This window comes from Cupressus sempervirens, chromosome 5 (genome assembly GCF_028749045.1).
Source record: "Cupressus sempervirens isolate cs-2001-9-10 chromosome 5, ASM2874904v1, whole genome shotgun sequence".
Taxonomy (NCBI): domain Eukaryota; kingdom Viridiplantae; phylum Streptophyta; class Pinopsida; order Cupressales; family Cupressaceae; genus Cupressus; species Cupressus sempervirens.
In genome coordinates this window covers 575,489,010-575,561,098 of record NC_143122.1, presented here as the reverse complement: position 1 = coordinate 575,561,098, position 72,089 = coordinate 575,489,010, and the positions used below count along the sequence as shown (strand labels likewise).

General features: G+C 35.6%; 1 pseudogene across 1 annotated transcript; it reads right to left on the bottom strand.

Annotated features, from left to right (window-relative positions):
- Nucleotides 1–18,985: 18,985 nt before the first annotated feature.
- On the bottom strand, nt 18,986–61,421 carry LOC149557230 (large ribosomal subunit protein uL10z-like; annotated as a pseudogene). Its single transcript, XR_016364856.1, has 7 exons — nt 60,749–61,421; nt 60,592–60,654; nt 60,401–60,472; nt 58,212–58,280; nt 43,126–43,242; nt 23,501–23,539; nt 18,986–20,052 (listed from the first exon to the last, which is right to left on the bottom strand). The product of XR_016364856.1 is annotated as a large ribosomal subunit protein uL10z-like (transcript).
- Between the last annotated feature and the right edge of the window lie 10,668 nt (nt 61,422–72,089).

Sequence of the window (72,089 nt, the reverse complement as noted above, 5' to 3'; positions counted from 1 at the left end):
TGCTTGATTGAGACTATGGGATTTTGTTTCTCAGTTTAATTTCAGGGGGTGTGTTGCTCAATTACCTTTGGGACAGAGCTTGATGAAGGTGAAACAAACTTCACTTTATTGCTTGGTTGAACTAGGTTCAACTCAATGGGTTGTTTCTTGGGTGTTGCCTTAGGTGGAGTGGTAGGAAGTAATGTCATTACCTCTGCAACAATCTTCTCTGGATCATAATCTTCAACTATTTGAACCTCTGGTAGGTCTCCATGTTCCTTAATATCAAAATTTTCTTCCACATATTGTTGTGGACTGCACAACATCTTCTATATTGTTAGACAATACTTGAAAAGTTTTAAATCTAGGAATTTTTTTGTTTTCATATTTGGACATTGCCTCCTTGATTTCTTTTCCATAGAGATTAGGCATGAGACTCCTTAGAGTCTTCTCTCTAATATCCTTCTCTATTTTTTTCGCATTAGCCCAATGATGTGAAACATCCTTCAGTAGGTCTTCAAGAGATTTCCCTTTAAGTTCATATGGTTCATATTTCCATCTTGTCATCTTTTCAACTAATGCTTCCTCAATCTATTTATGCTCCTCTTTGCTTCTAGGGTCATACTTGAAGTATTTAAATCCTTCCATACCCCTTCCTTCCCTTATATTTTTCATTTTTTTCTCAAAGTTAGGGGGTGCCTTCTTTAAAGAAATAATTGGGGTGTTATCTTCATCTGCATCATCCTCATCCTCATCCTTGTCCTCTACCCTTAGTTTCTTCCTTGGTTTCCTTGGCTTTGAGGCAGTAATCACAATAGTAGACCTTGTTTTTCTCCTTGGTGGAGGATTTTATGGGGCCTTAACCTTATTCTTGGGATGTTCCTTTGCCTCTTCTTCTTCATTCCTTTCCTCTTTATCTTCCTCTTCATCTTCCTCTTCAATATCATCACCCTTTCCTTTAGTGAGCATAAGAGATGAATCTAATTTTGCAAGTTTCTTCAACCTCTTCTTTCCTCTCTTCAGAATTTGAGGGATATGAATCTCAAGTGAGACTTTTTCTTGGCTTCCTCATATGTTCCAAAATAAGTAGCCTTGGGGTCCATAGGCTCATTGATGAGAGCCTCAAAAATGTCTCTTGTTTCATCAATGTTTACCTCATATGATAGAGGCTTTATCCATGCAATCCTAGGTTTGACTACCTATATATAAACTCTGTCATAGTCAACCAAGAAGCATATATCCTGCTCATAATCATCTACAAGTTTCTTAGGGATCCTAAGCCTTCCTTGCATCCTCTCCTTGGAGTTGTCAAAGTAAGCATCCATGATGCTTTCAAAGGTCTCACCCATCACATTTATGAATTCATTAATTTGATACAATACTGGGGTATTTTTCTTCCAAACAATATTTCCTTTTGAAGGAAAGAATTTATGTACATAAAAGAAAATAAAAAAGACTAAGAGTGAATCAAACTTATATGATTTATTCTTTGAGTCCCAAATTCTCTCCATGTTTCTTAGCTGGATGTGTTAAAGCTCAGCTAGGTCAAAGGATAGATTCTTCTTTATGACCTTGCATGCCAGGTCCACTGCCTCACATGGCACGTTGTTCTAATGGCTTGAACTATAGATTTTGTGTGCAATGACATGGATGGAAAGCTTGATTTCCATGTCATTCACATTATTTAATTTCATACCTCTTCCATCCCATTCAACTAGGGTTAGCTTTTCCAATTCTACCTGACCTAGGGTTTTAGTATCCTCAGACTTCTCCATCATTGGATACCATGTTATCCTATGAATTATCGTCTTCATGATGGGATAGGTCTACTCTAGCTAGAATGCATGTTGTGGACTTGGCTTAGTATAAGCCTAATTCATTTGATTCAAAATTTTCTTGGCATGTGGATGATGTGGGTTAAACTCTTGACCTTCAAATGTTTTTGTTCTTGCTTCAGCACATCATTATCGCACAATGCACCGTATGCCTGATCTAGCTCAAAATTCCCTAGTTCTTGAATAGAACAATGATAGAATGATCTGATATCATGAATGAGAAGTACCTTGGGAGGAATTGATGAGTAAGCCCCTTGTGGATCCTTCTCCTTGGCAATCATTATATACAATTTGAATTTTGAAGGAATGTAGTCAGAACTCTTCACCAACATTTTTTAACCCTTTTTTATCTTTGCACTAAAGGATGCTTCCATACTACTCAGTTGATGAAGGTTTTTAAGATGCTAACTTTTCCTAAGATTTTCCTTGAACAAGTTTTCTTTTAATCTCTTTGGGGACTTGAGGAATGTTGCACTCCTAAACAACTTTAAATTTACAGTGAAAAATGAAACTATGATTTATTCCTTTTATCAAATTTTCAATTTTAGGGACCCATTAATGCTACATACTTAGGTAGGTAAAAGATTCTTAGTTTGGTCTTAAATGCTCAGCTAATACTAACCAACCATGCTTGGTTGAGTCAGTGACTCGATCGACTCTACCCTTACTTGGTTAGGTCTAAGGAGTAACTCGATTAGGACTAATTGCTCAATTAGGCCTAAGGAGTGACTCAGTTAGAACTAACAACTCAGTCAAGTCCAAGACTTTCTTCTGTCCAAGTGCATCTAATATGTTGATCTAGACTATCTTGCTTGGATGATTAGAATTGATGTAGAATATGAATTTGATCACAGCGCCAATGGTCTCCTTACATTCTTATGTAGAGATGATTGAATCACCCAATTCATTTACTTGGGTGTCAATAACCTCACTATTTTTACTTGGTTTCTCTGGAGATTTCCTTACCCATTTCTGCTTCATTTGAGTCTTGATATTATCATCCTTTGATTTCTTTTCAATCTAAACTTTACCTCTATTCATGCAATTCTTTTCTAGATGACCAAGTTCTTTGCATACATAACATCTTTTGGTAGGATTTCTCTTTCTGAAGTGAGCCCTCATGCAATTGGCTCCAATGTGTGCATACTCTCCACATAGATAACATTTGCACCAAGTGTTGTAATCCCAACCAAAGATTGCTTTAGCAATTTTTTTAGAAGGATTCCAATCCTTGGTCCTGCACTTTGGAGATTTATGACCTTGTTTGTTGCATGTGAAACATTTTCCTTCAAACTTAGTTTTCTCTGTGCATTCACTTTCTCTATGTCCATTCTTGTTACAAGTGTAACCCTATCTTTCCACAATGATTGCATGTAGGTCTTTTATTCTTTTGAGCTCCTTGTTGTGATGACTCTCCTTGTTCAATGTAGCCCAATCATGTCTTTCCCTTTTGTCTATTCTAAGATATTTCAACTAATTGATCCATGTTTTCTTGTGATCTCATCATTCTTTCATTGGTTTCTCTTTCTACTCTAAGATCATTCATGAGTCTTTCATTTTCTATCCTTAGATTGATGACTTCTTTATTTGTATTATTCAACTGATTTTTCATATGTGCTTGATGTAGTAAAAGCTGGTGGATTTCATTGTCTTTTTCTTTTAACCTGGTGTTTAGTAGTCTTATGTCTTCTTCTACCATATTTTTGTCATGTGTAGCTTGATCCATGACTTCACATATCTTGCATGAATGTATCTCTTGTTCTCTTTTCAATTTTCTAACTTCTTCTAAAAGAATAAGGTTCCTTCCATGTAGATCTTCTATAGATATATCTTCTTCGTCTAAACTTCTCTCTACAAACATCTTCAATTCTCTCTCTATGTATAGATTGTCATTCATCTTTTCTACCAATTCTTTTCTTCTTTTCAGGGTTTGAGAGAGTTACTCCTTTAGTTTCTTGATTTGTTCCATGGCCACATGTAGATCCAACTTTTCATTATCAATGGCTTTCTATAGCTTGTATAATTCCATTGTCTCTAATCTTTGCTCTCAAGCTGCTAAACTTCTACAACTTTCTATAGCTTGTATAAGAGAACCTTTCTTTGATACTAATTTTTGGAAATGTAATGCAAACTAGGTGACAAGGGGGTGAATTAGGAACCACTTAAACTTCTTTCACTTAAACCACTTTGTTAAGTTTTCTAATCTACTTGCATGAAAGAAACATAAAGTACTAAAATAACAACACCATAACAGAATATTTGGTAAACCAGAAACCCTCCAAGTAGAAGGTAAAATTGGGGTGGGGATGACACCCACAATGCTTTACTACTATAGTAATAAAGTTGCATTATTAAGGCTTACAATTGATCACTTCTAGTGATCTTACTCAGTTAAGAGTAATAGGGATTGTTAGGTACACCTTTTGAAAGGATTTATAAAATACAATTAAGTATGTGCTATGTTAGGAGTTTATGCAAAGCACTGTTAGGTCCACTCTATTAGGGGATTTGGGACTGGTTTTGCTTTTTTGGTAAATAATTCACTCAAAATTTTCATTTTCTCTTCAGTAAAAGTTGACTTGTCCCAATATGTTATAGTGGTACCCTCTTCAAGCATAACAGGATTAGCTTGAAATGAAATAGGGGACTAGACTTTCTTCCTCTTAGTCCTTTTACTTGAAGTGTTAGAGCTCACCATGGATACTTGTAACTTTTTTGTTTGGAGCTGCAAACTTGGTCTCTGAATAATTGCATGTGTTCCCTAGACACCTTTTGGCTCATCAACTTATCTTTGTTCCTCAGTTAATGTGAGTTCAACAATGGAACTTAACTGAACTATCTCCTTTGCTCCCTCAATCTGAGTTTTGAAGACATTTTGCCTCTCACTACCAGTAGTAGATTGCTCTACTTATGCATTTTGGTTGTCTTTCTCCTTATTCTCTGCTTGATTTCCATTGCTGGAAATATCTATCTGATCTCTTTATTCATTTGTTGTCCCACTCTGCTGCTCAGCAACAAAAACATCTTCTTTTGCCTCTCCTAGCATTTGCACATTAGTATCAACCATAATTGTAGATTTATCTATTAGACCAAGTGTTACCTGTTGAGGTTTTTGTCATCACCAATCTTTGGATATTCCTTGATCTGCACAATCATTAGATTGGTTTCCATCAATGCATCTTCGATTAATTTAGGATCTTTCTCCCTCTTTTATTTCTTGGCAGACACAATCCTAACTGACTCTTTCTCAGTAATAGTCACATTAGGCACTGTATTTTCTGGAGTTTCATCTTCAATGGTGACTACTTCTATTTTCTTCTCACTCTCATGTGCCATCTTATGAATTGTCTCAACTAATTTCTTGACATTTTCATAGATGTCTTCCTTATTATCTAACTCAACTTCTTATGCATCTTTCTCTTCCTTTTCTTCCTTCTTATCATCTGTAGGCATAAGACCAAAGACTTTCTTCCTTCTTATATATGTAGGCATAAGACCAAAGACTTTCTTCCATACTATTTTACTTTCATGTACAACTTCTTCAATTTTATTTTTTAAAATTTGATATACCCTTCTCTTTGGCACTAATTTCTTAGCATATTCCTTCATGGCTATTGACATATGATGTTTTCCTAAATTAGGCATAACCTTGGCTAATGTAGCCTCTCTCATCTATTTTTCAATAGTTAGAGCCCATTTCCATTTTGCATCTATCTTATTATACAAATATTTTGGTAATCCTTGGCCTAGCTCAATTGGTGTATACTTAAAATTTATCATCATGTCAATAACAACTTGTTCTCCTTTCTCTTTATCTACCTTTTCTAAGGTTTTACATTTAATATAATTAAATCATGCTAAACTTGTTGAACTTTTCAAAGTTTTCACATACCTTTTTAATATCTTGAGGCTCTTTCCTTGGAATAATTTTGACTTGACTCAATTAATCAGACTTAGTCCATTCTACCTCATCTTCCTCATCCTTAGGTTTAATTCTTCACAATTCCTTTTCTCACTGGCTTAGCAGTTGCAGGACTTTTTTCCTTAGATCTCTTCGTAGTGATCCTTTGTGGTGTTTTTGTTGGGTTGACTGCCACTTTCTTCAAACTTTTCTTCACTTTTGGATCAACCACAAAAAATTATTTTCCCTTGGTTTCCTTGGGCTCATCAACAACAAGCTCTTTTCCTTTTCCTTCATGTTCTTCTTCATCATCACCTTCATCACTGCTTAGGTTTTCGTCCTTTCCTTAATGTATCTACAGTGGAAATTATCCAAGTTTACCTTCTAAATCTTGGATCATCTTCATCCTTTTTTTGTCCATCATGGGGACCGTTGTTTGCATCATCATTTTGATTTTAGTTATCTCATATGTGCCAAAGGGTTCAACATTCTTATCAATCTCTTCAGCTAATAATGTTGTGAAGGTAGTTGTCACTTCATCAATATTTACCTCGTGGTGTAGAGGTCTTATCCATGCCATTCTAGGAGATACAGGCTAAACATATGTGTAATCCATATCAACAAGAAATCATATGTGATCATAGTATTGGTCAATGACCGACTTAGGTATTACGAATATGTTCTTCATTTTCTTCTTGAAATCCTCAAAATAACCATCCATCATGGTTTCAAAATTTTAACCTATCTGATTGATTAACTTGTTTATTTTCTCGTTGAATGGGCTCTTTTTGTCCCAAACTACATCTCCAATATTGGGAAACAAATTTTGTACATAGAAAAATATGCATACAATAAGAGAACCAAACTTACATGATGTATTATTGGCCTTCCTTAACACTCATATTTTCTCTTCCAGTTGGATTAGTTGCAACTTGGCCAGATCATAACTATGATCCTTCTTAACAAGTTTATACCCCATGTAAATAGCTACACATGGTACACTATTTAGTTGACTCAACTGATAAAACTTTTGTGCAATAACTCAAACTACAAACTTGGTGACAAGGTCTTCTATAGTATTGATCAACATGTCTCTACCATTCCATTTTCCCTTTGTGAGGTTTTCAATTACATCTTTGCATTGACATCGCATTGTCTTCACTTTGTCTAGAACAAGGTATCCAGTTGCATGATAAATAATAGACTTTGTGATTCTAAATGGTCCATTCTCCAACCATAATTTCATGTCATTTATTTGGCTTAGCACAATCTTTATCCATTATACCTTAAATACTTTTAGAAATGCTAGGTCAAGAGTTAACCCTTTCTTGGCCACGACCTTGTTTTTGTCTTTTAATTTACCATTATCACACAACTTGTCATAAGAATTTCTCAACTCAAGTTCACCTCTCTCTGATCTTGCATGTATAACATGATCTAGCATCATCTACCATAATCACTCAAGGTGGAACTGTGGACAATGCCCCTAAAGAATCTCTTGTTAACATAATATCTAGATATGCCTTGAACTTTGGTGGAGGGCATTTCATCATTTCGAACAATCTATGCATTGTTATCCCTCAATGCCTCCTTCTCACTACTAGATGTAGATGATGCCATTTTCACAATCTAGGGTTCCAAAATCAAACAACATCACAACTCAACTCAAACACAACCTTGCACAACTTACTCATTAAGCCAACGACATGCACTTCAATATCTTTGCAACTTCACACAAATCACTTTACAAATCGCATGAATTTTTGCTCTATAAACTAAAAAACCTAGTGATTCAAAATGAGCTTCAAAATCCACTATATAGGTTCAAACGGTCGAATTGAGTCTACATTAAATGCCTTGTGCGATTGTTAGGTGTACACTGATTATATAAAATTGTCTCGACTTATTGAATGAAACTTAGCACGCACACATCCTTCAACTTCACTCAGTCGGTATCATGACTCAATTCATATTGACATACAAAATTGGCTCTTGGTCTCTACCAAATTTTTAACTCAGTACCAAAACTCATCTTAGCTCAAACATTAACTTATGTCCTTATGCATCTATCATTTGTTAGGATTAAACCATGGACAAAAAAATAACAATTACATGCAAATCTGACCAATAACATAAAATAATAGATCACACAGAAAAGAACACAAGGCACCAAGATTTAATGTGGTTCACCGAATCCCTAGGCTACGTCCACCAAACAGCAAGTCTGATCTTATTAAAATCCAATGATTATAATTTGATTACAATTTGTAATCCCTTATAGCTCAATACCGCTGCAAGAACCAATTTCGCATCACGACTTAATGAAAATACCTAACCCTAAGCCCTTTTATACAAGTATTTTATGTCGCCTTAGGGTTACAACATGTCGGCCATATGTTAGCCACAATGTTGGCCACAGCCCAAAAAAAAATTTAAACCCCAAAGAATTTATGAATTATGTACAATACTTTCCTTATCAATCACCACAAACTAACAATCTCCCACTTGGGGACTGATCAGACTCCACACTAAACAACAATCTCCCACTTGGAGACTGATCCTATAGCAATATGACTACCACATGGGGCTCCCACTGAATCAAACCACCCTGGACTCTGATGTTCTTTTATTCATGTTCAGTCTAGAAGACCAACTGAAGCTAAAGAGGAGTTCAACTTCTCCCTTGTTACTACCTTTGTGAACATATTTGTTGGATTGTCATTTGTATGTATCTTCTCCAACTTTAACTGTCCATCCTCTAAAACGGACCGAATGAAATGGTACCGCAACTGCATGTGTTTGGTCTTAGAATGCAGAGCTGAATTCTTGGCAAGATGAATGGCACTCTATCTATGAACAAATAATTATCCTTCTGAGGATGTCCCAATTCTTCCAAGAAGAATTGAAGCCATATCATCTCCTTGGCTACCTCTGTAGTAGCAACATACTCTACCTCTGTAGTGGATAGAGGATTAATCTTCTGTAACCTAGAAACCCAGCTCACGGCTGCCCCACCGACAATAAAGACATAACCTGTAGTACTCTGCCTGGTATCAATATCCCCTGCCAAATCTGAGTCAACATAGCCCTATAAATTAGTAGTAGAGCCCCCAAAGTGTAAACATTTATTGGATGTACCTCTCAAATATCTGAGAATCCATTTGACTACATTTCAATGCTCGATTCTTGGATGACTCATATACCTGCTAACAACTCGCACTGCATGTGCAATATCTATCCTAGTACATACCATAGCATACATCAAACTTCCTACAGCTAAAGCATAGGGTACCTTGGACATCTTATCCTCCTCTTCCTATGTCTTAGGACACATCTCCTTAGTCAACTTCAAATGACCAGGTAAAGGTGTGCTAACAACTTTAGCATTCTCCATAGAGAAACGTTGCAACGCCTTCTCCACATAATCTACCTAAGATAGCGTCAATGTTCTATTCTTCCTATCTTTGCAAATCTTCATACAAAGGATTTGTTTTTCTGCCCCCAAATCCTTCATAGCAAATGCATGTGCTAATTGTCTTTTTAGCCCCTTAATGTGATCCATGTTAGACCTAGCTACAAGCATATCATCAACATATAAACATAAAATAATGTAGCTATCATCATCCAACCTCTTAAAGTAAACATAGTAATCTGAATGACACCTATTATATCCATGCTCATGCATAAAACTATCAAATTTCAGATACCACAAAGAATTTATGAAGTATGTACAATACTTTCCTGATCAGTCACCACAAACTAACATCATTATGTTGATTTGGACTTGCATATAGTATTAGGAACTAGTGTATTATATATCAATTTGAAACATAGTTCCATACATATCTTATTATTTAGTTTGAGGTGGGGGAATCACCTAATCCATTGGATTTGGTAATCACAACTTCTCCATTTTCCTTACCTAGAAATTAATGATCTTCCTTTGAATGTGTAATCACCTCCTTGATTACCTCCCCGATCTTCAAAACATGCTTCCAACTTGATAAAAATGATTAACATAATATTTTGTGTCATTCCAAACAAAAATGTGAAACTATGTTACTCGACACTAACATCATACTAACACTCGACATAAACTATTTCATCATGTTGTCCCTCGACCTTACCTATTCTCGGCATGAACAACTTGGCCTCTATATCACTCATCGTCACCTACTACCCCTGACAAACTCGACAATCACTAGAGTATTCAATGACCATTAGCTCGCTTGGTACTAACTATTGCTCAACACATGACTTATAATAGCTACAAGTCTTCAATAGTTAGCTCGACTTATATAGGATGACTCAATCACGGTGATGATCGAATAATCATGTCTTGTGAATGACTAAGTGTTTAAAACTAATAGACAAGACATCTTAGGGATTAACAAAATCCAACATTTTTTTATCACTATCCCATTAAGAGTTATAGTTGAAATGACGTCTTCATATAATTCAAAGTCAATGTTGTGTGTTCTTTATTCACTGTCTTTAGTAGAGTTACTTATTTATTTTCATCTAAACAAACAATTATGAAATTTCATGTCTTCCTATTACTCAACATTCTCCTTCAATACCAACTTCCTTTCTTGGCCACCTTCATTGCAACTCAAAATGAGAATGCAGTCAATTTTCTTAAAAATATATTCCCTTTACAAAAATTTCTCCATGTGTTCTCTACCTATCAACACTTACTACTAAAAGAAAGCCTTGTTTCCAACTACTCAAATTCAAACTTGTGTGCACTTCATCTTGTCTCCCTCAACAAAGTTCCACATTTTTTTTGGCCAAACAGTGAATTATGAAATTTTATACCCTCCCATTATCTAATGTTCTTGGTAAATAATCAAATCATAAATGCTCTCAATCATCCTTTTTCCTTACCCATATTCTTTGCAATTCAAATTGATAACAGTTAAGAAATTTCAAGAATACAAATGGGATAAGACAAATATTATGACTCACATATTCTTTTGATTGCCCTTACAACACAATCTAGCCACTAATTGTTAGGAGGAAACTGGGTTAGCCTCCATTAGCTACTGAAGAATGCTATTTATGTTGTATATACCAATCTCTTGATTTTCTTTGTATTAAGCCCCTATTTGATTTAAGAAATATGAAATAAGAAAGTGATATCCTTAGATGTCCTCTCCATCATTTGAATGTCTATCCCTATATGAACCTTTCTTGTTCTCCTAAATTTTATTATCCAAATCCAAATATCCAAAGAAGACTAATTTTGCTTGTCAGTAATCTATTCCTCGTGAGAATTGACTTGTTTGAGGCTCTTTCCGTTTGCCCCTAAGTTAGCTAATTCATCTATTGTGTCATTACTTTCCCTATAAATATGATTAATTGTAACTAATGAAATTGATCAATCAATTTCAAAGCTTTATCAAGAAAATATTTCAATCTCTAGTTTGTAGCATTCCTAACTCTGAGATAGATAAGATAAGATAAGATAAGATAATTAATGTCCAACAAAAGACCGCAACGAGGGTCTATGGGACTGGAAGCTTACCCCAAGAAAATAGCAGACAAACAGAGCACCAAACGGTGTCCACAAAAGAACAAGTACAACAAAAGAAGAAGAAAGCAGGAGACATCATGGAAAAGATTAGGTATTCATCCTTGTAGGGAAAAATTTCAACAACGACTGATTAGTGTAGCTATCAGAGGCCCTATGATGAAGCTGAGTGATACAAGAGAAGTGTCGTTGGTCAAGAGGACCCCTGCAGGGTCTCACAGATCTGGAATGGCCCGTACTAGGGAAATTGTATGGATGCTTCAAAACCCCGAACCAGAGTTAAGGGCAAGAAGAAGGTTGTAATAAGTTGTGTATGGGCCTGACTCCTAGGAAATGAAAGCTTTAAAGTATGATCATGAAGCTACAAGGACTCACGGAGATAGAGTGCAATGCAACATTGATTGGTGTACCTGAAAAAATCTGAGAGGGATCTGTAATCTCTAAATAGATAGTAAAATCTTTGTCTAATCTTGTAGTATATGGGGCATCTGAAAAGAAAATTAATCTTAGATTCTGCCTCAGCTAAGGTACAAAGTGTACACACCTTATCCTCTCTAGCAATATGGTGATCAATTTGGATCTCGAGTCTGTGTGAGCCCACCCTGAAGGAGCCAAGGGAAATATGCAGGGCATATGTCCAATATCTGTGTAAGTACTCAGGGCGAACAATAATCCCATCCTGAATATATAAGAAGTGCTCGGAGTAGAAAGCCATCCTTGGACGTAGTCCCCCTCGAGGATCCACCCAAGTCCGTATGATATACTGCCTGTAAAGGTCAAGTCTCACATACCCATTCAACTCTTACCGAGAGGGGAGTAGATGAGTAGGAGCATCTAATGAGAACTAGTATGGAGGGAGATGGTTGATGTCGATCCCAATTGAACTCAGTTGGATAGTAGTCTGAGCATACCAACATCGAGCTCTAGTTGCTAAATCAGAGTCTGCAATAGCAACTGAGGAGCAATAGGCTAAGCAAGGGTATCTATGTTGGCCTTCAGTCGAGTTTGCAAAACCACAAAGATTGTGGAGAAACCACAATAGGTCAAAAATGGCTGCAAGCTTGAATGGGTGAGCTCCAAACTTAGCCAAAATAATACTGTGGGGGGTAGATTTGTGACATCTGATAATCCGATGGAGTAGAGTCTAGGTATGCCGGATCATGGCCCAATTCGAGTCCAAAAGGGAAGGACCCAAAACCATCGAACCATAGAGCACTGTGGGTCTTACTAAGGAATCCAAGAGAGATGGCTTAGAAGATGTGTCCTGAAAGTGGTGTCTGAAGCATTGTCTCCCTAGCATGGAAAGGGAACCCAACCCTTTACCGATCCGAAGTTGAATGGTTGATCTCAAGCTGAAACGAGGTCCGAAAAAACTTAACCCCAAGGTATGTGTAAGATGATGTAACCTCAACTTCCCGACCCTAGAAGTGAAAGTGGAGATGTGAGATTTTCAAACTGTTGAAGACCATAACACGATTCTCCTCAAGGTTCATGACCAGTTGTCTCATGTCACAAAAAGATGCAACTCTATCCAAAATCCTTTGAAGACCCTTAGGAGAAGAAGCAAAAAGAACCACATCATCAACAAAGAGAAGGATGGAGATCAATAATTGGTGTGGATGACAACCATCACTTGGAAGTGAGGAGTCACTAAGAAAAGCCTCGAGCTCATCAATGTAGATCTTGAACAAGGTGGGAAAAAGAGGGAAGCCCTGCTTCATCCCAATGGTGCTCTAGATAGGGTCGGAGAGGGCCTATATGGTCCTGAGTCTACCAATCACTATCTCATATAACCTCATGATAGTCATCAATAAGATCTCAAAAATACCAATATCTCTCAATCTCTGAAAAAGGGTCGCTCTAGAGATAAAATCAAAAGCCTTACAAAAATCCACAAAACAATAGTAGACTTTCTTTGAGTGGTGTCGAGCCTCAATAATAGCCCGTAGTGTAAAGATATGATCCATGGTTTGGTATTCTATCTTGAATCCTACTTGACCCTTAGCCCTATAATTCCTCCTGTCGAGCTCACTGGATAAAAAAGTATTCAATGTTGTAGCATAAAGTTTGGCAAATGTATGCCCAATCATGATGGTCCTATAGTTTCTAGGATCAAAGGTCAGCCCAGACTTATGGATCAAGTAAATAACATGTCTCGACCAAGAGTCTGGAAAACCAAAATAGACCTCTCTATTAAAGAGTGTAGAAAAATAAGGGCCCAGGATCGTGGTGCCCAGCTTGAAGAGCTCAGCCTAAAAACCCTCCTCATCAACCGCCTTGCTACATATCAGAAGTCTAATGGCCTCATAAATGCTAGAGGTGGAGAATAAGTGACAATGGGGGGGGTGGGCTACGAAGGGGTGCAAGCTAACTCAGGATATCATACAACGTGGAGACATGAGAGGCAAGGAGGCAAAGGTTGGGGGTGGACTGAGGTTGGCTATGCCAAGGGAACATGATGCACCAAAACAACTTGGGATACTAAATAGTGTGTCACTGAGGGATCTGCCCTGTGAAGCAATAAATAATCGCTTCTTATGGCGAAGAAAGCGTTTGTAGGAGAGTCATAAATTGGTAAAAGTAGGGGAATGAGTATCAAAAGCCAAGCGTAAGGAGCGGTGGAAATTTTTACAAGCATCATCAAACCACTAGTTCATGGGACAAGTAATATGTCGAACAAAACTGGGAATGCTAGGAATGGAGCGATGAGGGATAAAGAGGAGAGCCAACTCCCAAATCGCGGTAGCCAGTGAGTGAAACATGGTGGACACCTTACTGTGATTCGTGAAGCTAGTGGAGTAGAGGAATCTTCTCAAATGGAAAATGAAGAGGTCTTGATCATTATCCTCAAAACAAAAACGGGTAAGGGGGTGGATCTGGGTAGGATGACTAGAGATGAGTGGTAGAGGGTGGGAAGAAACACGAACTAAAAGGCTAAGGAGGGCATGATCCCCCAGGGGAAGACGGAAGATAGTAAAGTTTTGGATGAAGGGGAGGAAAGAAGCAACAATGAGGATATAATCAACCACGCTTGCACCCCCACTATGAGGCCAACATGTAAAAAGCTCAAAACCCAGGAAGCAAGAGAGTCCATTCAAAATCACCAGATCAGAGGACTCACAAAGCTAGAGAAGGTGGCGACCATAGCAAGTTAGAGGTCCATTGTGATCCTCCGACAAATGCTGATGCCCCATACTAGTAGGATCCCTCTCAGTAGTACAAATCAAGTCGGACCCATGGTCATACTAGGGGCTCTGGAGATCTTTAGTCTGTGCATTAAAATCTCCTAAGATGATGATGTCACCCATAGCCCCAAACTTGGAGATGCTCTCGAATAGGTCTATAAAAGGGTTCTCGTCCTCAGTACTGTGAGAACATTTGCGGTAATGGTTGAATCACCCTCGATGTCAACATTTTTTAAGTCCAACTCTATAGAAAGGCTAGTCCGTTGAGTAAAATTTTCAATGGTTTTGCCAATTTTGCAATAAGATTACCATTCCATGAATGAATTATACATTTTGCCTCCAAGATTCCTAGATTTCCTCTTAAATGTCCACCTTAGAGGAGTCTAATTATATTGGCTTTTGTCCTGTATATTGCCCGCTCCTCCTTTTCCTACAAATGGAGGAATTTGAAGACCATACCAGTTCATTTTTATATTATCATCCCATCTAGTGTAAGTCCCTTGATTCATACCATAACAAAGTAATTTTGAGTTGACCACTTCAACTATGGCAACCTCCATCTTCTTTATCAGCACTTTTTAATCAAATTTCTTCCTTTGAATATTTATTGATTTCTCTCCTAAATTTTCTATACCACTAATGAAAGAGAAATTACCCAAAAATCCTCAAACGAGTTATTATTAGATATCCTTGGCCAACTTGAAACAGTGTCATAATATCATTTGGTATCCCTATAAACCATCCTAATTTGGCACATAAACATTGCCAACATTTTTGCACCAAGAGGTTATTAAGAAGCATATGATTGATAGTTTTGTCATTATTTTCACATAAGGAACATAAAAGACCATAAAACACAATTTTTTAAAACCATTCTTTACTTAAAATAATTGAAGGATATTATAATTTGATTAAAGAGTTAATGATATATTACTTTTTATATAAACTATGTTTTAGGTTATTTCATCTATATTTATCACCAATTATCAAATCAAATATTTCATATATGAAAATGATATTTTGTTACAAAAACAAAGTAGATAACCTCATCATTTACTTTCTAATCAAAATACTTTTTTAGCCAATAGGTTATTTGTACATTGGAAGATAATCACATAATATGTAAAAGGAATATTTAAAGACAAACTTAACTCGGGAATTAAAGGTAGTTTAAATGATTTAAAATTTTTGATTCTTAAACATTGTGTAATGCAAAGATGGTTTATTGAACAATACATTTCATTATTTCATACTTTGTTAAAAAAGTTTGATGAACTTTTAATTTTTATAGTTCTCTGTTAGTGGAGGCAAAGCCAATAGTGACTTAATAGTTGGAGGTAGTGATGTTTTTATTGCTTAATAATGATATGTGTGATTGTCGAAAAATTGACATGTTTCTGAACAAACATTCAACTTACAATAAAATCTAACTACCTAAGAATCGTTATATATTACTTTTATAACTCCTAAGTTCTACATATCAAACTTCTATCAGCTAATCAATGTATGAACAAAAACATGCAACAACTAGTATAATTTAAATTTAAAATATTATATTCAATACTTAAAACTCAATACTAATCCTAAAATACAAAAGATCAAAAAAATTGATTTTTGTCAACCACATTTTTAATAAAATATTTTAAAATGAATGGGCATTTAGCAAACCATGCGCTTTATATTAAATCATTGGGAAAAATCAACATAACACATTATTACATAGTATTATATTGCAATTGTAATTATATATTATTGTATTTTCCTTTTTTATTACTATTATTAATGTATTTTATCGATCATTGTTTATTGATAATTTGTTTATATTCTATTAATATGTAAAAGTACATTGACTTTAAAAAGCTTTTTGAAACCATGGTAAATCAAAAACCCGAATCCACCCACCAAAATACCACTAGTTCATCAACTCCAATCCATCCCTTCATAGTTTTATCATCAGACTTTGCACTACAAAATTTTGTCTTTATAGAATCGAGAGTTCCCCTACTAAAACGAAATTGGCTTTGCATGATCAACATACCCCCTTATATAATTCAAAACCACATTTACATACTAAACCATCGTTACATCATCAATTTTCCCTTAACCAAGAACTTTCAAATTGTGTGTCTTGACCCAAAACATCAAAAAAAGACAAACACCATCATTAAACTTGAATACCCTACATCTAGGCAACCTTGTTCCTCCTCCCACATCCTCACCTTGCCCTCGACACTTATCCTCTACTTAACTCTTGCCTTCATGCTTCTAGATTGAGTTACCCAAGAATTCACTCGTCCTCTGCACGTAACACCCATTTCAAATTTGCCCACACGAGCCTCATTTTCTCTTTGTATCATTTCGTTCAAACAACTTGGCCAACAGATGAATGGCACAACGTCGAATTGTTCCACCTCATTCAAATCCTTTATACCTTTCGAGACATCAAACCCCACACCTAGCATCTCACATTCGTATATTGAGTCCAACCCCCAAAACATGTCATCCTCCAATTTTCGTAGCACACATTTAAAGATAACCTCACCCTTTGCCAATTCTAGCTCCCATGCAAGAACCATACTCACCATATCCATATTGATGTGATATCGATGTCTAGTTTTGATGCATTCATCACCGACACTTCCAACACAACCTTTATCACCATCTTGCACTTGCATATCAACATTCGTTGAAGTCGTCAACTCTTTATCTCATCAAAAAAAAGGCTTGTTGTCATGTCATGACCAAATAAAAATTGGCATCCATGTGTTCTGCCCATCCTCCACCCAAAACACTAGTCGACAACGCAAAACTCTTCGCTACAAACATTCTAACTTTAAAGCTTCTCACACCTTTGTCCCATCACACATTTTACCTAGTCGATCATTAACGACGACAATCTTCCTTTTTCCATGACGCTTCATGGTTCTCTTACCTCATCATCATTGTTGCCAATCTTTCCCCCTCTGTTACCTTAAAATATTATATTCAATACTAATCCTAAAATACAAAAGATCATAAAAATTGTTTTTTGTCAACCACATTTTTTAATATAATATTTTTAAATGAATGGGCTTTAGCAAACCATACCCTTTATATTATTGTTTGTCACCAAAGGCAACCAATTTGTGCAAGCTTCATTAGAGTTTGGCTGGGATGCTTCACAGTTCAATTAAAGGTCTTTGCAGCAGCCATGAGCCTCCAGTGGCAGTGCCCTTTAAGTTACTAATTTGTAATTTCGCTTTTTATTATGAATATAATCTTCTCTCATGTATTGAAAAAAATAATTTATTGAAATATTTATACTATTTTAATTCCAATGATGTTAAATAGTATTATTGATGCAATGGCCTTTTAACATCAGCATGGTTGTCATGGATCAAAGGATGTTTTTATTGATCGCATTTAAAAAATATTTTCCAGGGCATCCTTAACATAGAAGCATATGCTCCTTCAAAAATATATTTAATGTCAAAGGGTTGTGGCTCAATTGGTTGGGCACAATTGGTGAGGATGATGGTACAGTTGAAATTGCCATCCACCAAGGTTCAAACCCCCGGAGACGCGTTTGGGCCAGGTTCGACCCCTGGGTGACTTTGACGGACTGGATCCCACGTGGCGGCTTAGCCGAAGGACGGCTTCTGGTTTAGATATATGCTACCTCATAATGTTGTAATCAGCTTGTAAAGGCAGAAATGCCGATATCTATGTAATCCGGTTGTTTCCATCAATATATATATATATATATATATATATATATATATATATATATATATATATATATAATTACTTGATACTTAAATTATACAACTTTGTGAGAAACACACATCATGATATGAAACTTTTGACTGCCTTGTCTCCGAGGATCAAACCGTGTCTTCTGATTCCAAAATTAGCCTTAATCGACTGAAACAATTGGGCATATATTTCAATCTTTACAACATATGTAAAATTTCTAAATTGAATGGGATAGAAATTTAGTGGCACACATTTTTGAAAAGCAATTAAGGGTTGAAATGCAAAACTCAGCACACAAATTGCAATAGTCAACGTGAAGAAAGAACACATGGTTCGCTAACTATCGCATCATGCTGCCTTCTACACCATATTCCTCATCTTCGGGACTTAATAAAAAAACAAATTGCACTCCAAAATGCATGCAAGAGCCTTAATATGTTAAACAAAATCTAAACATTCTTGATATCTTGAGTTGGTTAGAATTGAATAGCAATGGTGAATTATAAGATTATACACTCCGGAAGCTTAGTTAAGGGAAGAGAGGGTGAAGAGGCAATGGCTATGCAGGCACAAAAACCATCTATCATAGGAAGGAGAAAGACTTCGAATTTTTTTGAAAAGTTAGAAAATGTTAAACGTTACATGTAAAAAACCGTTTTCGTGGCTGTATAGCCACTACCGGGTGAAGAGGCCATAATATCTCTATGTTGAGATGATGACTTCACCCCTTAATGGGTTCAATCCCACAAATTAAAATGCCTACTCATCTTATTTTGAAAATAAAATAAAAATATTGAGCACGCCCCAAGTCATCCCATTCCAGTTGAAAAGATTTATTCACTTTAATAGTTGTGGTCAAAGTTTGTTTGGGGAACATACAAAACTAAATTGAAACCAATGTATTTGGGGCAAAGCTAGCGATGGCACCCTGTTAAACCAATTCATAATCTCGCAAGGAAGAATATAAGAATTCCTTAAAACTGAAAGTTATTTTTTTACTGACAGCCATGATGTATAGGCCCCAATGCACTCGTAATAAACTAGACCATAACCCATGTCTTCATCAGGCTCCTCTTTTAGGTGAGGTTTCCTTTCCACTTCACTTTGATCGGCTGTGGAAACAGCAGTCGCTGCAAACTTTTTGGATCCTTCAAATACTCCTCCCTCCACGTTGGAAAGAATAGTCCATTGCAAGGGCAAAAGCTAGAACATTTCTTTAAGCATTGATGAATTAACAAGGGCCAACCGCTAATGTAGGATTGTTGAGAGGGATAGAAATGGTTGCCACAAAGAAAAAACAGCAGAGAATTTTTCCTTTAATTCTTCCTCTACAATGTCAAGAATAGCAGGATCAAATACTGACCCATTTCCATACATAGCCTTCACGACTAGTCCATGCGACAACGCAAGAATACCAAGCTTGGCCAGCAAATCTGCTTCAGAAGAACTGGCTTTCTCTCCCTTCTTCATAAGCTCTAGAACAGTGTTTCCAGGGGGTACAACAGCATCAATTAAGCCACCTTTTGTGAAAATAAGAGCAACATTTCCCACAAGCAGAGGTTTTATGTTCTGATAAACAGTAATCCCAGACTTTTCTGCAAAGGCCTGTATGGCTGTCTTCATCATTGCATTTTTGCCCAAGAAAACAACTGAGTTAGGCCTCAGCTGCTGACGGATGGACTGTAACTGATGGGGTCCCACATTGTCGGCCGAGCACACTAACAACTGATCATATTGCTCAATCAACTTGTACACATTCTTGTTGTGAACCATCTTTTTCTTGGACCTGGACAGCAATGTGGTATCATTGCCAGAAACAGCTCCATTATGTTTGGTGGATAGTGGGTCGGATGTTTTTTTGCCAACTGAACGAAATTCCTTATCCTGTTAACAAGGATTGTAAATGGTACAAGTGAGATGCATGATCAATAGAAAATAACGCTTTGACTAAAAGGATTACAATGCAAAAACACACGCCAAGGATTATAAATGGTACAAGTAAAAGATGCATGATCAATAGTAAACAACGCTTTGACTACAAGGATTACAATGCAAAAACACACGCCATTACCATTTCCAACAAATGACGACTCCACAAATTCTAAGTTCAATTCTTTAATGTGACAATTATTAATAGACTGCAATCTAGGAATTTGCAGCTTTCCACCTTGTTATCTCTCTTGATTCTCTGAATAGTAGTACAGTTTTTATGCTCTATTCTAATGCTATTACCATGAATGTACCACTAGTTCAATTAATTGTTTTAGTATAAATTAAAAAAATTCAACTCAATTCATTTAATGAATATTTTTTTCTATTAAAGCAACACTATAGCACAATGGTAAGTTGTGGGCCTCTCATCTAGGAGGTTCTGGGTCCTCTCCTCTTCTTCCTCTTTACTCTGACTGTTGTCCTTACCGGCAGGGCCTTTATCCTCAATTTCCTTACCAGTATCCTCCTCCATTTTCTCCTCACTAGCATTACTCTTCATGTTAATTAGTTTGCATATTATGCGAAACTCTGATTTTCATGCAATCTTTTTGCATGTTATTGTTTAGGGTTTTTTTATTATCTTCCTTCATCAATAGTCAAGGTCAAGTTTTTCAGTTTTTCTTTATAATGTACTCTTTAATTTCAGAAACATACATTCAATAAAAACAGAATTTTATTCTGATTTCGGTTGTTCGTTGTTTATGCTCTGTTTTTTTTTTTTTCTTTGATTATCAATATAGCATAAGCGCTTTTTTTTTTAGATCTTCAAAAACACACGCCAAGGATTATAAATGGTACAGTAAGATGCATGATGAATAAAAAATAACACTTTGACTAAAAGGATTACACTGCAAAAACACATGCCACTACCATTTCTGACAAATGATGACTCCACAAATTGTAAGTTCAATTCTTTAATGTGACAATTATTAATAGACTGCAATCTAGGAATTTGCAGCTTTCCACCTTGTTATCTCTCTTGATTCTCTGGATAGTAGTACAGTTTGTATGCTCTGTTCTAATGCTATTACACATGAATGTAGCACTAGTTCAATTAATTTTTTTAGTATAAATTAAATAAAATTCAACCCAATTCATTTAATGAATATTTCTCCCACTAAATCAACGAACTATAGTACAACCATAAGTTGTGGGCTTCTCATCTGGGAAGTTTTGGGTTCAAGTCTACTCGAGCTTAACAAATTATTATTATCTATTCCAACAAATAATAACAAGAGCTCTTTTAGAGCTAGAGTCCCTGGCCTTAGTAAAAATTGGAGGATAGATTTGTTCTGTAGTTAAAACATGTCATTCACTTCATTGCGTAGAGTGGTTAAATATTTCTAAATATAATTATTAATATGTTAAGTTTGAAACAGAAAAATGTAAAGATATAAAAATAAAATTAAAAAACATCACTATGAATTTTCATACTCTAAACAGGTCTTTTTATCTTTTCAGATAGATCCAGAGTTGAGTTTGATTTACAAGTATCTAAATTTCTGACAACCGTGCAAAGTGGTAATGTGGAATGTTCGCGGTGGGCCATTTCCTGACAAGAATTAATCACATTCTCATCCATAGCCTTTTTGGTTTTTTTATTCCCAAAAAACAATTTTTCCCCAGGGCCAATAGGAAATAAAAAATTTGAGCATAGAAAATGAATTTAAAGTTTTAAACATACTGAATCTACAAACCTTAGCTTAGAAACAATTTTTTTTGGGCATGAAAATTGATACAAGGAAATTGGGAACATTAGTTTGCTGCCTTATAAGGTAGGGACTAATATTTAGCCTCAGCTCATTACCCATCGAAAAAAATCCTACTAATTAAATTGATAAATATTGATAAACATCTAAGTCACAAGGTTCGAGTTCGAGTTCGAGTTCAACGACCTTGAAATTCGGATGAAGTTCGACAAGTCAAAAATATCGAAAAAAATTCGACATTAAATTCGCCTTAATGTAATTTTCAAAAAAATATAAGTATATGCTATTTTTATTATTATATATTTTAATAATTGATAAAATTAAATAATATGTACATGTTTAATTATAAATATATACTATTTATGATTATATAATATAAAATAATATTAACATGTTTTACATTTTAATATTTAACAAATAATATAAATTTGTTCACAATTTTTAACAAATAATATAAAATTAATCACAATAACAAAACATACAATAATATAAAATTATAACTATTAACTAAATCTAAAATTAAATAATCTCAAAATAATAAAATATTAAACATACTATAATTAAAATCTAAAACTATTAACCAAAACCTAAAATTAAATAATCTCTTAACATTATTAAAAAGTTAAATACAATTTAATCATTCCCGAACCGCCGACGGAGAGGAAACAGTTTTCTTCAGACGCCTTCACCAATGGAGAGGAATGAAAGCCAAGTTCGTTTTAGATGTCGTTCGTTGCAAACTTGCAAGGCATTCAAGAGACGCTGAAGGCGAACAAGAAGCAGAGAAGTTAATGCCTTAAAAGTAGACAGGAAAGTAGAGAGTTTGGATGACTTGTAACCCACGACCTACACTCATGGTTATAATCTACAGACGCGACAAATAACCTTGTCAAAAACATAAACATCGCAACAATAAACACAAATAAAAAAAACTCTCAACTCAACATCGCAACAATAGACACAAATAAACATATTGTCAAAAACTCTCAACAATAAAAAAAAAAAAAATCGCTTTCCAAATATCGATTAGCTTTCACATAGGTCCCTCCCACCTACCTATAGACGTCAAAGAAATGTATCCTAAATTTCTTAGACATGTATAACAGTCAAAGCTGTCTGATTTGTTTGGTAGCCCTTAGCCCATTTGTGCATTTGAATGGCTCACAAAGAATTCACATAGGATCAAGTCTTGTTCCAACACAAATAAGAAGGGATGAACCTAGGATGTTTTTCCAAACAAATCTGAAAAGTGCAGGCTCCTCAGACCTGGCAGTTAGCTGTACACCTGATGCCACAGTTTGCTTAACTGGCAGCAGAATGTTATACATCCTAAAAAATATATTTCCAATCATACATGTCTGGTTAATAAATAACTAGAAATATGATTTAGGAAAATTCAAAATAGTAAATCATTGATTTCATAACGCACTGTAATCTCATACCTTAGAACAATCAATTATTGTCATTTTCCAATTTACTGCTTAATAATTTCCAACTTTACATGTTTCAAAACAAAATATTAGGTGCTAATTACCGACATTTTTTCATTTATCCCCTCCAAGAATAGAAATATCAACATGAACAAGATCTCATCTCAAATCTTTCAAAAATTATGTCAATAATAACTATACCTTGCATGCAAGTTTCCCCAGGCTCACTTGATTCATTTTCTGCAAGGATAAAGATATATTTTGTCAGCTAATAGTTTACTATTACAACCATAAATCATCAATATGCAACTCTTGACATGGTTACTCTACATAAACATGCCATAGAACAGAGGGGCAAACCACCAATGGGACCTTCAGAATCACACCTAGAAGTATTACATACCAAGAACAAACAAAAGTCAGACCAAGCAACATTTTGAATTATAAATCTTAGTAGTTCTGAAGCTCCAATCCCAGATTGAAGAATGCACAAACCATCACTCTGGGAACATAATGGTTCTAAAGAAATCATTTCGCATAAACTGCATTGCTTCTTTCCATGCACACTTTCCAAAACATAAAAGACCAGAAATATCCTTGGATATAAAAAAAAATGCCTATCAATCCGCCATTTAATAGATATTGGTCATTGATACAGAAGAAGGATACAAATTGTTAATTCACAAGCCAAAACGGAAAAACCATGGAGAAAACCAACATAAGCACAGAGACTCTTCAAGATCCCACTCAGACAATATGAGACACACCAGAATAGCATTTAATGTGGGATCACATAAATAATAAGTCGGGACTCCAAATATCCTAAAAACTAGCTGCAATAGAGAGAAGAAACAATATTGAAACCTTTATTAATTTTAGACTTCTTACAGTACACTGCCAAAGCATAATGCATTCTACCCAGATCAAAACAAACTAGCGGTACATATTTCAGCATTTCAGCCAATCAAACATTAAAAAAAAAAAAAAAAACACATCTGCCTGATAATCATACAGACAATTTGCAACAAAATCTCCAATTCTCTAATGATCTGTAAACATTGTTACAACTAAATTGCAGTCTGTATGGTGCATTACAACAAATACCAAATCTAATTTATACAATTTGCTAAGAATATAAGCCACTAAATCAACTAAACAATCCAGCAGGGGTATATTCTCCTACTAATATTGTTAAACATTTGAATTCTATGTCATGCAAAAATTCTATTGAAGTGAGTTACTTTAAAGTGGAAAAAGTTAAACCAGATTATCTTAAGACAATAAAATGTATCCAATGCACACAAAAATGTTTTCTACTGAATTTGATTGATTTGAACGCAAAAGTGTGCTGATTTTAATCAGATTTAAGGGTTATAGGAATTTGAATTTTAATAACTGTTCTTCAGATGTATATGCCGATTCTCTGTGATATGTTGCTTCTCTATCTTGCTTTGCACTAAATGATTTTTTGAACATTGCAAGATACTTGGGTCAATCAATATATGTATAATAGTGTGGAGACCAAGGTTGCACGGGGAAGGGGGTACTTGAGGTACTTAGGGTACCAGTATAGGTATGGGTACGCCTATTTTCCAAAATAGGGGACGGGGGTACTTGGGTATGTCAAACTTTGTTTAAACTATACTTTTATATTTATAGAAAATCTGAAATTATGAGTCATGACAATGGTTTTTCAAAACAAGAACAGTGGTAAAGTTTGCAAATGTAATGCATTGTTTTCAGTTTCAGATTTGCTATATGTTTGTAATAATAGTATACAATAAATGTTTAGATGCATAACAAAGAAGGAAAACTTTAAACATGAACAAGGTGGTCATAAATCATATGACAGTGACATATTGCAAATGGTAAACTTCTGACTTGAACAGTGATAAAATTTATTGTTAATCAATATTGTATCAAAGTTTCAAACTGATTAGGTATTGAATTAAGCTTGACAAACAAGAAGCTGATATACGCAAACAAAAAACTGAAAAAAAAAATCAAGAATCTTAATCAAGATCCTTAGCTATGATGCTATCCACTGAGTACTCAGTACTTGGGATACATGTACCCAGTACTTGGGTATGTGTACCAAGGGTGTGGGTACGAGTACCCATGCAACCTTGATGGAGACATGTCACCCTTAGGGTCATGTCTCTACACTATCATAGTTCACGTAGTGACATGTCTCATGACCAATCACTAACTAATCAATATACTAATTGATATGTATGTTGTTTAATCAATACTCATTATCGATTCAAGTTACAATTAATATCAACATTATGATTTATATTAACAGCATTATTAATATCCATAGTATGAACAACATGATTTAATATCAATAGCATGATTAATAATTGTTATATGAAACTCAATCATGCATACATGCATATTTAATAATTTATATATATATATATATATATATATGCTCCGGAGTTTTTGGAATGGGGACGTTTTTCCAATACGATTACAAGTCGAAGCCAAAATTTAAGGGACGGAACCTCAGGGTACGGCGATTAAAAACATAAGAGGATTTTTTATATAGAGAGACAGAATTCAAATATGCATATCATAACATTGATAAACCATTCACCATAGACATTTTAGAAGAACAATACATGGAAAATTATCAAATGACAAATACTAAGTACTTCCATTATAACAATATCACATACATATATAGCAAAAATCAAAATGTCTAAAGGGTCCAAGTATAATGCATGAAATCATAATGAAATAAAGAGAAGTCCAACTAAAATAGTAAGTAGTAAATACTAAATGCAATCTTTCCTCGCAACTGCTGCTGCTCTATATTTTTTTTCCTTCCTCTTAGCAAGTATGTCAAATTTTAAAAACAGTAGAAGAGTTTGTGTTTTAGTGGTTTAAATTTTTAAAGGACCAAATATGGTTTGCATATTTTTGTTATGTCTTTAAGACAACTAGGGGCCCCACATGGACAACAGTTTTATTTTATTTTTTTGGGCGGTGTTTTGCCTTTACCCGACTGGCTGGAAAAAAGGAAACAGCCAGCAGTTTCGGAAACAGATTAGGGACAACAAAGCAGTCCCTGATACTGCTGGTCATCCCCAAGTTTCCTGCAAAAAAAAAAACTGGCCCATTTTGGGGACATTTCCGAATTCGTTTCCACGACGGATAGGACTACAAAATCATAGGGGACATGTCCCCGTGGAACATTGATACACACACACATACATATACATAGATAGATAGATACACATGATTGTTAATTTGTTAATTATTAATCATGTATTGTGATAACCATAAGCATAATAGTATATAAAAGGGTAGTAATCAAATGCTCAAAGGTTGATAGGCCACTTATGCATCTGATTTCATCGATAGGAATATCCAACCGAAGCGACAATTCATTAACACTCTCTCTTAACTAGGGAGGATAATTACTATCCTCAAGTAAACACAATGGATCCATATATTGTGTAAGAGAGATAGGAGTTATGGCATATCCACGTATATCAAGTCTTGTGATATCCACAATAAATGATGCCACCTCACAATAATATCAGGAGTAATGGCATGTCCACGAATATCAAGTCACATGATATTCACCATACTCACAATAGCCATTATGATATGTGCATAGGCATCAAGTCACATGATGCCTGCCATAAGGATATATGTTCATGGCATATCCACAAATATTACATCACATAATATCCACCATGAAATATCTTAGTAATATAACTCATTGTGGCTATCCATAAATATCAATTCTCATGATATCCACCACACAGTTAATATCACTCAAGAGATATCAACTATCATGACATGTCAACAGTTATCAAGTCTCATGATATCCATCATAATAGATTTTCATAGATATTACCTCATGGAATATCCACCACTTATGGCTTTCCATAAATATCACTTCACGTGATATCCACCATTATGGATTTTCATTGATACCACCTTACGTGATATCCACCACTATTGTGAGATCGTCACCACACAATGATGGTAAGATGTATAACTGTTCATCATTGAGAGATTGTCATCTCTTAATTATGTTCACAGGTGCCCATTAATCATTGAACCAATTAAGTCATAGTCTCAAACACTTGACATCCACCATAAAACATATGAAAGGGTGGATCCATCATGGCTCATCCTAGAGGGTGGAAACACAGACTTTCAACTCAAAATTTTCTCTCAAAGGGAAGAATATATAAAGATACAATTAATAGATCACTGGTGCTGAAATTCCTTTTCCGCTAAGGCTTCATTTTCCAACGTATTAAGTTTACCCTAAAAGTACACAAACTTCTCTCTAGCACAAGGCTTGGTGAGAATGTCGGTTGTTTGTTCTTTAGTGATAACGTACATCAATTGAATGTTAGAGAAATCATCTCGGCATGGTCTACTCCCTCTGAATCAATATCGTTAGATGTTAAGTTGTTAACTGATGTAGATCCTTAAGTTGCTCCTTCTGTGATGGAGGCATGCCCTATTCATATACTCCAATCATGGAAAATATCTTGTTCCAATAGACTCAACATCAGGCACATGATTTCGAAGTTTAATAATCACAACATTGTTCACAAGAGCAATGTCCCATACACAAATGTACTTGTCTGATGCCATAGTAACATGAGTGAATGTAATAAATTGTGGATTTATCCCTAGGTTTGCTACACCAGACATACATGCTAATGTGGCTCCCTTCTAAAGCTCCAAGAGCATGCATCAACCTCTTGACTTCCAAGTTAACCTCCGACTAATGTGCCAGACTCCCTCTGAATGTTATTTCCTCTTCTTTTAGAAATGTTTCAGCCATCAACTCAGTCTCATAACTGTAAGCATCAAGTTCTTTCTCCCTTGAATAAAATCTCTTATGCTTCTTGATCCATCCTGAAAGCACTTCATAAAGAGATTACAAATAGTTCACAGAAATAAACTATCCCAAAGGGAAATACCAATGCTAGAGCATACAAGATTCACTATCTCAAAGTTATAGCATGAATTAATAACTCAAGAAGTTCCTAGACATTATACAAGGATACTAGCATACAATACTTCTCTCTTTATTGTCTGTACCCATTGAGTTAGTCCAATAGCTGAGTCTTATGGAGACCCTAAAAGAGAAGAATACCCCATTTTTTGCCATAGTTGTAAGGCCTAAGAAGGGTCCAGTAAAAAAGCCTAAAGATAAAGGGCAAGAGAGAAAAGTAGGACCTAAAGAGGTCAAGGGAATTGTTGGAGAAGTATAAAGGGATAGTTGCAGGCAGTTAACCAGAGACTTCAACTATAAACCGAACAATTCTATTTTAATGATTTCAAAGACCAGTGCCTTGTTTATGTAATAATCTGACTCCAGAAATGCAACAAATATGACTCTGGAAATTCTATACAATGTGAAAACTTGGAAGGAAGCAGTACTGAAATCATATTATTCTCCAATTAGAATAGACCTAGTACAACGATTTGTCTACCATTGAATATGCAGGGAATAATTACTGAAGGAGGTCATACATTCTTATTCATGGTTGAATCACTAAAACATTGATTTACAATCACAAAAACAAAATAACAATGGAACCTGGGGTAACCGTGGTTGACTAGCAGTCTGTACTATTCACGCTGGCATGCTCTTCAAGATACCAACACTGATGTCACTCCTGTATTCACACCTGCTGCTGGAGCTTACCCTTGCGTAGTGATCTGGGTATACGGCCTCCCAGCACCCCTTATGACCTTCTCACTTGCACCCGATACGTACCACTCTTGCGGTCAATGGTTAAGACACACAATGTCTCACTAGCAGCCATTTTGCATAGCATTCAGACCTCCCGGCATTGGTATATCAGACTGCGAAGATGGTGCTTGCTTCCCAATCAGTATTTGAAGACACCTGTGCTCCACACTTCGATTTTCACTCCCTGTGAGTTACTGTCGCAGCAGTACTATTGTTGGCCTCCTGTAATAGTAGTCCAGCACTATTGTGGTCCTCCTGCAACTGAGCTTCAACCCTCTCTTATACTGCAGTATGTATGCATATACAAGGATTATATGGGCCACGTCTGGTATTACAAACTCCTCCTTTCTGCATCTATCGTGGATCCTGGTCTTGTGGCTTCTCCTTGCTAATGAAAACTAACTTCCCCAATATTCCTCACTGCTAACATGATGGGATGTTGATTGAAACAAATGCACTATACTGCCAACCGACTACTATAGAAATAATGCACCAATACTGTCAATCAATTACCACTGAATGTGGGAATTGATGGAACACTATTATTCTGCACTTTCCATACCTGAACCTGATGTAATCTCACAAGGAATACTGGGGCTATGTCCAGCCTTCCAAACTTCTTAAGGGATTTTGTCCTCGAGAAAGCACAGTCACATTTAAGCAACCTGTTTATATTCTATTGATATTATATCTCATGGTGTCAATTCCAATGTAGCTCCACACTTTTATAACCACAATATGAGGGGAAATACAAACAAGGCAATGTGGGATTAAAGCCAATTTTGTCTTTTAGTCACTTAAGTTACTTTTGTCATAAAGTAACTTTATAAATCAACTTTATAAAATAAAGTGACTTAACTATAGGAAGCTCCACACTTAAATATCTCCCCAACGAAACCAAATAGAATCCTGTGACTGGCTGGCATCCTCAAAATAAATGCCATTAGCCTATCCGGATGGAAAGATAGACGAGCAAGGTGCCAAAAGGCCTAGCGCAGAGAAGGGGACATTACAGCTTATTCGGGCAATAGAGTTAACACAATGAAGACTCTTATGTACAATTTTATGAGACAATATACTATAACATATCATCAATTATTCCTGTGCTATAGAAGACAAATCACCTTATGCAATTCAATGCTAGTCTAAAAGGATTCTAACTTCTTTGGTGGGAAGCCCAATTAGACAAAGATGAGGAAACACATATATTTCACACGTATCCTTGATTATCAAAGAATGCTATGACAAGTCTAACACATAAGCACTATTGGAAATAATCCAATAATCACCTTATTGATCACAAAGGACAAATCCAAATTGTAATTTAGATCTCTGCCTTGAACAAAAACAAAGAACTTTTATTTACCATTACAATATAATATCAAATTACATTAAAAGCCATGCCCTTCTACTCCTTATTCCTCCTTACAAGATCTGAATATTTCTCATTTACTTCTCCAAATACGCTTTGTTTTTCAATATATCCCCCTTCTTCTACATCTGAATATTTCTCATTTACTTCTCTGAATGTGTTCTGTTTTCAATATATCCCCCTTCTTCAATATCCTTCCACTACTTATATCTCTTTTAATTTCCTGAGTGTCATAACTTTTGAATAAAGATTTTGAAGTGACATGTCTTCTGCCTTTATTTATTTAGTTAATTTTGCACATCACAATTTTATGTTTTAATAAACAAAATCTGAAGAATAAATTTGGAACCGCCAAACGACACTGAGCATTCCGTTGACCACTCTCACAGCATCATCTGGCATTTCATGAAAACCGTAAGCCCCTATCAGAGTATTGTAAGTCCATACGTCCAGTTTGCAAACCTCCTTCCTTTAACCTTCAATTTGGATGGTGTATTTGTTATATCCTCAGCATGTAGCAAAGGTGGCTTTCATGACACCTTTTGTTTTTTGAAAAAGACTCGCATGGAAATCATATCCCTGTGTTTCTCAGTCTTTGCCAAATTCCTTGGTCATATGCATATTCTGACAGATTTCTCTCAAACGAACTTTACCATTCACGGTGAAGAATTTATAATTGCCTTTGTTTTTGACTTTGTAATATATTTGTCACTTCTTCAACTATGAAACACTATGTTTTGGACGTCTTGTTTGCCAGGGCGTAGACAATGCTTCTGAAAACTGAATCATTTCATTGACTCACCAGTTCGTGATATTCCGGTGCCTCTTATATGCCGCAAACTCTGCCCTTCAATGGTCATGCAAAGACTTGAATCTCATGCCTTCGTTGCCATTCATCAAGGATTTGCCTCTATTCGCATTTCTCACCAATGAGATCATGTTGATCATTGGATTTCTAATATCATTGCAGAGTTATATGTAAAACATCATTTCTGATCCTGTGTGTGAGAAACACTAATATATGGCAAAGACAACTGCTAGCATCCTTCAACTCTGTTGCTTGCTTTCTCAAGACATCTGGCAACATTTTTTCAACGCTTCAAACTGGACAACACACCTTCAAACACACATAACATGTTGTTGGTGCAGAAATGGCTCTCACCGTCAAATATTGTTGGAGGCATGTCTTGTTTTATCACCAGTCCTTCACAGTTTATCAATTTTTGTATTCTTACTACCGGAAAAAAAATTGTAAAACAAATTGTGCTCATTTTTCTGGCAACAATGAATCATGTCTATCAACTTAGCGTTTGTATGCTTGTGTTTTAGCAAAATACTCTGGAGAAGAGCTTATAATATTTTTACCAAACACACTTGGTACTATCTGACCCTATTCCTCTTTAAATGCTAGTGATTAATATATCTGTAGGCTGCCAGACGGCCCTGCAAATTAATACATCTACAAACTTGGACAATTACATGGTCCCAATCTGCAGACATCTATTATGATGCAATTAATTGCGTATAACATTTGAACTTCTATACACGTGTTCAAACTGTTGTGAGGCCCCTTCCTTAATTGTCGGTGCTTGCAGTATGAAAAATCAATTTCCTTATCTGAGGTCAGCGAACCTGTATTTTCAGAAAGATTCTTTAAGGTTTCTATAATAGAAAATGTACCACCCAAAATCACAAAGTTGAACAATAGCTTAGATCCATCATCTTCGAACATTGGAGCTTCCAAAAGGGTCTTGGCAAACTCCTCGGTTTCTTGCATTCATTCAAAATCATCTTCCATAAAGCATCAAGTTCAAAGAGAATGGATGGTAATGTGTCCACATCATTGCCTCCAATGTCCAACTCTATGACTTTACACTTATGTCGTTCTTTACATCATTTTCTATTGATCTTTGATATCAATAAATATATATATATAAACTCTCAAATCATTAGTTCCCAAATAAAGGCCCTAGTAATTATTTAAAAATTAGGACTCCATCAGAACCTTTATCATTATTATTGTTCCCAGTTGATTTTGAGTGATTGCCTATCTTTTTCGTCGGCCTTATATTTCTCAAATGTTCTTTCCAAATATTTCAACCCATGGAGTTTATTTATTTTTGAGCTGATGGAAACGTAATGTTTTATGGAACTGATGCCTGCCTATGTGTCCACCACCTCAGCCTTTCTTGTAACCAAGCATGCATTTGTGGACTATTTTATTATCTTCTCGCCATAACGATGCGAGCATTCTTCCAGATTTAGCTCTGTGATTCTATATATTCTTCTTGCAATAATTTTAAGCCATACTACAAGCTCCTATATCTTTCAAGAGCTAAGCATTTGTGGTTTTCAGAGATGTCAAATCTTTTTAGCATCCAACTTCAGATTTCATTTCATCTACCAAACGAGGATATCAATTTATACTCGTACAAGGCAATGCACCTCTTTCTAGCAGTACAGTAAGGTTATGCATTTCATTATTCTTTTATGCTACAGCAAAAAGATCGAATGATGATTTCATAGATGTGAACTTCATATGTTTTCAATGTATTGCTGGAAGTAATCCGCCATGCATATGTTCCTTACAAATTATGTGTAAAATATGATGTTTTGAAGCATCGAAGCACTTTACTGCACATATTGTTTAAATACGCTCACTTATATAGATGTGTTGGCAATATGCCTCTAAGATATGTACAGTATTTGTTGCCATGATAAAAAAGATTGTATATGAATATGATATCAGAAATGCAAATTTATACCAGAACTGAAACTTTACTCGAGGGATCTACTAGGAAGTACTCATAAGGACCAAAATGATCAAGATAAAGGGTGGGAGGAGAGAACATGCCTACAATAGCAAAAACAAGATAATCAGTAATATATATATATATATAAAACAGCACTAAATAAATGAGTCATCTCATGGTTGTCCAATATATAACTCTCGTTGTCAAATCGAGCGGTGGGTCATCGGGCATAATTAATAGCCCATTGAAATCCATCGACAAGGTAGGTTAGTGGCATGCTTTTCATACTAGCTGGCCATGAATAGGTTGATGGAGGATATCCACTCAAGTGGCAGGGTCGTGGTGCCCCAAGCCTAACCCTGGTAGGGAGGGCCTTTCTCAAATGAGATTGTGTGGGAATAAATAAGGGTCCATGGTTGGGACGTTAAGCCTATGGCAATGCCTCTCCTCTCCACCAAATGTCGAGGCTTGCTCAACACAGTCACTATTATTTGTTTCATATCTGGTACTTGATTCTTTTTATTATCATTTATCATTTGGCATAATATTATGTAATCATGATACTTGGTTATGTTATTTTCCTTATGCTACCATTTGAAAGATTGTATTAGGAATGGAAAAGAAATAGATATGGTAGTTATAACTGTATTTCTTGTGACTTTAGATTAGTTCGTTATTGGTCTCTTTAAAGTGAATGGCAATATCTGAATAAGTTCGTATAATTTCTTTTCCATATGAAGTAGTTGTTATACCTATCACTTTGTCATTCTATTATGAATATAGATGTATCTAGAATTATAGTTTTAAATTGGCTACGGGAAAATAGCATGTTACACAATAGGTCTCTGAGCAACCTATTATATGCCTAACAAAAGAACATGGAGCCACTTGGGATGTTATCTTGCTACAGGCAAAGTTCTCATATAATGACTCAATGAGCAGGAGCATTGGTCTAAGTCCATTCCAAATTGTTTATGGCACACACCTAAGAGGCGTCTTGGAGCTAAGGGATGCAAGTGACATTGATAAAAGAAGTGAACAAGCAAAAGATTTTGCAAAAGTGATGAAAGATATCCATCAACAAGTCAAGGATAAGTTGGAGCATAGTACAGACAAATATAAACAAGTTGCTGACAAGAAAAGAAGACTCATTGTACTAGGTGGGAGATATGGTGATGATTCATCTCAAAAAGGAGAGATTGCCTAAGGAGAAGTACACCAAGTTTATGATGAAGAAGATAGGTCCTTGTAAGGTCCTTAAGAAGTGAGGGAACAATGCGTACAAAATAGATTTATCCCTTGATATTGGCTTATCTCCAATATTCAATGTTTTTGATATTTATGCATATAAAGGTCCTATTAGTGATGTTCGTGATGTAGGTGATCAAACGATGTTGGTGAAAGATCTCCCATAGCAACTCAAGCCTAAGATTGAGTACATTTTGGACAAGAGTACAGGCAAGAAGAGAAGGAGGGTTGCCTATTATGAATTCCTAGTCAAATGGAGGAACAAACCCTTGGAAGATGCCACATGAATGGCAGAGGAAGTTGAAAAGACTAGAGCAAAACTGGCAAAGATCCCAACTCAAGAGACTTGAGTTCTTTGTGGCCACAGGAGTATGGTGCAGGGCACCTCATGTAAACTGAGCATCTAGGAGGCTAATAGGATGTAATACGAGGTTTGGATCCTCTGGATCAACCTATGAAGTCATTGGGTCCACTTTGTAAAGCTGAGTCCCATAGGTGCTTTCTAAACCTTGGGTCTCGTTAGACCCATAGGACCATGGTAGGAGTCTAAAAAAGGGTGTCAGGAGTTTTTATGACGTTTTGCCTAATAAAGACCTTGGAAAAGGTCCTAGAACATGTTTCAATCAATAAAGGGTTTATAGGAACAAAATTGCAAAAAGATGCAACATTTTCAAAAAGTTGCAAAATTGTTGTCACGCAACTTTTCAAAAAGTTTCTCAGAGTTGCAACTTGATCCCAAACAATCATAACTTTTCAAAAATCAGTTGTGATTGTTAGGGCAAGTCTATTTAGGCATATTGGACCCATCCATGGGGTCAGGGGTTGGAGATTGTACGTAATTGATGGTTATTGAATGAAACAACATTGATTTCCTATCCATTTGCTATGTTTTCTGTGATTGTATGGCCCTATATGGATTGGTGTGCCAGATCTAATCACAAGGGACTATAGTAGATTGAGTTCTCTTTCATATGCACTTAATTTGAGTTCATTTGGTTGAATTTGAAGGAAGATCCATTTTTTTTTTGTAAAGATGGAACCCTAACTTGACATTTCGCCAGAAATTCCATAGCCACTTGGGAAATGCAAGTTAGGTATATGTACTTTATGATTCCCAAGGCTCGGGATAGGAAGTGCTTGTTTGCTAATTTTCCCATCAAGTCCTGGGCTAAATAAGACCATGTATTTAGGAGAAAAGACTTGGTAAAGAGTGGATTTGGAACATATCGAGGTAGGAGAACATCTATGAAGTGTTGAATTGGTTCTATGATCCATTTCTTAGCACTTTCTTTGTTAACCAAGCCTAATTAGGCCCATTAGGTCTCAGAACATAGTAGGGTTTAAGGGGTGCTAGAGTAGAGTCAAATCTTGCCACTCTGGAATCTTGAAGAAGGCCCAAAAGGGTACTCAAAACTGCAATTTGTTTGCCAAGTCATTTGGGAGATTCATGAGTTAAGGTCAAATTTCATTTAAGGGTGACCTAATTGCTTCCAGGTTAGCCTACTAGCCCAATAAGGGATAGTTGTATGGTGGGTGTCTTGGAACCCAACAAATGGTTGAATTCCCATGCATATGACCAAAGAATGATGTTCAAACCATTAGATTGAACGAGAGAAAGGTGAAGGGTAGATTTCCATAATTTGACCCAAGTTGAGGGAAATTGTCCCTAAAGCACAAAATTGCTCTATCTTGATAAAAGCCCTATGTAGTCCGAAAAGTTGTGTAGGTTGTGTAGAGCATTTGGAGGGGTAATATATTTCAGGAAGTGATTGGAGAAGGTAGGAGTGAAGAGTTGATTGTTGGTGATTAAATTAAAAAAAAAGCCCAAAAAGCACACTTTTGGTTGTGCACTCGACATCGGCATGCATGATGCAAGTATGCAAGCAAGCATGTAAGCAAGCAAGTGCATTCATATATTTAATGAAAGTAAGAACTACTTAGACAAGTTGATCAAGGAGGTGCAAATAGTTCTTAACTAGAATTTGCAAAGGCTTGACACAATACGTTGTTTTGGTTTCAGTTTTCATTTTGTTAGCAAGCCTTTGTATTGGCAAAGAGCCTTTCTATATTTGGGGCGTAGCTATTCAAGTAGTTACCCTACTGGCAATAACCTTTGTTCAGGCAGTTAGCCTTGTTGTACTAAATCACCTATTTTGAATCACCTTAACTCATGTTATACATTTCATGAGAATTAGCTTCTCTGCAGTTTCCCCAAATTGGGTTTTCCACATATAAATGTGGTGTTCATTGTGTCAAGGTACCTGCACTTTTAATGCTTATCTTTTGATGGTGTATTGTTGTGCTTTTATATGAAAGATCTTAAGTAGCAACGGATGTATGTTAAGTGTTTACTGATAGTTTAAAAATTTTAATTAGTTGTGCAGACATAACTGATTCATCCCCTCTCAGTTTTTCACCTTGTTCAACAACTGGTGTCAAAGCTCGATTCCTCAGTTTGGAGCTTGACGACTTGAGGCAGATCCAATGGGGCACAAATTGAATATGCCTATGTTTGATGGACCTGATTGAATTTCATGGAAAGATTAGATGAAAGGATGCCTGGTATCGGCAGGAAGTTACAAAACTTAGAAGCAAGTTGAGACAAAGTATGTGTTCCCTACAAATGGCTTGCAGACAACAAATGAGATTGAAGCATATTAGGAAAATGAGAAGGAAATGTATGCTATTACTAGTGCTTTATCTGAACAGAACTTGCTAAAGTTATTTTTTTGAAGACTGTTTATGAAGTATGAGAAAAGTTAAAAGAGATCTATGAAGGAAATGCAAAAGTAAAATTATCTAAGAAGTTGACAGCTAAAAGACATTATAAAAATCTTAGAACAGAAGATGGTAAAGATATCAAGAGTTACTTTCAAAGAGTTGAGAGTGCAGTTAATGATATCTAGGATCAATGCGGCAATATAACTAATGAAGGCTTTATGGAGAAGATCTTGATGACATTACTTGACAGTTACAGTTATAAGGTTTCAACTAATAAAGAAGTGTATGGTGCACAAACTCTTACAAAAGAACAGTTGTTTGGTACTTTCTTGGATTTTGAGCTGGGAAAGTTTGGCACCAGCAAGAGCAAACTTGAGACAGCTTTCCAAGCAACAAAGGTTGAGGAAGAACCTGATCATTATGAAGATGAAGAATAAGATGAAGAACTTAAAGCTAGTTTTGCAAGAAGATTGAGGAAAGGTACCAAAAAATATAAATATGTTTCCCCTAAAATGAAAAGGTATGTTACCCCTAAAATGTTACAGATGGAGGCCATTAGCTGAGCTAAGGGCTCGTTTGGTTGTTGGAATATGATTTGAGAATTGGCATTCAAAATCCTAGATTTGGGATACTCGAACTTGAAATCCGGATTATGGTTTTTAGAATTTAAATTTGGACTGTTTGGTTCGAACCCAAAAATATTTAATATTCTGAATTTTTTATTTCAGACATGTTTGGTTCAAATCCAAAAATTTGGCATTTGCCAAGGAGTCATTCCCTGTGAAGTCTGGTATGCAAAAACCAACTCTACGCTCTTGAAATACCCACAACTCTCGAATATTTATTATCACTCTGCTTGATTTCCTATCCACCATTGTAAGTTGAGGTAGTCTTGGGAGATCCTTCCATGAAATCGTTGTCATTGACCATCACTCAATCAAAGATTCAATTTAAAATTAAAACGAAAATCGTCATTACATTACACGACTTATGCTGCGGGGTTTTGAACCATGAACGAAATATTTACAAATGGGAAAAATAAATCAATGTATTTACAGGCTCAAAACGCGCAATTGAAGGATTTTTGTGCTATAGAGAGTTGATTAATAGTCGATGCATTTGAGGATTTAAAAGGATGGGATTGCTTTTTTCCAAGCTGTTTTCCTCGCTCTTTGGAGACAAGGAAGCTCACATTTTAGTGCTTGGCCTGTACAATGCTAGGAAAACCACTATTCTCTATATCCTTTAAAATAAAATTGTTTGTAAATCGATCTACAATTTCATGATTGTAAGCATTCCTGGGAATTTTTTACCAAGAACATTTAGATTGAAGAAAAGGCAGATCTCAAAAAAATTTCATTTCAATTCATATGTAATCCAAGTTTTTGACAAATTGGAATTAAATTGGGAATTGGAGCAATTCCTCCTAATTAGATGGAATACCAAATCCTGGATTTGAGGGTAAATGGGATACCAAATTCTATTTTTTTCCAATTCCAATTTTGCGCACCGAAACAACGAGTTAGAAATTTCTAAGAATTACAAATGCCAATTCCTATTCAAAACCATGAACCAAACGGAAAAGAAGAGGTTTACATTGAACAACCTGAAGGTTTCAAATTAGAGACAAATCTAAATGCAATTTGCAGATTAAAGAAGGCACTTTATGGATTAAGGCAGGCACCCAGGGCCTGGTGTATGGAAAGTGAGACAAATATTTGATCAAGCAAGGATTTAAGAAAGGTTGGGCTGACAACAACATGTACTTCAAAGTCGATATTAACAGAATTTTGATTGTGGTTGTGTATGTTGATGATATTAGCTTTAGAGGCAATGATACAAGTGCAAGAAATTTGTTGATGATATGCAGAAACAATTTGACATTTCTATGTTTGGTGAGTTGAACTTCTTTCTTAGATTGCAAGTGAACCGAATAGAAAAGGTATATTTATCTCTCAATCCAAGTATGTGAAGGAGCTTTTGATAAAATTTGGATTGAGGAACTCAAAGCCGGTAAGTACAACTTTTTTGGTTTTCTCATTGATGAATGTTATCGTCAATAACAAAGGGGAAGATTGTTGGACTAAGAGATTGATGGTTATCATTTGGTTGTTATTGATGTCGACATAGTTCTCATTAGTGTCAACATCCTTATCACAATCTTTGGTGGTTCATTGGTGCATCAGTGCATGTAAATTGATTAATTTCCAACAGATGAAGTCTATCAGTTGGCTATGCCTTAATTATCTTTCTTTCTAATAACCTGTGCTTCTTATATTTTTCATGACAATTGGTTGAGCATTAATTGTTCTACCATTTCATGCCTCGATTGTTGTTGGATTGTCTTGGTGTTTACGGTCGATCCTTTGTGAAGCATGTGAATGATTTCAATCCCACCACTTGTAAAAAGTGTGCTCATCACATCCATTGGGACCAAAGATTGTGGTAGTGTGTTGATGTGCTCAAGGATTGTTGTATTGCTCGAGGTGGTGTCTCATCTTAAATCTGTTTTGGCCAACAAGTTTATTGCAAGAATTTGGTGTATGTATTGATTCATTTCAAGATATATGGTGTGCATGCATGAATGCAAAGTATGCATGCAAGAATGTAAGCAAGCAAGTGCATTCATATTTGTAATGAAAGTGTGAACTACTCAAACAAGTTGATCAAGGAGGTGGAGGCAGTTCTTAACTTGAATTTACAGAGGCCAGACACTATACTCTGTTTCAGTTTCGCTTTTCATTCCCACCACTTGTACCAAGTGTGCTCATCACATCCATTGGGACCAAAGACCATGGTAGCATGTTGAAGTGCTCAAGGATTGTTGTATTGCTTGAGGTGGTGTCTCATCTTAAATTTGTTTTGGCAAACATGTTTATGGAAGGAATTTGGTGTATGTATTGATTCATATCAAGATGTATGGTGTACATGCATGAGCAAAGTATGCACACAAGCATGTAAGCAAGTAAGTGCATTCATATTTGTAATGAAAGTGTGAACTACTAATACCAGAACATGACGATAACATTAAGATAGCTATCAACCATATAGCTTGTCACAACCCTTTCAAAACCCATATGCTCAGACATAGAAATGATAGTAACTGCACCCAATTGAATACCATGACATCAATGATAAAGCTGACCTGCACCTTTGACATTAATGAAAACCTTTGCCCAACAATACCTTCTGCCAACAGAAAATTGAACATTGAACTATTGAAGATTGAAGCCCGATTTACTCTTCCAGATGATCTTAACTTTTGACAAAAAAACCAATCTTTGATAAATAACCATATTCCCACCAACTTCATAAATGACAACACTCAGCGCCCTTTGACATCAATATGTTAACAGTCATCAATGACAACATTTCCAACAGAGCTCTTAGAGCTGGAAGAAAATCATTTTATGAAGATGTTTTGGATTGCATTAGACATAGTAAATTGTTAGAATAAAATATTCGTACTTTAAAAGATATCAAACTGACATTATCTTTTCAAGTAAATTACCTTATCAATCAAAGCTAGAGATGCACTAATATTGGAGCAAAACAAATTGACTGGGTTCTTCACAGGATTACTATTGTGGTCAAATTTCAAGCAAAGATAGCCTACAGAATAAACACTTTTTCAGGCACTCCTTTAAAGGTAACTATTTATTTCTTTACAAAGTTAATAGCTTGCAAACTCAGAAATATCAAATAAAATAAATATCATCACAAATTATACTCATGCCTAGATTTTTTAAACTTAAAAACTATTTAAATGAATGAAAGCTTATAATTCCCATGTATAGTTAGCAAACGAAACTCAAAATAGAGAGCACACACCATCTAAATTTCTTTTTCATTGGCTTATGTTGGCTTATATCCATGAGACCAAACAGCCTATGGTTCCAAGGTATAGTTAGCAAACAAAACCCAAAATAGAGAGCACATGCCATCTAAATTTCTTTTTCCTTTTGCAACTTTGATCTTCTGCTCTGTATCTTGGTTAGGAAAGCTACAACTTTTTTAATCTATTCTTCTTCAAACAACTTACTCAAGTTGTTCACGTTTTGCATATAAATGCAGTTGATCTGAATATCCTTGTAGGCTGAGCACTCTATCACGTAATGTCATTCTTTCTCCACCACTTCTTGAGTGCAAAAACATCTTCTATCTGCCCACTCTTCTTTAGGATACATCCACCTTTCTGGTTTCGCATCTAAGAAGATGTCCTTCTGTATGGGAATCATATACAGAGCCTTTGATTCAGCTCTGTTTGAGGCTATGGCTGTGCCTCTATTTTGCTGTCCCCGTATTTGTACAGTGCATTTCAACCAGTCTCATGCCTTTGCTGGCTGGCATTGCCTCCACAGCACTTCAGCTTCCTTGTCTTGCTTTTTTCTGGTATTACAGCACCTTGCTGTACAACCTTGAGACAGATTTAATAAATGGTATGTTAAAAACTGGAAGACAATTGTCACAGCCTGTGCCTCCTGCATAAAAGCTACTGCCTCTCTGCAATTGACAATGTTCTCATCCCACCAATTATTATCAATTCCAAATGAAATGCAGCATCAAAGGCACACATTTGAGCAAGCTTATGGAAGAATCCGCCATACTTGTAAGTGCCAAATATTCTGACAGATCCCCACAAAGGTGTGCCACACTCAATGGCATGCAATGCTTCCTCTTCACAGTGGTATCTGTCACAAACACCCAAGCAAGTTTTTTTCCTTACCTACCCTGATACTATATATAATATTAACATTATATTCTTGAGCCGATGAATATTATACTTTAGGATAATTTATGATATAAGCCAACATAAGCCAATGAATTAAACCAACCAGCCGATGAATAGAGAGCTCGATGAACTGGACAAAATCAGATCATGTAGGCAATCATCAGCCAGCTTGGGCTGCCAGTGAGGATGGACACACCCGAAGTGCAAATGGTCAAAACCAAAGACCTTGACAGTCAATAAATGGAGCAACCCTCATGCAGTTCTAGCCTGCCCGTTAATAAAGTGGAAGCTATAATGAAAAGGGACATCCAGCCTACAAAGGACAATTTGATTCAGAATAGCTCAACAATTGACTGTCATGATTCAAAATTTCGATGTATAGTTCGACAATAATGTTAGTGAGGAACAAATTATTTTCCACATTTAAATCTTTCTAATCATGTCCCTCATGGACAACTATGCACATTCTTTAGCTTTATAGAAGTCAAAATGTACAGTTAAGTGGCATGATTTTGAGAAAGAGTTCAAGTCCCAAATCTATTGTATTTACTGTAACGAAGATAATCCACTCAAATGGCAGTTTTATATGCAAGGACGAGAGTATATCAGTGAACTGCATTGGACATCTTTTCTGCAACACACAAACACAATTCTTTGTGGGAAGGGGAACACAATTGTAGAAGCATGTACCCTCAAAAGAGGGATGATTAATGGGAAGGTCAAACAAATTGTGATTAGAAGGTATTGAAATTTTTTTACAATGAGGTGCATACTTTTGGGTTGCGTCCACAATCCATCTCCTCTGTTTCACTTGTTTCTTTTCCCAAAACTGAGTGCATTGTTACAACTTACAGATTATTCAAAAAAGTTTGTAGTTTTTTTTGTTTCAATCCAGCTTCTATGTTTTTAGGCTAGGAAAAATAACAAACTTTTACAAAATCACCCAAAAGATGGTAATCCAATATACAAGTCTAAAGCATTTGCCTGTGGTCTAGAGGTTGATAAAGGGCATTGACATATAAAAAACCAAAGTTCAAATTCTGAATCTACTTGCCTGGAACTATTGAATGTGTACTGTTGGATTCAAAAATTTGTGCCGAAAATGTTTAAAGCAAAAATGAAAATTTTAAAAAGTTCTTTAGTTCTTCCTTGGTGTAACCAGTATAAAAATGGACATGTCAACATTCAGAAAGAAAAAGAATTTTGCATCTAAACGGAATGACCATAAACATCAGTAACTATTCAGAAATGGGAAGGACAAACCTCATTGAGTGACCTCATAAAGGCATCCTGGCCTCCTTTCTCCTCCTTGCTAATAACTTTTCCAGATGACAGACTGAAAGCCCTGTGACTCAAATAATGATAATTTATCCCCACCCTCTGCAACAAAGTCATTAATAGAATTATAATTAGAACACACGTTATAAACACAAGCATTTGTGATTACATATTAATTAAAGAATACATATCTAGGATATTTATTTATACTCGCTTTTAAATTTTAAGATAAAATACCCTAAATTAAAAAATAAACACTTAATAATAGGTTTACAAAATAAATGTAATAACTCTGATAATTTCCCCCCCTATGAATCTTGAAGTAAAAAATGAATTATTTTTGAGCTGAGATATTGATCATCATTGTCATGCCCAAAATACGAGGGCAAAAACACACAAAAAAAAATTTAAAATTAATAATAATAATAAGGTTCACTAAAGTTTAAGAGTTGAATTCGCAAGTGCCTGAATAGTTTTACTACATACATCTTAAGTTTATAATGATGAGAAGAAATCCATTTCTATAGTTACTTATTCGTTATTAAATTGGTATCAACTTTTGATTTCGTTATTTCCCTTAAGGTTACAACGATATTTTGAAATTGTTTTGAATAACAATATAAATTAAATATGACTAGGAAATAAATCAAATATCATAATCTATTAATCTAACTTCAAATTTACTAAGATTTTAAAATTCTAATACTTACTCAATAAACTCTTAACTATCAATCAATATTCAACTATAAAACAATTTAATCATTTAAGCATTTATCTTCATTAAATTTAAAAACTTTAAATAAAAAACACTAAACTATCAAAATTTAACTATCATAAGTTCTAAACTAATCATAATTAAGACTAATGCTAAACTATTCTAAGTAACTTATATACACTAAAACTAACTATTAATCACATAATAAGAACGAACTAAAGCAAAACATAAAAATTAGATTAATTATACAACTACTTAATTAAAACAAAACTAAAGTAAAATTATTGACATAATAAAAGAAAATTTAATTTAACTAAATTTAACTAAAACTAAATTTAACATAATCTAACTATACTAAAATAAACTAACTAAACTTAATAAAAATAAACTAACATTAACAAAATCCTAAACTATCCTAACAAACAGCCACTAATCAATCCTTTTTTTTTAAAAACTAACATAATTAGCAACTAACATTCTAACTTAAATCTAAAACTAACTTAAATATATTCTAACTACATTTAATATAAACTAACTAAATTTAATATATCTAACTACACTTACTAAAAACTAATTATTTTTAAAATTAGGATTTTCTAAAAAAAATCATAACCTAACCTAATTACTACCCTACCCCTACACCCTACATCACTCTAAAATGTGACACACGTCACCCTCCCTTACCAATCCCTCGATGCGCTTCCCAAGCGCTAGGCGCTCTGCCCCAAAACACTATGAGCTGACGCAGACCTGCAGGGGTGTGGTGACCAAGGTAAATAAGGGTGGGAGAAAGCTTTACTCAAATTAACCTCCTTTCACCATGCCTTCACAAAATATGTCAAATCCTAGGACTGCGAAAACCTATGGAGTACCAGGGTGATGTCACCCTAAGTATGATTATATTGACTTTGTTTTTAAACTCTCTCAAGCCCATACCAAGAGCTGGCGCCAAGGTAAGGAGGAGTAATTAATGGAAAAAGTTTAGTTGTTAGGACACTTAGGATAGAATTTTAGGATATTTAAGGATAGATATTTAGAATAATGATTATATATATATTCTTTCTAATTAAATTTTTTTTTAAATTTAAATTTAAAAGAGCATCAACAAAGAATATTCTATGTTTCCACAAAAGTTTTAATTTTGCTTGCCCATACAAAAACCAGAGAGTATTTGCTCTCTTTGGGCAAATTTTTTTTTAAGTCTTTATTTTTTTAAGTAAAGATTTTCAAGTTGATTTATTAGCCAAGGGGATTATATATATATATATATATATATATATATATATATATATATATATATATATATATATATATATATATATTTTAAAATTTATTTATTTATTTATTTATTTATTTTAAAATAATCTATTAGGGCTTGATACAATCTAAATAAACCAAGGTTTTGAATGATCCATTTTGAGCACAATGCAAGATTGCTTTTTTTTGTTTTCAATAATCACGAAAGTGAACCTACATTCATAACATAATTTTCGTTTCAACATATATGAAACTTGAATTTTGCCTAATTGAACATCATCATTTCATCTTATTTTTTATATGCATCCATATAACCGAAAAGAAAAAATACGAAGATCTCATGAGAAGCAATATTATTGAATCACTATTTTATTGACAACCTCATTCAAAGGCTCAGCCGAGAAAGAACCAAGAAGAAAACCCAGCGTCGTTGCCATTACAACAAGGATTTTAAATACAATTTACATAGGATTCCAATCCCGAAATTTCAACAATCCAATTAAATTTCCTTCATGACCCTTATCAAGGGATCCATATCATTTTCTTCAATACCTTGCTAAGATCTTGGAGGGAACGAAATCTGACCAAGTGACAAACAAGCATAACAAGGAGACAAAATCAAACATTCATATCCATACTAGGTTTTCACAACAGGATTCAACATTGAATCAAAACTAGGGAAAGGTGGATTTTTCCAATAGGAGATGTCAGACACAATACCAAAATAGATGCCCAATCGGGGCTATAACTCAAGAACTTCCGTTCTTCCATTCTTACATGCCAAAACTCATACGAGGTTTGTGCTGACAAGTAGGGGCCCATAACACCCTACCCTCTCTCCCTCTTCTCGTCCTGAGAAGAGACTCTACACTGTTGGAGTCCAACTAAATACCTTTCCCGAAATTGGCCACTTCTGCCCTATCCAAGGGTGAGTAATGCCAAAACACTCATACAAGAAAACTTCAAAATTCAAGCAAAACATGAAAGAAAAGCACTCAAGAAAACATAGTTTCAATCCTTCCCAACATACCCAACATACATATAAGCGTACCAATAAACAATCCCACTAGCATAAGCATGAAACAAGCATGAACAATCTGAACAAAGAAGATGAAGAATTCCTACCTTCACAAGAGGTTATGGTAAAATGAACAATTTTGAGAAGAGCTTTTCCTTCCTTGCCTTCAATCTTCCAAGACTCCTCTCTAAAAGTAGAGATTGGGTAACCACCAAAACTACTCCAAAAAGGGCCTCTAAAAAGATCTCAACTCAACCGCCAAAAAGGGCAATAACTTCCCCTCACTCACCTAAAAATCTAGTAGTTTCTAACTCAACCAAACCTAAGGTTAACCTCTAAGTGGAGTTGAGGTTATGCAACTCATGGTAACTACTTTCAATTTTCGCACAAAGGCAAAAATAGACTTTTTGAGTGACCTCAAAAGTCAACAAAAAGGGCTTAAGGGGTGGAAAATGCCCCCAACCCATACCCATACCCCTTGCGTATTAAAATTTCATGGTTTAAGGCCTTAGGTATTGATTTGGGACCCAACAAATGCTAGGAATATTTAGGACCATCTAACAACTCCAAAATGCAGATTAAGCACTAATCCAAATTAGGGGTAACTAAACTCGATTAAAAACAAATTAGCAAAAAGGTCACTAACTTAGTCTGACTTAGGTCCAAAGGCTACACAGTTAATCCTAGCTAGCATGTTGGAATGCATATGCAAATTCACGAGTGTCAAGTGACACTAAAGAACACAATTACGAACATTAACATATACTGATCACAGAAAGATACATTCATACATCTCACAATATAATTAAGTTACAAACAACAAGGTTTCCACAAATAGCACATAGGGATCAGTTCCGCTCTTCCGTCGGGTTTCTCGGCTAAAATATCCTGCACACTCATTGCACACATCAGTAGTCCCATAAAATCACATGCACATATGTATATACGTATCAGGGAATCACATAAATTAAAACATAGATCTATCAATCAATCAGGGTTTCTCTCATCCTACTCATATTCTTAATCATTACCATTTCGTAATCAAAGCGTTAAATCCTGCATTTACTTACTTCACCCACATACATGTTCATAAAGCATTAAATGACGAACTCAAATATCTGAAAGTAAACATCACACAATATGAATTAATGTAATATGTTCAAAGCATCAGGTAGTGTCTCGACATCTCAAGTCGTGAGTATCAAAATAATAATGTATCACTATACTACGATGGGTAGGGGCGAGGCCTCACAATCATCATGTTCATGTCAACTTGGAAGAATGGTGTGTTGGATCAAAGTTTCAATGATGTCAAAATACAATGCAACAAATGAAAACACTTGACATTGTTGATAAATAAAGCCTACAAAATGTTCATGTTTCATTCTGCAAATGTTGAACTTACAGTTTTTCAATATTGATTACCATTATATATTGACAGTCACATATACAGAAATACAGTAGATTTATCTGGCATAATAACATTCCTTTAACATTTTATCCATGGTAATGGCATTTTGGGAGATAATAAAAACAAACAGCAAGGCCATTTTATCTCTGTATTGACTCATGGATTTCAGAGCCTCGGGATGAATATTTGTCTCTGTTTGGATCACATATCAAATGGTTTCTGTTTCTCAATGGAAGAATACTGTGAAGTGATTGTTTCTGCACCATGGAGGTCTACACAAGTCTAAAAGTCAATAGACTAAACTGTTCGCAATCAATGTATTAACACAGATAAGACAGAGTCCTTGGGCGCCAATATTATTAGAAAATTGATCTCATTAGTGATCGTCTGAAATCAAATAATCCTTCCTATTTGAACACATTACCTATAAAGAATAGATATTGAAATTTTGGATCTGTTGGGCTTAAACAACTGAAACAGGTGTCAATGAATTCCTTATTTTAATCACCCAATGAAACGTTAAGTTGCTGTGGTCTACAAGGTTTTTACATAAGTTGTATTCCAAACAGATATTTTTCAGCCCAAAAAAAGACAAATTTTTATTGTCTTATAAGAAGTATGGATTAAATTTAAGTTTGGTTCTAATATTTATTCACCAGTATCAGAGCCAAGTGCATGTCAAAAAGTCCTAATCAATCTAAGCAGATTATGTGATTAGAACACATGGCCAATCTAGAAGGAGCATTTTCAAATAAGGCACCCTTGTTTGATGGAACGAATTATGCATTATGGAGTATTAGAATGGAAAATTTATATTGCTTCAATAAGTTATGATGCTTGGATGTCTGTTGAAAATAGCTACATTTTACCCAAATCTCCTCTAACATATTCTGCAGGTAAGAAAGATCATGAGAATAATGCTGAAGCTAAAAATGCCATATTGGGTGGTTTAACTAATAATCAATTTACTAAGGTTATGCATTGTAAAACAGATAATGAAATCTGGGATAAGTTAAAGGGTGTCTGTCAAGGAGATTATAAGGTTAAACAGGCTACACTACAAACATTTAATGCCAAATTTGAGGAATTAAAAACAAAAGAAGAAGAATGCACTGTTGATTATCTTTTAAGAGTTGACTTTGTTAATGCAATCAAAGGCTTAGGTGAAAAAGTAAAAGAACCAACTGTTGTGTAAAAGATTTTACGTTCTTTACCTTCCAGATATAATGCTAAAATTTCTGCTGTAGAAGAAGTCCGGGATCTTACTAAATTATTAATTAACAATAGACGATTTACATTGTATTCTAACAGCTTAGGAGATGAGAATGTCAAGTGATGCAGAAACCAAAAAAGGAAGTTGCTTTCACAACAACTAAGAAGGAAAAGGACGAAAGTTCGGAATCATAAGATCTAATAGAACAATTAGCAAACCTAGTTTAAAAGTTTAAAAAGTTTGGTAAACATAAAGGAAAATCACCTGTGTAATGGTCTAATTGTAGAAAGAGTGGTCATTTTGCTGCAATGTGTCCCTACTCTAACAGTGATGAAGAAGGCTCTAAAAAGAAACAATTTGCTGACAAGTCAAAAAACAGTTTGCAAAGAAGAAGTAAAGTTTGTGTTGAGGATGATGGTACTGATAATTCCGATTCTGATGATTATGAAACTTTGTTTATGGCTTTAGGACCTTGTTCCACAGATCAGAGCAATGATTAGTCAAAAAGTGATTCAGAGGATGAAGTTGAATTTGAAGCAGTGTTGGTATGCGCATTGGGAGAAATAAGTCGATTGAAGGAGTTGGCATCAGTCTCAAAAGGTAATATAGATCTCTCAAAAGATGCTGAAATTAAAGTTGAAAGTATTACAAATCTGAAAGTTATGTTTGAAGAAACTAAACGAAAGAAGTCGTAAATTATGAACTTGTTCTTAAAACTGAAAATTGCTTTAAGTTGGAAAGTGAAATATTTGGTTTAAGAAATGAAATTAACAAACTAACTATGATTCTTGATAAGCAAATGAAATTCACAAAAAGTTCAGAAATGTTAAGTGATATTTTGGCTCAACAGCAAGACACTAGCATCAAAACGGGATTAGGGTTTGAAAAGGTAGGAAGTTCAAATAGTACAAAAGGTAAAACAAATTTTGTTGAGGCTAAGAAGTGGTTTCCTAGAAGATTTTACTCATTCTATGGTTATTGCAACTTTTGCAACTTTTTTGGTCATAAAGCAATAAATTGGAGGGTCATACCAAAAAACAGGTTTAATTTTGTAAGTCCAAATTTGTTTAATGCCTTACAGAATTTCAACTTGATTGTTTTAAATGTCAAAATGTTCGACATACTACAAGAAATTGTTAGTTGAGTTTTGTTGATTCAAGAAACAGGTAATCAAAGAAGAAATAAACCAAAAATTGGAGAAAGAAAGAGAGCAAATCTCTTGTTGTTACAACACTGCATGCTATGAAAGAGAATCTTTAGATTATCGAGAGTGATTGTTCAAACCACATAACAAGTGATAAAAGCAAGTTTTCTACATTTACAGAATGGATGCAAGTCTAGTGAAATTTGGGGGTAAATCTTCAGTACCAATAAGAGGTAAAGGTTCCTTGAGTACCAATGGTATGCTAGAAGCAAACAATATGTATGCGGATGATTTAAAGTATAATTTACCAAGTGTTACTCAATTATGTGAAAATGGCTATTATGTAAATCTCAATGCTCACAGTTGTGAAATAACGAAACTTGATTCTGGAAAAACCATTGTTGAGGGTAAACATATTGAAAGTAATGTTTATGACTTGACAGAAGTAAAAGGCAAAATTTATTTGTTGAGTCACGTTGATCAAAGTTGGCTTTTTCCAAAGGAGGTCAAGACATGTCAATTTTGAAAATCTTGTAAAAATTAATTCTTTTGAATTTTGTAAGACATATGCCCAAGATTGTCAAACCTAAAAATATGGTGTGCAAAGAATGTCAACAAGGAAAACAAACAAGAATAAGTTTTAAACCAAAAGAATATTCAAGTCTACAACCCCTTGAGTTGATTCACAGAGATCTTTGTGGACCCACCAGACTTAAATGTTAAAATTTTGAATCAGAAATATAAGATTGCATGAAACGAAATATGGAAATTCAAGACAACTGATAACACAAGAAGTTATCCCGGGCAAAACCATCCACTTTGAGGGAAGCAACCCAACACACCAAAGATGATGCCTTTATTCAAATTATAATTCAAATACACAAAGTGTTTGTCTTTGTAACATGCTATTTTCCAAACCATAAATAGCAATCATATTATCATTGAAAATACATTACTTTCCATATTCTCATGAAGGATAGTTATGACAGATATTTTACATATTCATATGAAAGAGGATTAACGGCTATAACAGATTAAATTCTAGTTAATTGCTCTCATCAATAGAGTTAAGGAAAAATATAATTTAATCTAGTTATGAACTGCTGGAAACATGAAAAAGATTATAGCATTACTAACCATCTAAGCATGATTTCAGATGAACTTGATAATTTATACAGACGTAAAAATACTCGATAAACGAAGGAAACATGAATGCATATTTGTTCTATGTTGAGCAAGTCCCGACATCAGGTGGAGAGGAGAAGCATTGTCAAAGGCTTTACCTCCCAACCGCAGATCCTAAGTATCCCCACAGAATATCAATTGAGAAAGGCCCTCCCTACACAAGATTAGGCATGAAACACCCCTATCCTGCCTCTGAGCATCTGAGTGTTAGAGTGTCAACTCACAACCAGGTAGGCTATGAATACCTTTCATCAACCTATCCATCCGATTGCAAGCTATCCTAACCTCTAGTGATCATAGCAACATCATAAGCCACTAAACCTACCCTAGCTAGGAATTTACATGGAAACTATGTGCCTGATCACCCACCGCCCATCCTTGGTCCTAAACAAATATAAAAATGAAGGTTCGTAGCATTTCATTAATTCTCTGATGGCACCTCTTGTTAGAATATTTAGAATAATTGGGGGGGGAGGGTGTAAATCAGTTATCCAAGGTCTAGATGTATCAATTAAACAAACAAACACTTAATCAACTTCAGATTTTATCATTGCATAGCTCAGTCTCTATAGTCAACTGTTCGCAACATCAACTAGTTGTCCACTATCCTAAATATAACTGACTTACAGAATGTAAACATTAATCAGCAAAACACCATAGATAACATCCACACAAGTTTGACACTAGGATTTAACCTGGAAACCCAATTTATCAGCAACATGTCACTAATTTTCACTCTTCTAAAGTGAGCTCTGTAAGGAGCCAACCCTACTAAAGTTTACAAAACACATCGTTAAATGTGACCTTGTTAAAGGATTTAATCACCCTGTTAAGAGTGGCCTTGTTAGAGGACTTTAGAACATTTCATTAGAATGACACCTTGTTAGAGAATTTACATATGACTGTTAGGTCAACCTTGATTGAAGGATTTCAAATACTACATACAATGGTTAGAAAGTAACAACAGGTTTTGATATGTTAAGTACAACTCACTTTGCATGTACAAAATCTTGTTCAACTCATAAACTAATTCACTGTTTGGCCTCCATTGTCATATCAATCTCAAATTTGCTTGGCAACCCTTCAAGCAATCATTCTTCACTTCTCAACTTGTCTCATCCTTCTACTTAGATTCACCAGTCAATAACATCAACAACTGCTCCAATCTTCAAACTCTCTAGAACATATCGAAAGTTCACCCTTGTGCCTCCTTAAATAGGTAATTCTGATCTTTTGCCACTTAATCATCATCGTAGATCTTAGGGTTTACAATTAGATTCATTACATACAATGGATCTAATCGCCATTTTGTTTTTCCTCTTCTTTTCTAGAAACTTCTCTTGGAATTCATCCCTTAGGTCGTTTACCTAATCCTCTCCTGATATTAAATGATCCAACTCATCAATCCTTATCTTCAACACACTTTCCATATTCCAAGAAATCAACTTAGTCAGTTGGAAATTAAAATTTCTCATAAACTGTTAAAATGTTGTTCCTCGGCCAACACTGCGTTCTGACACTCAATCATCAATGGGTTACTCGGTCACTACTAAATTTCTTGCTTGGCACATACACTGTCACTTGGTCGATATTGATGCTCAGTCAACAATAATTATGCTCGGCACTTACTGTGGCTCAGTCGACACTAGCATCACTCGTGATGTACTTCAAATTATTTTATCTTCTGCTCTATTGCTCAGTCAAGCCTATGCATTCAATCTAACTTTGTTCACACTATCAAGACTTGAGCATTACTGTCTTCTCTGCTTGAAACATGCTTTAAACAATCATTTTATCTTGTCAAAGTCCAACTAATCAAGTGTCCATTTGTGGTTTCCTCTTCATAACTCAACCTATCCTCTAGATACTTTTGTTATGAACAACTTCTCAAATCCTCATCATCAATCAAATAGATATGACACTTAGATCAGATAGCAAATTGTCTCACCAATAGGTTTAACATCAATGACAACATAACAATTATTCCAATTGTAGTTTCCAACACCTCTCTCCTTGTCTCAGAGGCATATGTACTATACCTCTGTATATTAATTGCACAGAGTTGGTAATCTTTTCTAATTGTTAAGTTCTAAAATGAAGGTATGAAAATATGCAACAAGCAAATCAGACTGATTGCAAGTAGGCAATTAGCTAGTTGTGTAATATATAAACAATTCATTTAATCTTGGAACCTTGTCCACTTGGCTCTGATCATAGTATCTTTACAAATATTCTTGCTACGAGCTCAAACTCAGAGCTTTCATTCTTAATAAATGACAAAATAAAGAAGGTGCAAAGAGACGCACGACCTGGCTGTGTTGATGGAGGTATGACACCCTTGTCTACTAGTAAGACTTTCGAGTAGCCGTGATACAGCCCCTGACTCAAACTATACTTCCATTGAGGCTACGATAGCCGAATATGAATAGAAGATAAGCATGCTTGATTGGCTAGAAGTGATAGAAAAGAATAAATCTCAGGTAGATAATAATAGAAAAACTAGGAATGTATGGTTGTTGCTAAGAGTTGAATTGCAGGTATATGGCTATCGTAAATACTAGAAGCTATTTGCAGAGCAAAGAGAATGGTTTGCGGAGTGTCCCTTATGCATGCTCGACTAACCAAAATATAATCTCCTGAAGGAGTTACGAGCAAGATGTTTGAAAGGTGGTGAAACATGAGTTACATTCTTGAATTGAATATTCAAAAGCCACAATAATTAAAAAGGTCGACAATGAAGGGAAAGGGGGTCACCCTATCTCAGACCTTGGAGTACTCAAAGAGGCCTTGTGGGCTGCCATTGACTAGAACTTGACCTAGGGGTTGAAATGCAATTGTTAACCCACCAAATCCATTCTTGACAAAACCCGAACCTTTCCAAGAATTGTAAAAGAAATGCTCTATTAACTTCATCACAGGCCTTCCTAATATCCAGCTTAATCATCATCTTTTCTAACTTTGCAGATCTAACTATGTGAATAGACTCACAGGCAATTATAACACCTTCATAGATTGATCTATTAGGTGAGAATCCACTGTTCCTAAGAAATTATATGGACTAAAACCTTTTTGAGTCTGTTTGCAACAACTTTTGAGATGATTTTGTAAACCATGTTACATAAAGAAATAGGACGAAAATCATCAAAAGTTACCCGCCCCTCCTCACGAATGAGAGCAATGAATGTGTCGTTAAAGTCTTTGAGCAAAAACCCACCCAACCTAGATTTTTCCACAACCTCATAAATATGTCCCAGAATATTTGATAAAATATGGTGGGGAGCCCATTTGGCTCTAATGCCTTTTCTCCCCCCATACTGAACAGAGCACACTTAACCTCCTCATAAGAGATGGGAGTAGTTAGCATCTGGTTCTATTCAGCATAAATGATGTGGGTATCTAATATCTCCCTATCAGTAAGCCTCCTGAAATGACATCGTATATCTCCCTGTCCAATTTGATCACTCTGCAATTCTGAATTGAAAATATTATAAAAATGACTCACCACTTCTTGATTGATGGCTTCCGAGGAGCTCAACCTTACACCTATGGCACTATTTATAAAATGGATCCGATTGATAGATCTCTTGACTTTCATTGAATTGTTGAAAAAAAAATGTATTGTGGTCCTCGGTGGCCAGCCATGTTTCTCAAGACTTTGTCTCCAATAAACCTCTTCTCTTGCCAATATTTCAGAATTTTGTTTGTTCAAATTTGATTCTAGCTGAAATTCCACCTCCCCTGTGCCTAATTTTATGACTGTTGAATACAAAGCAGCCAAACCACTCTCCAATCTAAATTTCCCAGTGAAGATATTATGAAAATACTCACGGTTCCAGATTTTGAGTTGATCCCTCAAATATTGTAGTTTTTTGCAAACTATGAAAGATTGTTACCTGATCTCAAATCTTTTAATCCTTCATGTCTGAGCCACATAGATTCAAAATTAGAAAGGGGCACATGCTCAAGAGTTGAACACGTGTGCACTCTCAAACAGATTGGACATTGATTAGAACCCATAATAGGTAGAATTTCTGCAAAACAAACTCAGACTGAGGCTCCCCAATCCCCGGCCAGGAGAAATCTGTCTAACTTTTCAGCGATATAACGGAAACCACTGGACCTATTTGTCAATGTGAATAGTTTGTTTCTCATTTCAGTCTCTATTAAACCATTGTTAGTGCAGAAGTTAGCAAGGTCCAGTTGACTCTGTCCTGCCCATCCTTCACCGCCTTTCTTTTCCACTGGACTTAATATGGCATTAAAATCACCCACTAGAATAAACAACTCATTCTGATTTGTCCAGGTAATGTTGGTAAGAACTTGCCATATAGTTCTTTTTTGGGCCAAGTTGGTCAGGCCATAGAGATTAATTACATGAATATTTGCAAAAGGTTGCTTAGAAGCAATTTGTGATCACTGCCAACATATTCTTGCCCCTTCGGAGTGGCTTCTATTGTCCCATCATTCCATAAAATGCCCAATCCCCCCAAAGCACCTGAGACCTCTGACAAACAACATCTCCATCTCACAAATTTACACCTAAAACTACCCACATCCTCCCCTTTAATAAGCTTTGTTTCTTGCAAGAGCATCAGATCTGGCCTCACTTAATCCAGACAACGTTTGATCAAGCAAGCTTTGTCAGAGGCATTGCAGCCCCTGACATTCAATGTAAGGAGCTTCATGATGCACAGAAAAGGGCATACCCCTTCCCAATCTCAAGAGTTTTGTTTGGTTTGCAGCTCAACCATCGCCAACTTGACTTGATTGAATCTAGGACCACACTTCTTTTTTCTTCTACATTTGTTTTACTGACTGTGACTTGTGTTTGCTCTACTGCCCTATTCTCAAAGACATCTAAGATATTCTACAGCTCAAGAACATCCTAATCTTCCAAATCATCCAAACATGCTTCCTTCAAATCAAATTCAAGTTCCCTGCTACTGTCCTTGACAACTACAAAGGATATATCCAAACTTCTAATGGGTGAAATAGGGATATCCTTGAAACCCTATTCTGGCTGATTAATCAGTGAAGGCCTATCGGAGTCTTCCAGAATGAGGCTACTTGTATCCAATCCACCATGATTTAAATCATTCTCAGCTATTGGATCAACTGACCGATTTGAATCACTTCCCATTGCCTCTTGTCTAAATACTACTTTGGATTTTGAAGTGTGGATATTAGCTTGAGCTGTTTCTAGAGGTGTGGACAGAGGTAGAGGCCCACTATCACCCACAACCTTTGGAATCTTGTGTTGGTCATCCACACCCATTTGAACCGTAAGATGATTTTCATCTTCTTCAGGGGTCCCTAGCTCCAAGGAGTTCCAACCGCAGTTGCATTTACCATTGCAAAGAGTGTATCTATTTCATCTTTCTAAAGATTTTCCCATTCCAATCCTAGATTATCCTGGTAATTCACAAATCTAGAGCAGGACAGGACTTCCAAAGACAAATCCTCCATCTTGTTCTTAAGCATTTCATATGAGCAGGATCCATGTATGAGAACCGGCAGTTTAAACCATATTGGAATTTCATCCACCTTCACCTTTTGTGGATTGAAGTTGGAGCACCAGTCAACTGCAAACAGACACCTGCAATCAATAAAGAACAAACCATTGTTGAAAGCATGTTCCTTATCACTTACAACAGAACAGATCACCAAATGAAAGCCATTCGATAGAGATTTTACTTGAGACCCTTGCCCTAGGGTTTTTGCATACCCATCTTTAATCTTAGCCTAAGTAGGCCATATCCCCCCTATTTCACCATAAAGACATGGTCTTTAAGATATCTAATGGATTCACTCCACTCTTTGTTATCAATAGACGCTATAATAGAAAATTATTGCTTTGAGGACTTACCAGTTGATTCTGCTCCTGTGGTTGTGCTATAGGTTTGAATTTTTTTTTGATCTTCCCAAAATCAAAACCTTCCCCTACCCCTAATGCATTGAAATCCTTTCTCCCAAAGCTGAAATCACTTCGCTGCCCTTCTGCAGCTCTGGTTGAATCTCTTATAGTGAAAGTCCTGCCCTATACTCCATCTCCACACTTCCGTCATTTTTCCTTTGTTATCCCAGTTAAACCTTGTGTTAAACTGCTGTTGTGCCCTATGATTAAACAGCCATGCAGTCCCAGAATGGCCATTGTAACAGAAGTTCTAGTGTTGCCTAAACCCTAACCCCTGCACTCGATTCTTCATCTGTGTCTATTGAATGTAGAATATCTCTTACTTCTTTGATAGCCTAGAGTATTTCAACAAAAGAGTGAAATGTGGACTCAAGGCACATATTGCACCAAACACAACAGTTTTGTAATGGTAGAAAGCACAAAAACAGAAAACATGAAAAAATCAAGGAAAAGGCCTGGAGTATTTCAGAAAATGAGTGATAGGTAGACTCAGGTGCGTAGTGCACAAAAAATAAGTTTGTATAGTGATAATTGAAAACATGAAGAAAATGGCCCTCTGCAGTAACATGAACAAAAAATTAAGGATTAAGAAATGTGCAGAACCATCACAAGCAATGAAAAAGGTAAAACTTCAACTAATCACAAGTATTTGGAGCCTGAGCATGTAAGTTACTCTTCAAATGACTACCAATAAGTTCATGCAAACCTTTTTTTTGTTTTAAGTTCATGCAAACTTGCCACATACAAAACTCGTAAAAAAAGCACAAATGGATCAAGTAAATGCAAGAAACTACATAGTTTATAATTTAATAAACATAACTGGGAGCCGACAAACATTTGTGAAGCAAAAAATGCTACAATTTACGAGTGAGCCTATTAAAAAAAGAGTGCAAGGGCAACTTAACCATTGACAGGCAGAAGACAATACTAGTAATAAGAGAGGTTGAACAAAACAAATTCATAGACATACAAGAGAACTTTGCAACCATAACCGAAAAAAGAAACCAGTTGAATTCATAATAAATTCCTCCTACCCTGTATTCATTTTCCTAGAATACTAAAGATACACTCCAAATGTTGAAATCTTGTATAGAAACTAAGGCCTTCTACCCCAAAGACATCTCTAGTAGAATATGTATACAAAAGTTGGCATGATATTGGTCTGATATTAGTTTTCTCTCAAAAAAATTGCCTCTGCAAGGATAAGAAGATACCCGCATTTCCTTTTTGTCTTCTCCATGGTTATCATTCGCATTAACTACCTCTGATGTAAATCTCCGCTTCTGCTCACAACAAACCTAGAGTTAACTAATGAAGACAATTAAAAACAAAAACTACAACAGCATAATCAAAACAAATTTATTGTTATATGAATGTCCATAACTGACCAAATCAATGAGTATCAAAAGTAAAATTATGTTACGAAGCAGGATTGCTAGCTCAAGCAGAATACATACCCCAAAACATTGACCAATTAATTTTTATTAAAGATGTGTTGTCATCCAGCAAGGGATAGTGGATTGTAGGTGTCATGGTGTGAGTTATATATTTAATATTAGTGTTCCCTCAAAATTTCTGTGTCCAGTCAAGCTGTTTACAAAGCATGATTTGTTGACTGGGAAATTATGTAAGGAACATCCAGCAAGAGATAGTAGAGTCTAATTAGTGCAGAAAATAACTGAGTGGAGGCAGCATATAAATTTATAACTTGTAATTGTCTTTTGTGAAAACTCCCATTTCAGCTTCACTTTCTAACACCCTTATTGATGATGGCTTTACCATACAGATTATTCTAAACTTTGTTATATTTAACCTCCTTTTACCACTTCTTATATGTTGCAAACAAGAAGGCAGATATATTGTTTAATACAATGACGCTTGGGGGGAGAAGGGAGAGCCATGGCATAGAAGTTTTTTATTACAGTTAGATCATGGAGTTTAGACAGTAGTATTGGGTGTGTGACATTTCATTTGTCCTAGAAAGTTAATATGATCTGCTGGAGTGCTTGGAGATGTGGTGTTGGGCCTATGCCTTCATTTGTTGATGAAATATGTAAAATCTTGGACTGGCAATTTGTAGTGAAATTTTGTTTGAATTCTGTAGGCGATTTGTTTATAGATGTAAAACTGGAAAAAAATCTCATAATATCAGTGGCTGTAAAATCGTATTAACTATTGTTGTATTGGGCATATTGAAGCCTGTTACTTGGGATCAATTCTGAGTTGGAAATCAGGTCTGATGCTTACAAACTTATCCATTCTGTTGGTTAATATTATAACTATTGTAAGATCCTCTATGTAATCTTTGCCCAAATTTTCACTTTTCCAAACTGGGTAATTTTGTCAAATAGTGCTTGCTTATATTGACTGTTTTAAAGCTTTTCTGTTTGTTTTCATTTTATCTTGCAAGTTACCATTCATCTTTGCAATGCACTCAAAAACCTAGAAAACAGCGAGAAGAAATGTCTCTAGTCATAAACCAAGAAATGGCCAATATTTACACAGTATGTCTGTTGTGAGAGAAAATCAATCTGAAAAGTTCTCAATAGTATTATGAAACTGGAGTAGTGTGGCATGGAACAGCAGTAATTCGAAGAACGCTATGGTCATTCCATACACAGTTTCCATATTGAACAGAAGCAAATATAATAAGTTACATTTCCCAAGCACACAAATATTTTGGTTCTGAAAATACATATTGCAGCACTCAGAAATGTAGATAATGGCATATAAATGAAGGTAATGACTTCATGAACTTCCACAAATAACATACAGTACCTTCAATAATTTTTTATTGAATCACATCAAGGCTTTGGCTATTTTTGGGTGGGCTAATCTTTGTTGGCTCAATCCTTGTCTCTACTCCTCCGTGACATGTCCCAAGTACTCCTTTGCAATCTCACACGACTCTGAATAATTTACTTAGCACATTACAGGTTATATTTTTTATGTTTCCGCATTCTTTGGGTTCTTCTGAGCTAAAGTGTCATCATGACATGTCATTGTACCACGGCATTTTGGGAATATCTGCGGGACGCTCATCAGAATATAGGATGAGGGGCTCTCTCCTAAGTCTTTGAACTCCCACCAACTGTTTCTAAAAGGGTGAATGATAGGTACTTTAAGTGAACGCTAGTAACCGCCAAAGACGAACTTATACAAGCATTCCACGGCGATTATTTTGTTCTGCGTAGCTTAACTGTGTTCACCTATATAACGACCCTCTCACGGATTCCAATACATGACCTCTATATGGAATACAAATGTCTTCCCCAGCAGGCCAAGTTAAAACGGATAAAGAGATACAAAATTGAAAAGCCAAAGAAATGACATCTTCATTAAATATACATCCATATAAAAATGCTGCTAATCTAACGCATTGGGGCATCAAATAAAACGTTACCTGCTGCTGCTTGTTAATAAGCTCGGTAAAATCCCATGGCAAATTGGGGTTTTGAAGCTGAAAATCCAAATGCTGTAAAGGTGATCGCATCATACAAATGATTATAATCATCCCAAACAACGAATTGAAACCACTCAAATTTTTAATTTATAAATAAAAAACTGAAAAGAATGTTTTGAGTGTTCGTTTACATAATTCAAGGCCACTGAAAAATGGCGCGGCACCGGACTGGCCCTCCTGACACCCAGGGCCACCTGCAAATCCAGTGTGAATTGTTTACAAAACTGCCAAAAACCATTGAAAATTCTCTAATGAAATCTAATAATCATGAGCTATGTGTTAGCTTACCGGTGCCATGCGCACAGCCTGTCCAATCCTAAGCATCTTCGCCTTTGAAGCTGAGATGCTCACTTACAGAGCTCGCTTGAGCCGCGGCACGAGCGAGTTAACGCAAGTAAAGCGTCCCGCTTGGCATTGGCGCTTCGACTGATACGCTGCCGACCCTAGTGGAGATACGCCAAGAGAGCACAACTGTTAACCAACGAAATAGTTCGAATGCATCAGAAGATGCGAGCTGCTAACAATAACAAGAAGAACCAACTATAGTAGGCCTGGTCACCCTGTTTTTCACTTCTGAACGATGATGAGAGGGCCATGAAACTCTTCCGTTTCTGCCTTCCTCAGGTAACTATTGTTCTCATTTGATTCCGTTAGCATTTAAATGCACCAATTAGATTTCAATGTTTTCTTTGGGCTTGTTTCCTCTCCTCGAACTCACCTTTGGCAAGTTCTGGAAGTGTATTGGTGAGTGTATTGGTGGTTGGATGTGAGGGATTTCTGAGTTGATGTGTTGGGGACGAGTGGATGCAGGGCATGCCGAGGGTTGGCCAGCAGTCAGTCAGAATGGCACAGTTGAAGACCGGTTGCAAAGCCAAGGTTGAAGGTGATGACTTGGGAAAGTGGATTTGGGAGCTGCCAGGGGCAGTTTGGCGTAAGATTGTGGCTTGAAGAAATTTGGGTTATGATCTGAGGAAGGTTGTGCTAGTACTAGGCATAGCACAAGGGTCTGGAAGTGAATCGGTAGGCAAGTGTTGGTGGCCGAGTTGATTTGCAGTGTGTGGGGACGAGTTGGGTGCAGGGCATGCCAGAATGCTCTTCAGCAGGCAATCATAGTGGCACAGCAGGAGTCGAGAGGCCGAAGGTTGACCGTGTGAAGCTTGGGAAAGCTGGGTGACTTGCGCATCGGAGGGATGGCAAGTGTGTCTTTCAGTGGATGCCAAGAATGGAGTCTTGGACAGTTGAAGGTGGAAGACAGGAACCAAGGCTTGTGCTGCATGAGTGAAACGAGTGAAGCAGATGGGTGGAAGTGGTTCAGAGGTGAAGCTATGGAGTGTTCACCGAGTTGGTCCAACCGGCCAGCGTCCCACAGGGTGGGCGGATCATGGAGCTAAGGTGTGGAACTCAAGTAGGTTGTGCAACGCAAAGGGATCCGTGGATTGAGCATGAGACGGCGTGGATGCATGAGGAGGTTGGTTTGAGTGCACCGGGTGTACGAGGACTTGAGGGTCACCAACAAAGGCATGTAGACATAGACTGGGGTGTCGAAGCAGTTGGGGCTCATGGTGGGGATCCAGAGTTGGCTAAGGTTGACGGTTGTTCCGTGGGGAGCAAGGGTTGGGCTTCCGTGGGCTCTGTGGGGAGCTAGGGAGACCAACGAGGGATGGAGTGCCGTGGAGGCATGTTCATGTTAAGGATTGGACTGGAGGACTCTAGTAAGTTCAGAGAGGTGCCATAAGGATGCCGAGTACACCTTGGAGGTGTGCGTATGAGCCAAGAAGTTCAGTTAGGTACCGTGGAGGTATCGAGTATGCACTGGGTGTATGCGTGTTGAGCTAGAAGGTTCAGAGAGATGTCAAGATGGTGTTGAGTATGCTTTGGAAGCATATACATGAGCTAGGGAGAACTCTTGGGGGTCCAAGTCAGCCAGTGTGGATGCAGTGTTCAGCAAGGGAATCTAGGAGGTTCTCGATGCAAGGTTGCAGTGGTGCAGCGTTGGACTCAGGGAGTCAAGCGAGTTGAGCATGAGGAGCTCTGGGAGCTCGGTGCATTCTCAAGAGTGGCAAGATGATCATAGAGGATCATGATGTGGTCAAGAGACTCGTGGGAGTTGAGATCACCTATGTGGCCGATGTCGGAGTAAGGTGGGCTTATGGGAGTCGCCGAGGCGAAGATATCAAAAGGGCTAAGTCGGGGTTCAGCGTTGAGGTTGAACAGGGGTAGAGCCAGAGGCTCGAGGATGCGTGCGTGGAGCACCTAAGGCAGAGAACCAGGAGTAGGATGGTTCGGCATGCGCTTCTATTCCGCGGGAGTGTATGTTTAGGCAGTCAGATGCGTGGGCATTTGATGAAGACAGGGAGGCGTAGTCTGGGTGAACGAAAATGGTCGCATCTTATGGTGGATCAGAAGTAGGGATCGCCAGTGCCGCGCGTGGTTTGGAGATTCTCAAGGAGAAGGCTTAACCTGGGCATAAGCATAAAATCCAGCCCCGTGAGCCCATGCGTATTTATTAGTTCCTTACGGTGGTATACTATAGGATTCAACAACTCAATAAAATGGAATAAATTTGTTTGACAATAGGTAATATTAACAGTAACAGATTTCCACAATCCATTTGTAAAGTACTGAGTTTTCTGGATTAGATTGTGTTTGTTTATTTCATCAACGTTTCGGATCACACTACATGATCCATCAATAGGTAATATTTCGAAGAAATAAAATTAAAATATTTCTTTTCTCAATTGTATTTATATTTATATTTTATTAGGTAACTAAATATAATGTAATCTATTTAAACCATTTAAGACAGTGCTTATTTTATTTTGGATTGATTGTTCATGTCACATATTATAATCAATTTTAATTGAAATCTTAATTTTATATTAAAATACTATTTTGTGATCAATCATAGATTTTAATTTAGTTGAACTAATTAGTTTAATTGAAAAATACTCTTGCTACTATTTTCACTCAAAATAAAGAATTTTTAAAAATACATTAAGGTTTTTAGACCTATACAAAATTCAAATTATTGAAAATTATAAATAATTATAATCATACATAGTTATATGATAATTATTGATATTATATTTATATCATATTATTAGATTATTTTAATTTAAATGAGTGTGTATATTTAACATTCTATACATAGAATAAAAATCTCTTACTTTAAGGTACTACTAAAGCTTACATTATAGCTCTTATTTTATATGATTTAGTTTAATAAATAATATCTCATAAAGATTCTTTTTTTTTTATTACAAGAATTAAAAATTAAGATAAGTAAAAGTCTTAAAAAAAGAAATAAAAGAGAACTATTTTTTTTCGCGATTGAACATTCTATATAGCTAGATTGCATACATTTTTCATCCTTTGAACATAACCTTCAACTAAGATGCAATATCGGCAAGAACTAGATCTATGCGTCCTTGTTTGGCTGTAGTGCAATGTTTTTTTAGTATTTCAAAATTTCTATTAAAAAAAAATGACGTGAGATTTATATGAGATGTTATGTAATATCAAGTTTTTTTTTAAATCAATAACAAAAATTATATTATATTTTATATTTTGACATGTAAGTGTTATTGTTATTATTATTAATGAAGAAATGCTAATATTGTTTAGTTTCAATTATTTGTTTTATTTTATAATACGTTTTTTAATATTATTTTTATTAAAAAACTAGATTCATTTTACTTCAGTTTTTTCAATTGAATTTTTTTGTTCTTTAATATATTTAATTTTTAAAATAAAAGTTTGAAACTAAATTCATAAAATTAAAATTTATTATATCAATTCAAACAATTTTTATTTTTTATTTTTAAAATTATAAGTTTATTAGATTTTACTTTTGTACATGTACTTCAATAATTGTGCACATAATAAACTCTGGAAGTCTCTAGAAATGGAGGATCCCTTTTAACAGAAATCAATCATACTTTTCTTACTCGTATCCCCAAAAAAAATGAACGTAAAGAACTAGGGGACTTTAGACCAATCGCACTTTGTAATACTATTTATAAAGTGTTCTCGAAAATTTTAGCTAACCATCTAAAAAAACTCGAACAAACTGGTTTTGTCCCTAGTAGATCCATCTTAGATGGGATTTCAGTCATACAAGAAACTATCCACTCTACAATTAAAAAGAATGAAGCATGCATGCTATTAAAACTAGACATCCAAAAAGCTTATGATAAAGTAGACTGGAGATTCCTCTGTAAAACTCTAGAAGCCTTTGGCTTCTCTAAATAGTGGATAAACATCTTCTACCAATGTATATCTACCCCAAAAATTTCTCCTCATTAACAGTACTCAAGAAGGATTCTTTAACACCTCTAGGGGGATCCGATAAGGAGACCCGATATCGCCATTTCTATTCATCATTATGGCAAAATCATTTGGAAGAGCACTCAAATCTGCGCAAGTAGAAAACAAAATTAAAGGAGTTAAAGTAACCAATGATGTAGAAAACACGACCCATCAACAATTTGTTAATGACACAATTTTTGCTAGAATCAGCACTTTGAATGAGGCAGAACATATGCAACATATTTTAGAGACATACACTAAAGCATCAGGCCAAAGAATTAATGCTGAGAAATCAAAAAATTTATTCTTAAATACACCTGAGGAAAGAGAAGATCATATTTGCAACAAATTAGGATTCAAAAAGGGTACTTTAACATTTAAATATTTTGGAATATTCCTAGACAAAGGCAGCAAATCCAACCCAGGATGGGAGCATATACTAGGGAAAATTGATAACCAAATTGAATCTTGGAAAGGAAGATGGCTGACCAAGGCTGGGAGAACCATTAAAATCAAAGCAATCTTACCAGCAATTCCCGCCTATCAGCTCTCTTATACTCAATTACCTAAAAACATAAACCTAAAAATTGAAAAGAAGTTGTGAGATTTCTTCTAGAACAGATTAGAGGATAAGAAGAAGGAAGCTCTTATCAGTTGGGGCAATATTTGCAAACCCAAAGAAGTTGGGTGCCTAGGAATCAAAAATCTAGAATGGCAGAAAGAAGCATTAGGAGCTAAACATGTTTGGAGATTATACCAAGAAAGGGATAGGAAATGGGCCTAAATCTTCTTTAACAAATATCTTAACCCGTCAGATAGTACCTCTTTATTTAGAATTAGAGAACCCGCTAAAGGTTTTGCAGGATGAAACTTCATTATTAATTATCATAACCTAATATCCAAATACCTCACTTGGGATATAGGGAAAGGCGATGTAGCTCTGCTTTGGGAGGACTCATGGAATGAACATCCACCCTTAAACTGTTCAGACATCACCCTAGAAGCTTCGGCTCACCTTAAGGCAATATGGGGGTCAAAAGTGAAAGATTATATAGAGGAAAACTACTCTAAATCAAGAAAGATGTGGAAATGGAAAACCCTCTCTAATTGTGGACTCAACTAGGTAGATCAAGAGAGACTTGAAAACATTCTAAAAAGTTGCCCAATTTCAATCAAAGATAGGGAGGACAAACTAATTTGGGCAGCCTCTAAGGATGGGACTTATAAAGTCAAAGAAGGGTACAGATTGATTACAAATTCCCAAAGATGGGAAGCTAGTACCCTCCCAATAAATTTATGTTGGGATTCAGCAGGACTCCCCAAAGCAAGTATGTTTCTTTGGGCAGCCATGCAAATGAGAATACTAACAACAAATAGAATTTTTAAAATGGGTCTTGAGGGACCATCAAGATGCATATTATGCAAAGAAAGTGAAGAAACTATAGAACACCTCCTATACTGATGTAAATACACTCAAGAATGTTGGAGGTGGCTCCAATACAAACTTAATTGGACTGCCTCTCTTGTAGGTAAATGGATAGATCATCTAATGGGTTGGCCTAAAGACCCTCTTAATAAAGTATATGGGAAACTTTGGAATATATCCCTAGCAATTCTAACCTGGGAGATCTGGAAAGAAAGAAATTGATGTATTTTTCAAAATCAAGATCTTTAGGTGCAACCTCTCTTGACAAAGATTGGAGTAGCTATTACGGAAGTTATGAATAGTTATCTTAGGAAGAGACCAAGAGAAGAAGGATCACTTACAGAATGGGATGCAGAGATTAAAAAATTATGGCCTCTTCTCATTAATCCTACTTTATACTATAAAAAGAAAAATAATCTAGCCAAACAAGCTTGTAAATGGGAACCCCCACTGCTAGGATGGAAGAAACTAAATTTCGATGGGGCATCCAGAGGTAATCTAGGTAAGGCAGGTATAGGATGTATTATTAGGGATGAATTAGGAAACTGGTTAGCAAAAAAATCTAAATCACTGGAAATAACTACCAATAATGTAGCAAAACTTGAAGCAGTAGAAGAAGGTATAAAAATATGCAATAGCCTTAGCATTAAAAAGATCGTGAAAAAAATATGCAATAGCCTTAGCATTAAAAAGATCATGATCGAAGGGGATTCTCAAATCACATTAAACGCTCTCAAGAAAGGGCGATGCCAAACTAGATCTTAAATTCTAGATTAGAAACAATCCTCAAACTATTAGGAAAATTTGAAGAAGTAAGATTCTCAAATATCTACAAAGAAGGTAACAAGGAAGCCGATAACTTAGCTAATAAAGGTACCAATGGAGAAAACTTATTAATATATACCCAAAAAATAATAGGATTATTTTCATCTTAGTTGTTTATTCTCTTACCTAACTTATTCCAATTTCAAGATTTAAATTATCATTAAATCAGGCCTTGTACCAAATTATGATCCATATCTTTCTTTCATGTATGAAAATTTGCTTAATTATGATATCGAGTGATATTTTCGAACCCATTAGGGTGTCCTTGTCATCATTTTGATTCTAGATTTTTCCTCCTAAAATCTATAATTAGTGGTTTCAGCTCGGAAGCATTAATTCTCATTGTAGCCCTTGGTTTGTAACTTTGTTTCTCCATGGATACAAATATCTACCTATATCATGCTTTCGAAAACTACACTATGGCCTTCTGCAATCCTATTAAGCAAGAAAGATGGAATAGGTTATTTTGGCCAATAAATGATATGAGCCAAATTGTAGTTAGCAGAGTGTTGGGTGAGGGGGTTTTCAATTATGAGTATTCACGGAGGACAAATAGTGATATTATAGGGCTTTGGGTAGGCTGCCTTGCTAGGGCAGGGGTGGAGAAATGGGACATTATTAGGCTAAGCTACAACCTTTTCAACCCCTGTTGGTTGCTAGGGCTTGAGATAGTGGTAGCTAACATTAATGAAAGGCTACAAATCCCCCTTCTTGAAGCATACATGGAATACGAATTGGATAGTCCAGAGCTAGCTAAAAGCCCAAGGTGACTGCATTTGGTAATCAAGGACAACATTCAATTCTTCAAAGAGTGACCGAAGATGGAAGGAAGCATTACTTCCTACTAAGATGGAGAGGAATAATTGAGGACCTTGGTAGAGACTGACTCCTAAATTATTTGTGGGCCTTTGATGCATACATTCACTCAGATGCAGATCTCTCTGATTTGGACAATGTGGAATTCTGTATTCCAAATTATGATAAATCAAGCAGAGGTAGGATGGCCTACAAGTTTCCTCTGGGTTCAAAGGCCACAAATCTACATGAGGTTCCAAAGATTATCATGGTTTTTAAGAAACAGTATTGACGTACTTAGTTTTAATTCTGGGTCATTTTAGTAGTATTATTTTGACCTAGTTAAATACAGGGCATAATACTTACATATAGGTATTGATTATTTACTTCTCACTGACTACTTTCTAGTTATAGTTTCTTGCTCAACAAGTTTGTAGTAAGGCTGCATTTTTTAAGCAGTCCTCTTATCTGCCCAAAATTACCCGATATACAATTTTGATATGTAAATACTGTTAGCAGAATAGATAAAGATAGTGACTTGTTACTTCATGATTTGACTTATGGTCTCTGTGATTTTGGCATGTGGATATCATCTCAGTTTTTCAATTTGGGTTTTCCTTCGATTGCAAGTGTCTCTTTCTAGATCATTTTTTTGCCACATATAGTTCTTGACATCTTTCCTTCGTTTATTCATATTGACTTTGCAGAGTGGAATGCACTTATAATTATGGATTATTCGTGTTTGTTCCCTTGATCATTCAATAATCTAGTTATAATTTACTCTTTGAATCTCATGATCTTAAGATTATCAGCTATATGATGGATTTTGCTCCCTTTAGATTCCGTGAAACACTAACACAAATTATTATATTTAATCATGGTTTACTAGCTTTTAACACCACTTGTTGTTTACTTTGTGATGTCTTATAAGAGATCAAGACTTTCTTTATGCAACATCCAGAGCCCAAATGGTTTAAAGATCAATTTTTAGCATACTATGATGTAATCACCTTGACATAATGTCTGATTTTTATAAAATGGGGTATGCCCCTTTTATTGATGTATAATATAGGGCTTCGGTCCTGGGTTAGACTAGAGGTTTTCTTACTCTGTTCTTTCCTACCAGTGCCCGCCAGAATGGAGAAACCCTTATATTTCTTTAAATTTATTAATATAATACATTAGAAGGCTATGGTTGTTTACTGATCAACAAAAAAAAAAAAATTGTGCACATAATAAAATAATAAAAAATATTAAAGAATGTTTTTTTGGGAAGAAAGAATTGTTTCTTCCATATGCAAAATTTTAGTACATGTTAAATTTTGAAATTATATTTTCCTATTAAATGTGTGATTTTATTTTATATAAACTTAAACATATCAATAAGAAGTTCCAGGCAAAACTTAGAAGCTTCATAAAATGGGATAATGTATGTAAATCAAAGGAATTAGGAGGTTTTGGTGTAAAAAAACTTAAGTTGGCAAAATGAAGCATTAGGGACTAAACTTACTTGGCGTCTTTTTGTAGAAAGGGAACATAAATGGGCTAAAATCATGTATAACAAATACCTTAATGCAGTTGATCTCTATTCCATCTTTAGAATGAGGTCCCTCCCTAAAGGATCCGAAAGCTGGAACTTTATAGTTAAAAGTCAAGCCCTTATTAGTAAAAATCTCACATGAGATGTTGGAAAGGGTGATGAAACCTTATTCTGGGAGGATTCGTAGGACGGGTACCCCTCAGTAGATAGCATGGGGATCCTAGAGAGCATCAAAGAGCAATTAGTTAAACACTAGGGGTGCAAGGTTAGTGATTATAAAACTAAAAAAAATATTAATGGAATCACAAGTTGGGTATGGAAATTTGTGGAGAATATAGACGTGGAACCAACAGTAAAAAAGGTATAAAAAAAAATCCAGAAAAGGAAAATAAAGAAATTAGAGAGAAATGACAATCTCATTTGGGCAACATCAAAAGATGGTAGTATAGTGTTAAAAATGGATATAGGGTTATCAATCATTCCCAAAGATGGGAAGAAGTGAATATCCCACTTAAACTGTATTGGGATTCATCTTGTCTGCAAAAGGCAGGTTTCTTTTTATGGCTGGGATTTCAGAATAGGATCCTAACTATTGACAAACTCCGTAAGTCAGGTATTGAGGGACCATCAAAATGTGTGCTTTGTAGGCAAGACAGTGAAGATGTTGATCACATCTTATATAGATGTTCATATACACAATATTGTTGGGAATGACTCAAACATATGTTGGGCTAGACCGCCTCCATGTCGAAATCCCTAGTTGATTTCCTTAAGGGCTGGCCAACAGATAATAGTAAAGGTATATATAGTAAAATATGGAATATTTGCCCATCTATCCTCATGTGGGAGGTATGGAAAGAAAGCAACAGGAGAATATTTCGTGACCAGGATATGCAGACAGATGAGATTATTACAAAAATTAAGGCATGTATAGTTGAGACTATAAATGCTTACCTAAGGAAAACCCAGAAAGAGGAAGGATCATTCTCAATATGGGATGAGTTAATGAAAAAGAACTAGAAAAACCTTATTAATCCTCCACTTATTTATAAAAAGAAGAATAAAAAGGTGAGAGAGAATTGTAGATGGATCTCTCCACCAATTGGGTGGACCAAGTTAAATTTTTACGGAGCCTCAAGAGGCAATCTTGGTTCTATTGGAATTGAATGTATTATTAATAATGAGTTGGGTAAGTGGATTGTTAAAAGGGCTAAATCCATAGAACCAACAACTAACAACCTTGCTGAACTAGAAGCCCTACAAGAAGGTCTCCAAATTTGCCTAAATTTAGGTTTATCAAAGATTATTATTGAAGGAGATTCACAGATTGTCCTAAATTCCATTAGGAAAAGGACGACGCCTAATTGGGTCTTAAACTCAAAACTGGAAGAAGTAATTAATATTATGGACCACTTTGTAGATATTCAAATTCTCTATATTTTCCAAGAAGGTAATAAAAAGGCAAATTAGCTAGCAAATAAGGGTGTTGATGGCAAAAATATTTTAATCTATAATGATTAATAGTCTTAACAAGAATCCTTGGTACATATAAAATTTCTTAATATTTAATCGTAAGCAAACTAATCAGAAAACAAATAGCAATTTTAAATATAACTAGAAAAGTCAACTAAATTAGCCCTGAAGAACAACTTAGGTAATAAGGATACAAATAATATAACATATCCATCACTAGTAAATCCACATACTATAGTATAAAAATACTTAAATCACACACAAACACACACACACACTCACTCACACACTCACATGCATATCTTCTTATTTAAACTTGTAACTTCATTCCATGCAGCAAACATAGGAGAAGTCGAAGAATAATTAGTAAGGATCTTTTAAAAAATGGATAGATTTAAAATATAATTTTAAATAAGAATATAAAAGGTGCTTATAATTTAAAATAACAACTCTCTCAAATAGGAGTGAAGATTAGCAAATTATTATGCGAGCACTTTTATTCGATTATTTATCAATAGAGCTAATCATTCTCTATGATGTGTTTTTCATAATTCCATCCCTATTTTACCCATCATCTCTTGACACTAGGCACCATCATGTATCATCACGATTCGGCTCCATGTAGGTGGCATTAGCTAATGATGTCAAAAATTAAGGTTCTTCTAGATCCTTCACTTGAAGATTGCCAGTATGCTACTCATAATTATTCCCTTCTCTTTCAATCTGAGCTAGCTTCAGCCCTGATATGGAAACTAATATCAATTTATTCCATGCCTTGGAGGTGTGGACCATGGCATTTTGAGGCAATGTGAAACCAAAGAGATGGAATCAACTGTTAAACCCGGTGGATGACATGACTAGGATTGTTGAGAGTCGTGTCTTAAGAGAAGGTATTTTCAACTACAATTTCTCTTAGAGAACTAATAGTGACATTATAGGGGCATTCATAGGTTGTCTAGCTAGAGCCAAAGTAGAAAAGTGGGCAATGATCAGACTTCGATTTAACATTTTTAATCCAGTTTGGTGTGTGGGTCTGGAAGAAGTTGTTTTGAATATAGATGAGAAACTTAGGATTCCTCTCCCAAAAATTGATATGGTACATCCCCCTGGTAGTTTTGATTTGGCCATTGTACCTAGACACCCCTCTCTGGTTATCCAAGAGAATGCTGCATTTTTTCAAGAATGGCCAAAAATGGACACTAGCATCCATTTTCTTCTTAGGTGGAGAGGGATTGTAGAAGACTATAGCAAGGCTTAGTTCA